Source organism: Ostrea edulis, chromosome 6 (assembly GCF_947568905.1).
Source record: "Ostrea edulis chromosome 6, xbOstEdul1.1, whole genome shotgun sequence".
NCBI classification, from domain to species: domain Eukaryota; kingdom Metazoa; phylum Mollusca; class Bivalvia; order Ostreida; family Ostreidae; genus Ostrea; species Ostrea edulis.
The window spans coordinates 50,902,136-50,974,224 of NC_079169.1; the positions used below are offsets into that span (position 1 = coordinate 50,902,136).

The 72,089-nt window shown below is 35.5% G+C and overlaps 2 protein-coding genes, 2 long non-coding RNA genes and 1 pseudogene across 8 annotated transcripts in view; 1 reads left to right on the plus strand and 4 right to left on the minus strand.

Moving 5' to 3' along the window:
* The first annotated feature begins 3,345 nt into the window (after window positions 1–3,345).
* LOC125647235 (uncharacterized) lies at window positions 3,346–6,547 on the plus strand. The gene is made up of 3 exons (XM_048873927.2): window positions 3,346–3,573; window positions 4,138–4,282; window positions 6,102–6,547. The coding sequence occupies exons 1-3, from the start codon at window positions 3,377–3,379 to the stop codon at window positions 6,327–6,329; spliced, it is 570 nt and encodes a 189-aa protein (XP_048729884.2). The 5' UTR covers window positions 3,346–3,376; the 3' UTR covers window positions 6,330–6,547.
* A 7,604-nt stretch (window positions 6,548–14,151) lies between these two features.
* Window positions 14,152–17,067, minus strand: LOC125647236 (putative nuclease HARBI1; annotated as a pseudogene).
* A 1,469-nt stretch (window positions 17,068–18,536) lies between these two features.
* LOC125647589 (uncharacterized) lies at window positions 18,537–19,929 on the minus strand. Its single transcript, XR_007360005.2, has 2 exons — window positions 19,850–19,929; window positions 18,537–18,967 (listed from the first exon to the last, which is right to left on the minus strand). It is a non-coding gene; the product is annotated as an uncharacterized LOC125647589 (long non-coding RNA).
* A 14,108-nt stretch (window positions 19,930–34,037) lies between these two features.
* LOC125646354 (uncharacterized) lies at window positions 34,038–35,418 on the minus strand. The gene is made up of 2 exons (XR_007359689.2): window positions 35,334–35,418; window positions 34,038–34,457 (listed from the first exon to the last, which is right to left on the minus strand). It is a non-coding gene; the product is annotated as an uncharacterized LOC125646354 (long non-coding RNA).
* A 30,821-nt stretch (window positions 35,419–66,239) lies between these two features.
* LOC125645714 (ligand of Numb protein X 2-like) overlaps window positions 66,240–72,089 on the minus strand; it is a 37,687-nt gene continuing 31,837 nt past the window's right edge. For all 5 annotated transcript variants that reach the window (XM_048871499.2, XM_048871502.2, XM_048871501.2 and 2 more), the window contains 4 exons: window positions 71,983–72,089; window positions 69,318–69,505; window positions 68,996–69,157; window positions 66,240–68,901 (listed from right to left, as the gene is read on the minus strand). The exon at window positions 71,983–72,089 is cut by the window's right edge and continues 16 nt beyond it. In XM_048871499.2, coding sequence (XP_048727456.1) covers window positions 68,766–68,901; window positions 68,996–69,157; window positions 69,318–69,505; window positions 71,983–72,089 — 593 coding nt within the window. In that variant the 3' untranslated portion in view covers window positions 66,240–68,765. The remainder of the gene's footprint in view (window positions 68,902–68,995; window positions 69,158–69,317; window positions 69,506–71,982) is intronic.

Below are 72,089 nucleotides of genomic sequence, written 5' to 3' on the forward strand. Positions count from 1 at the left end.
TCCAATGATGTTGATTCAATATGCCAAGAACTCTTGATCGGTGTTCAGTCATGCTCCACATTTTGCTCTTGCTCGTGGGCAATGTCGAATTTGTCTAACACCAGACATTGAATGTACTTGTTTGATGTGTTATGATAATCCAGATTTTGATCTCCATAATGTTTATATCATGTAAACTGAAGTTTCCATTCAAACAGTAGATACTGCTGACACTTGAGACCAGTCCAAGACCCTGAACAATCTTCCACGCCAGCAAATCAAACCACGGACATCAGACTTGTGAACGCACACTCAATAAATCATCCACCACCAAAATTTTTATTGTACAGAATAAAATTAAACCGAAATATATAGTATTTGGTTGCAATGTCTTGTTTCTATTTTTCCAATTCCCAATGCTATATTGTGCTTTTATTAAACGTTTGAGTATCACAAATAATTGGAATACGTTGACCTATATAACAAGATGAGAAACAAATTCATGTCAACAATCAGAAGGTTCTCATTTGGAAAAAGATTTTCGAAGAAAATGGTGTAAAAGAAATTTCCCGATACTTCGTGCGCAACACCTTGTTAACAGTAAACAGAAGCTAACAGAATTCTCCCAGCACTTTGTACAAAGTTGATAAACTGTACAGGAATTTCCCCAGTACATTGTTCACAGTGGACAAACGGTACGGAAATTTTCCCAGCACCTTGTACACAGTAACAAATGATACAGGAATTTTCCCAGAACACATGTTTTGTGAGGTATTTCACAAATCAATAATTGTTCTAAAACTAGATTACAATTTCACAAATTTTACCAATTTTTATAGTGGAGTTCAGTCTAATTCCACAGGCATTTGCTTGAAAGATAGATTCAAGGATTGGGACAAAGAAAATTCGTCCTATACTGGTAATGTTTCACTTGATCATGCAAATGATGCAGTTTTGAAGATTGTTTTGCGGAAAACTGAAAATAGCAACCGCTCACGTCTAATTAGGTACTGTATTTCCCTGTTTGTCAAATCTTTGGTATGTCCTGTGATACAAAACATGATGACATACCTCTCCTTCCTCTTCCAGTAATACATATGGCTTCAGAGTAAGGTCGTACATTCTGTTGAAGATTATGTCAGACGAAGGGCTAAATATGAAAAAGAAGAACTTGTATACACTCTATCTTTTGATTTGTGTGTGAGATCCTAATTCATTCTATTGAATAAACTGTCGGATACATTCCCAACATTTCTCAAACTTATTTTAGTATCTGTAATCCATTGAAACTTTAATTACAACCATTAATGTCTCGCATTAGACATATCAAAACAAAAGTACGTACCATCTATCCTTCTGTGTTTAGTAAACCAGAAGTGATAAAAGAATTAGACAGGTTACATGAGGAATATGTTTTGGTTCCAGCTGACAAAGCTAGTAACAACATTGTCTTTGTTTGCAAGGCTCATTATTATAACTGTATTCTAAACGAACTTGGCATTAATTCTGCTTTTGGTAATCGTACTTATACTCCAACTGCCCTTTCAAAAGATGAAATTCTTCAAAATTATGCTTCAATTTTAGACACACTTCATATCCCAGTCAATGGGTCGAATGAATATGAGTTACCGTACCTATACTGGATCCATAAACTACATAAAACCCCTTACAAACAAAGATACATTGCTGGATCCAGTAAGTGCTCTACCAAGCCCCTATATTTGCTCCTCACGAAAATATTAAAAGCTGTGAAGGAGAAACTTCAAACTTACTGTACGACTACATATGCCAAAAGTGGTGTAAAATTGCACAACTTTTCCCAAATCAATAACATTAAACGTATGACTTTTCAACACTATACACGATCATTCCTCATGATAAATTAAAGACTAGATTTTTTGACATCATAGACAGTTGCTTCTTCGACAAAAACGGAAAAAGGAAATATTCATATGCAGTGATCAGTCACCTAAAAACTTACTTTGTTAAACACTACTCTCATTCCACGCACAAGTACTCTAAAGTTGGAATAAAAAATATGCTAGAGTTCCTCATTGGCAATATCTTCGTGGTCTTTGGTGATCAGGTAATCCAACGGTCCGTTGAAATTCCCAAGGGCACGAATTGTGCTCCTTTGTTCGCTGACCTGTTTCTATATTCATATGAAGCAGAATTTATTCAAAAACGTCTACGTGAGAAGAAAGAATATCTTGCTGTGACCTTCAATTCGACATTTAGATTTATCGACGACGTTTTGTCTATTAACAATAATAGTTTTCATTCATATGTTGATTCGATATACCCTTGGGAGCTCGAAATAAAAGACACCACAGAGTCGTCCACTTCTGCTTTATACTTAGATATTTTATTGAAAGTAGACATTAACGGGAAACTAACAACTCAACTTTATGACAAACGGGATGATTTCAGCTTCTCCATCCTCAGTTCAGTTAAGGCTCCCCGAGAACAATTGGCGGATCGCCGATTTTCGTGTAAGCCCCGCCCACCATGACGACGGTAACTAGCCCGACATTATACGCATAAACAACATGGCGCGGATCATGTCGTTAAAGGACATACCAGACGATTTTCCTGCATCGTACATGTTACATACGCCGTCCCTTCGGCAAAAACAACGGGCTGTCGCGTTTATGAAGGATTCTTATGTTAAATCAGTCAAATCATATGCACAAGAACGCGAAAATATGCTAATAAAAGCCGAAGTATATCGGAGTCAGAGGAAAACAGAGGACCCACACAAGATCAACATTGATGTCAACTTTGAAGGGAAGAAATTAGACGATGCACATTGCAGTTGCAAAGCTGGGTGTGTATACGGTGATTTTGAGTTATTGAAATAGTTTTTACTTGTTTATAATTTCAATTTTACGTTTTTGTTTATTTAAATTATTGTTCTTGAAGCGTATAGATCTACGTACACGCGTGCATCAGCCTCAGATATAAATAGAGAGCGTTTCTAAACAACCTCACTCGGAAAAGTTTTTATCATATTTCATTAACGTTCCTCAGTGTTGTTCTTATTCTTTTTTTTCAAATTTCATTTGTTGTATTTTTGTTCCTTTTAGTAACTCGGTGCATTTTACCAAAGTTTCTGTTTCCAGTTACTTGCTAACTAAAGGGTGCACACTCCAGGTCAGTGTAACTATGATTCAGTATCTTTACCAAATACAGGTACACACCTTTCCGAAAAACCTGTTTAGATAATTATATTAAACATATATGTGTAAACTAATTTTGTATTGTGGTACATGTATTATTATAATGCTATTGTTAATTTATATTATGCAAATTTGGTGTGGGGATTGATTTCTATTTTTTCATGTTGTGTACATATTACAGGGAGGCAGGTCAATGTACACATGTCTTAGCTGTTATCATGATTCTGGAAGAATGGAAGATTTCTGGTTTTGTTGAAATTCCCTCAATGCTGTCATCAACTTTCCTACCCCAACAGTGGGATAAGCCAAGAGGTGACAAGATTCAACCAGAAGCAGTGTCCCAGATGATCATTTCCAACCCATCAAACCTAAACAGAAAAAGAAAGCCAATTGTGGCTTCTTTTGTTGACACACGGTAAAAAAAAAAGTGTACATCTTTCAATCAATTCTTTCTCTTTATTTTTTTCTAATTGTTTTGCATGACTGATTGTCATTCTACATTTCACTCACATGGAGACAGTCTTTAAATTAGATATACATATGCCCAATGTTTTGGCCAAATTAAGGCTTTTCAGCAGAAAAGACTCACTTAGTTGTAAAGGACCTACAAGGACACTAGGGGTATGTTTTACAAAAGAACTTCAGACTTACGACAAAATTTTCAACTTTATTGTAAATCATTCACTCCGAATGCAAAATATTTTTTAAAGAAAATATTGAAAATTCAGCGTTAGAAAAGTTTTAATTCATTCATTTAAAGTAATAACTGTATAATACAATTTAAGATTTGCCGCAAGTTGTTTTGTAAAACGGGCCCCTGGCCTCTAACAAATTTTTACAGGTGTAGTAATTAGGTCTCAGCCAAAAGACTCCAAACCACACAGCTGCCAAGTCACGCCCAAGTGTTTGGCACTGAACACTTGTTACAACATAAAGTTCTTTTAAATGGTCATTCAAAATTATTTTCAACAATTTTCAGGAAAACTGAAATCGGTGAAATGGATATGGAAATCCTGAAAAAGTTTAAACAAGCCCCGATTTCCTATCTGGTATCCACAGCAGCCGGACCAACTGTTGACACTCCATTCGGTGCTCATTATATAGGATCTCCTCTCAGCTATCATGTAAGTTACAAACTTTATTCAGACAAAATATATGAATTAAACTTTTTAAGGAGGTACTCTACAGTATCATAATGACTGACTTCCTTTTAAAACATGGAATGAAATATAAATATCAGCAATATTTGTCTTTTGATTTCAAAAATCATCGTCTACCTAAGTAGCTTAGCATATCGACTGCTGAACTGTAGATCAAGGGTTCGAGTCCAGCAGAGGTTTTAAATTTTTGTTGTTGGTCAGATTGCTTTCTACTAAAACTGCATATTGTGACTAAATTAAGTAAATTTTAAAGTTTTCAATTTCAAAATATTATTGCAAATATCCTCCACTTTTCATCCATATCAAATTTCGTTGGTGTAGCATTATACAGTAAATATCAATGATTATTACATTTTCCACATGCAATCGATTCATTTAAAAAAATTCATTTGTAGGAAAACCTCGCTGATATCATGAAAATTTACAACAAAACACATTTAGTGAATGAAGTTTAGCAGTTTTCTTTATCTTGAATTAAATATGGCATAAAATTTGTCAATACACAATAAGTTAACCATATCTGATCAATAATACTAAAGAGAGAAAGACTAATTTTGCCTGACAGTATTTTAAAATGTTTTATACGAGCAATAGTCCGTTCAACATGCATACGATGTTTGGCTATTTTGACAGTTTCTGTTACCTCTAAAGCTTTCATCTGTGTTGCACATGACACAAAAGGTGGAATGTTTAGTCGAAGACCAATAGCTTCGATTTCCTTTTCAATATTAAACCCTTTGTCCACCATAACTCCATCACCATTTTGTAATTTCCCACATTGTTTAAGGTCTGACAATACTTTAAGGAAGCCACTCTCCTTTGTAATAACTTTATCAGATACTGATCCAGAGAATAACATGGAAGAAAATATTACAGAGCCCCTTGGATCTATGCCCACAAGTCCTTTCAAAGTTGTGCATGACTTATAGTCAGAAAAAAACATTGACTCTGTCGACTGAGAGAACTGGGCTTTTGTACTTTTTACTCCGTACAGTCAATAATGACGAAAGTGTCTGGAAAATCTTTCTTATAATTTTCAGGCATCTTTTCGATTATTACTTCACGATGAGGCCATATATCTACACTACCTAGTCTGAAAAACATGAAATTAATCCAGTGGGTGAATATTGCACTGCAGTCGTGCACAGATATATCAAACAAATATGAAATATGTTTAAAGTCAAAGTTTTGTCTCAGTTTTATCAAAACAAGCAAGAGCTGATCCTTTGTTGACAACGATTTTGCACCTTTAAGAGTTTTACTCCATATAATAGGATCTTCTTCTGTTGGTACTAAAAATGAGTATAACACATTGAACCGGTCTTTAGAAAACCCTGTATAATACTGATAATCAGTGTCCTTCAGTTTTTTTAATATCCAAATCGTCCTGAATTTTGTTGTTGCAGCTCAAAATTAATTCGGAGCAGTTTTTCCTTCTCTTCAGTTAATGCAGTATTGTCAGCAATAATGGCCAGTATTTCAAGTGGATTACAACCTGAAATATATTTAGAAAATTTAATATTATTTCTTTTTTTTTTTAGCATTCATGGGTAGTACAATAATGTAAAACATATATGATCAAAAGAATCTTGAATGGTTTTTCATTAGACATGATTTATATACAAGTCAACATGGATCCCGATAGAAAATACACTTTTTCCATGAAAGTCAAATCCGATCACAACTCATTGGAGATCCTAAACATAACCCTCAACATTATATGTCATGTCTATCATTACAATGTATTTATTATCGCAATGTATTTATTATCGCATAATTTCAGGCACCATTGATTTTACCTATTACAAAACCCCGTGCAGCAGAAAACTGTGGAAGTACTGTGTTCCCAAAAGCCCTTCATACCTGCGTTGACCTTGAATGCATTCAAAACCTTACACATGAATGGACTGAGCTGAATTTGACACAGAGTGATGCAATTAATTTGGAAAAATCAACAAGATATACCTACGTATTCATTTGCATTTCATATTACCTAGCACTTTACATGTAACTGTGCATGACAAAAAACTTGTATTTACACGAGTCATCAGTCGACCTGCACGGGCACCAGATCTGCAGCTATGTCCCCTTTGTACTTTCTATTTACGAGTTTAATAATATTTTAATGAGCGTTACAAGTATCGGTGAGCATATTACCTTTGAACACACGTATAAATGTTTCGCTTTCCCTCTTTCTTTGAGTATATCTTCATTTAACTGATAATGGCGACGACCACACAAGCGTATCCACCTCTTAGCTTTTTCCAAGTTTCTTCCAGGTTTTGGAAAAGGAATGAACACTATCCCTCCTTTAAGCCGATCTGGGTATCTGCTATCAGTGTTACAAGTGCCCCAACAGCAACGTTTCACCATCATTGCGTTGTCATAAACCAATGTAAACAATCCGATAAAATGTCGAATTTTCGCTTGTTGTCGGGCAAAATGGCGGCGCGTCCTTAGCTTCAGAAAGCACATGCAAATGGGGCTCTCTGATTGGCTAATGCTCCCGTCACTCAAAAATTCGGCGATCCGCCAATTACAGTGGTGTGTAGAAATGTACCTCAGTGCACTTCGCACCATATGACGTCACAATAAAAACGACCTCACGACGTACAAGTTCCTACAGTTATATTGCGGGGAAAATGTCATATTAGTATGTCGTCATTTACTACCGTTATCAAGTGATAAGCAGTATACATGAAATTTTTTTTGTCAAATACTTATCATATAATCATATATTATTTCTTTTTCATATCAAATCACTCAGCATTTATCATATATAGTTTGCGTGAAGGTAATGTTCATTTTATATTGTTACATTGAAATCGCCCTATATATATTCTCCTGATTCCGATTACCATTGCGTTTAGTTTACATAATTATTGCGACCAGTTGCAGTAAATGTAAAAGTGCAATGATGTACAGTGTATGGTGGTGCTTAATGTTTATACATTTATATTCTTAATACATTGCTATATCAGAAAATGTTGAGACCAACTTCTGACACAAAAAGAAACCCCTTTCCGCATCTGATAATCTCTTGCATACTCTCAATTCAGAAATATTCTGTATTAGATGCATTTTAAACTTCTTTTCTTCTATCGGACAACTTGCTCCTAAGACTTTTCATTTAATGTAAAGTAGGCTCTCTTTTTCAATATTAAAAGGGTCGGTCTGCATGTAACCGATATTGTTGCACTTTTGCAATTATCACAATCATTTTTGTTGAATCTAAACATATAATGTCACGTGATAGTTTCCTGATGATAAATATATGAAAATATATGGAAGCTTACTGGGTATCGGTTTAAACGTTGTTTCGTTCGCAGATATTTTTCATTAAATATTATCCATATAAAACACTAAAGACCATTTTATGCATCTATTTTACTTTATTTTTTAATGGGACGTCTTAATTCAATTGAGTCGCCAACTTCCCATATTTATGTAGCAATATTCCATTATCACCTGCATATGGTGTTTATATCTCTCAAATGATTCGATACGCAAGAGTTTGTTCTTCGTATAGTCAGTTTTTAAATCGAGACAACCTACTGACAAACAAGTTGATGGTACAGTCTCGATTGAAGTCTTCTATGGTCGTTATAACGATCTAGTTCGTCAATACAACCTATCATTGGGTGAAATGATGTCTGACGTGTCTCATACCGATTGTTAGGCCGTTCTTAGCACACTGAATTTGATTATGGATAACTTCGTTTACCTGATCAGGATATAGGGCTCATGGTGGGTGTGTGACCGGTCGACAGGGGATGCTTACTCCTCCTAGACACTTGATCCCACCTTTGGTGTGTCTAGGAGTCCGTGTTTGTCCAACTGTCTATTTTGTATTGCTTATAGGAGTTATGAGATTGATTGCTGTTCGTCATCATCACCTTTCAGGAATGAAAGATTAAAATCTTGTAGTGAATGGTTCTTGTAATTAAATAATGGTTGCAAACTATGTATTTTATACAGTGTCAGATGTTTGCTAATTGGGAGTTTTGAAAGTCTTACCTTCTTTCTGGCGTTCTCGGTGTGCAGTAACAAGGGAATATTCCATTACCATTACACCTCTTGCTTTTTGTGTAATAGTAGAAATGTTTGTCGCATCCATCCTCAGATATCATGTTCCTAAGATGTTTGTGATCTAGAGGTAGAGCGTTTGCCTCTCTTGCGGAAGGTCGGTAATCGAATCCCGGTCGCGACAGACCTGAGTCGTTAAAACAGGTAGTAACAGTTCCATCGCCAAACGCTCGGCATCATGTGTGAATGTCACAGGTCCTCCGAGATGACCTTAAAAAGGGATGCCCCGTGTCAAAGGAGGTGTGGCATGCTAAAAACCCCTCAGTGCTCAATGGCCGTAAGCGCTTAACATATGTCTGAATTTGAAGCCCTTCACCGGTCTTGGTGACGTCTCTATATGAGTGAAACATTCTAGAGAGGGACGTTAAACAAAATACAATTAATCAATCTATATATCCCCCTGTCATCCGGTTTTTGAGAGCATCTGACCTACCCTATGTACCCGTTTTCTCTTACTGCTCTGGCGTCGGATGTTTGCATTACACCAAGACGGATTGAAGCTTGTAGATGTGTATTTAGATGGTGCATGGGTATGAATGGTACAAATATACTTATGTACTTTGATTTACATTACAAGCAGGGTGTGTTGACAGGTGTATGTACTTCTGTATCTGTCTATTCTTGTTGGAGCTCTACAGAGATACCTACAAATCCCTTTTCCATACCTTGCAGATTTACTTTAGGGCATTTATGAATGAAATGAGAAGATAACGAACAGTGATAAATCTCATAACAGTTACTCTTACAAGGAATACAGAATAAGGAGTGGGGAAAACACGAACCCCCTGAATACACCAGATGTGGAATCAGGTCCCTCACTGGTTGACGTTTCTGGGCTGCAACGTTGGTATCACAATGACTATGTCATGATCGCTGGTATGGTAGAGCACGCATTGACTAGAGACCGTCGGTGATTTGCAAATATATCCAAGACGATGCTTTTAAACTTAAGAAAATCTATCATCTGATGGTAGTGTGTCACAATATTGTGTCAATGTTAAATATTTTTGCATTATAAATTTGTCGACTACTTCGACTTTAGATGAGTTATTGTTATCTGCTAGTTTGGGGATAAATTGATCGACTATTTTTGTATTGCTACACATGTATGTTTCACTGGCCACAATCTGATTTAAAATACAGGGCCCGTTTTACAAAAAGTCGTAAATCGTAAGTCCTAAGTCATAAATTTGAAGAACTTACGACAGATCGTAGGACCGTTTTACAAAACGTATCGTAATCGTATATCGTAAATTCTTTTGTCGCAAGTCGTATATGGAACTCTTCAGCGAATGAAGTTGTAGAAATGAACATAGATACCGCGCGAAACCCGACGCTTTGATTAGTTTTTTCCACAAAACAAGCATTAACATATTATAAAGTTGACCACGGGTATGATGCATGTGACCCATGTGATGCATTAATTAATAAAACATGAGATCGTGCATCCTTGTGTTAAAATTTGGCTTTTGCATTTAGGGGTATATGTGTTCTGTAGCACATAGTATAAAAATAGACCCGCAGAGGCATGTCTAATATGGATTTTTTATTTATTTTATGAGTTGTTAAAGTTATTTAAATGGGGAAAAAAATGGATTGACAGAAATTTCTAATAGTATTTACCTACTTTAAATCGCGACGTAAATAATTCGAAGTAAACTAATGCACAGGTGCTTGTGGACAGGACTTCCGGTACCCCCCTTCTTGTATTTTTAAATGTTCAATTCCTTCATAATATTATGATCGGTGATATGACATTTTTAAAAACGGTTTCTATGCGAGATTTGTGTATTCCATTGAAATACATAAACTCTGAAGTTACATATTCTATCAAAAATACGTCAGAAGTACCCAAAGAATTGAACATTTAAAAATACAAGAAGGGGGGTACCGGAAGTCCTGTCCACAAACACTTGTGCACCCCCCCCCCCCATCTGATTTGTTTTTTGGCGGTGATGGATTTTTTTTTTACCGGAAGAGGGCTAATCCCTAACGTGAAACGATTAATTAAGTTGGGATGGGATAGACAGGGAATCCACACATTTCGAAGAAAATATAGCCGCAAATAAAAAATCAAGGGGGGGGGGGGGGGTTAATATCCATACTTCAAGTGCCCTGTCCGTAATTGTAATTGCAGCCTTCTTATTGATTGAAATGTAAATAAACTATACATTGGTATTCTGAGACATAAGTTTTAATAATTACTTGCATTAAATGAACTTAAGGTTTGATTGCATTAAAGGCCTGTACATTGTGCTGAAGTGACTGGCCTAATAAGAAAAGCTTATTTCAAGATTTAAAAAATAGTAGGACTTAATGTTTCTTGTAATTTACTTGAAAAGTTATACGATTCACTAGTTTTACTAATTTCTCTCTATTGTTGTGAGGTATGGGGGAACAATTTATTGATTAGAGATGATGATTTAGACCCCTTTGAATTACTGCATTCTAAATCTAGGTGTCCATTGCAAAACTTCAAATGTTGCTTGCAGAGCAGAGCTTAATAAAATGCCACTATCAAAAAATATAATTATACAATCGATGAAATTTCTAAATCATCTAATTGAGTCAAAAATATGATTTCACAACGTAATATAACATAATATACTTTTGTATGGTGTCATATTCATGTATTGAAATCACTAATTGTATTTTGAATATTATTGTTTCTATGGTAGAATCTATAATAATTTAAATCGATAATTTATAATTATATAATTTTTATCTTGTAGTGTAAATGCATGTAGCCTAACTACAAGAGATGCAAAAAGTGTAAAAAAAGAAATGGATTGACGTCCAAAGCCAGACTAGCAAGCGGGAGGCAGGGAGGAGGAGAGAACAAAAGAAGACTGGTGGGGGTCCACCTCCATTAAGTTTGAAACCCTGGGAGGATAAGGTATCAACTGGAATATTATGCATCCCATTTGTATTAAAAGTTTCAATGGTCTGTAATATTGATTAAATTCCGTTGCATACACATTTAATGTAATCTTCAAATTCATTGTAGATAATTTCCCTGATTGATGTAAGCATGATTACAGGGATAGAGGGAGGGTTTGATGCAAGTGAACATGCTGCTGTCCCAGGGCCTTCATGTTCCGCAAAAACAACACCCTTTGGTACACTTACATGATTTTTCAAATTTAATAGAATAGAAACAAAAAGTTTATATGTGCTCATTGTACTATTGCATCATGACCTAACAACTACATTCACTTCCCAATCTTTTTATTTTTACTTTTTATTTAAATCATGTTATGGCATGAGATGAAACTGTGGAACACTTGATCAAGGGATTTCACTCCCATTTTGGAATCTTTGATCCTGTTATCTAATATATTTGGAATGCCATCATTATATGCTGATGGGTTGCAATGCCCAAAGTTGTATTTACTTAATAAACTATTTACTTGTATTGTTTTCAATTTAGATAATCATCATTTTTTTTCAGAACCCCCACAACCTATATAATCAAATGTACCACAGACTTTTGTCCTCCCTTCCTCTGCTGGAGGTAAGTATTTACCTGAATGTTTAATTAGTATTTCAGTGTGTGCTTCAAAACTCATATTAAAAATAATAGAGAACTTATACGAGAAATAACCAGGAACCTATGCATCTATATCTATCCTTAGGCTAATGTAGTACATGTATATGAGTCCCTGGCTTTGGAGGTTTTATGATGCTTGGTAATTTGCATTAATCCCATTGATGTTTATTAATTAGGTACATGATAACACATGCATCTTAAGATTTTTTAATGAATAACTTTTTAGATTCACCTCATGAGTGCCCCTCAAAACCAACGAAGAAACGCCCAGCAGTAGAATCAGCTAGAACACCAGGTATACATATGAAATTATTTAATTTTGAATGAAAAAAAAACTTTCAAGAATTGGATTTTAGCTTTCTGCATGCAATGTACAATCAAGTTGACAAAATGGGGAATGGTTTCATTTTGTAATGCTTGGATCATTCAAATAGCGAACTTATTTGATTAAATTATGTATTTTAAAGAAATGTGTTCTTTTTCCCACATATCTCTCAATGTCCCTTCTTGAAATTCAGAGGGAAAAGCTGAGTTTGAAAAGGGAGTTACTCAATATTGAGAAAAAGAAGTTGAAGGTAATGGACAACATACTGCTGGAAATCAAACAGAAGAGTTGTTGCTGCTCTTTTTCAATGGATCCACTGAGTCAGTTCCAGCCAACTTCAAAACCAGCATCTTGTTCTGTATCACCCACCATAAAAGGAATTGTAAATTCAGAAATGTTATTTGAGAATCAACACCATTATTCAATTCATTCTTTTTTATGCCCCAGAAATCAAAGATTCGATAGGATATAGTTTTTGGTCTGTCCATTTGTCCGTCTGCAGTATAAAAAACTCTTAACTTTGGTCATGTCTATTACACCATAAGAGGTAGACTTTTCATATTTGCTATATGTACATGTATCCTTCCATTGACACCAAATATGTTGACCTTTTGATCTTAAAATTGACCTCTGATCTACTTTAGAAAATTATTCACCAAAACGAATTCCAGTTTGTTGTAATCTGGGTGCATCAGTGTTTCATAAACACATTTTTTTTTCACACATTAGACAAACACATGTTCAAACTGAACAAGCATATGCTTGATGATAATTATTACTATTAGCTTATATATTGTATGTACATACATAACATGTTCAATAAAAATACAATCATTTCCGTGAATAAGAAGGTACAAAGGCATCCTATATTACTTATGATAAAATGTATGATTTCTTAAACTTACAGACTTTCTTTCAATTTGTACATGTATGTACTTTTTCAACATCTTTGGCTTGATGAAATCCCCATGTGACGTCACACTTTTTAAAACATATTATCAAAAGGTACCCATTTTCTTTCAACATTCAAGCAAATTCATGTTTATGTCCTTAAAACAGTGTTAAAATAGACATAAAAATAACATACACCAGATGTAAATCATATTAAGATTTCTTGTCTTGCAAACATATCACAGGGTAAAGGTGTTCTACTTATTGGTCCCCTCAGGCATTGTTCACTTGTAAAATTGTTATTGTTATCAAGTTTTTAACTGCAATGTATATTCTTCCAAGGGGAAGTAAATCAATTTGTTTTGCAAAGATTTCGAATAGTTCATCATTATAATCCTCCTAAATTGTACATTAGTTACATGTGTATAATATAGTATTGTAGTTATTGTTATGCAGTGTATTGCAGTACAGCTCAAAAGTCAATGTTGTATCATAAATTATGTTTAGAAGCATAAATATAAATTACCATAATCTATTTAGTTAAAACTTTCCCCAATGAGACAGAAGTAAGAGTTATTGCCCTTTATGCAGAATAAGTAATGTGGTATGTCATTGTACAGGTATATGTAAAATATCTTTTTATACCTCATGATCATCTCATGGTTTTGAGACACAGTGGATTTACAGACAACAAATGAAGTAAATTACCTAATGTCTTGCATTGGTGGATTAAGGGGGTGATGTGTGTTCTTGGGTGTTGGAACCACACTTTTTATCTGAACAATCAATGCACTTTTCTGTGTATAATACTGCTATTTCATAAGTGTTTATTTAATTACTTCCAAGTGCTGGGTCTGCTTTAGCAACGTTAAGAATTACATGTATTTAATAAATGGTCAATTGTTAAAACCTTATAACAGTGTCCTTATAATTTGACCTATAACATTCAAACCATACTAAAAGAAAACATTGTTATTGCACTTAAAACAGTCCTAACAGTCTCTGTCTTATTTGCTGCCCAGCTGGATTTGTGGATTGATTGACTACCCCATCACCTGTCTCATGAACACCGTCTAGGTCCACTCCATCTGGCATGGGTAGTCTGTCTCCAATGCATTTTTTATGCAACTTGGAGCACACAACAATTGTATGAACGCACTTCTGCGTTTTAAATGGTAATACTCCACCAGTTGGGTGTAAACATCTGGAAAAATCAATGAACGCAAATATTATACCTATAATTTTTCTAGAGGAACAAAAATTAAAGAATTTTCTAATTTCTTTCCTAATACATGTATCAGCATACTACTGTAAATGTATTGTTTTAAGAATGTATGATATTTGGCGAATATTCAAATAGGTTTTTCAACAATTTACCTAAATCGAGACTTGAGTACACCAAATACTCGTTCTACCACAACACGGGTTCTGCAATGTGCACTGTTGTAGTTGATCTCCTGCTGATTCCGTGGTATATTGATTGGTGTCATTAGATATGACTTCAGGGGATACCCTAAACACAAAAAACTAATTCATATTAGATACTAATTGGCTAAACAAATGGGTAAATCTTTATACATGTATTAATATGTATATATGATTTTGAATACCAGATATATAATTTATGTGTCACACCAGAATCTCCCAGAAGCCATCCACTGCAACTATGACTCAATATCTGGCTTAAGTTGGAATTTTCAAAAACAAAACTGTCATGAACAGCTCCAGGCCACTTGCAAACCAGATCGGTGAATCTATTCGAAAATAATTAAAACAGGTCACAATTATGATAACCTGTCAACTCAAAATTAAATGTGTCCTAAACATAATTTTTTACAGTATCATCCTATAAAGATACAACAAACTTTTGAATTCATATCAATTTAATTCATACCTAAGTGTGGCATCGGCTACAGCTTGGACATTAAGGGCATGAAAACCTTTCCGGCACACATAGCTGGTTCATTATCAGATGGGCCTGTATCTTTAATAGGGTACCATCTACAGCTCCCAGCACATTCGGAAATTGTGCCTTCCTAAAAAAAATATTGGCGAATTTCCTCCTCACTAGAAGGAAATTTAATGTTCTGTAGTCGATGACAGAGTGATGCCAAAACTCTGTCCATGGCAACACAAACACTTAACTTGGAAATTCCATGTAAGTCTGCACATTCAGAATAAAATATTCTCTTAGTTAGGCATCTGACTGTAGCCAAAACCTGTTGATTGAGTGTAAACTATTTGAAGCTGATCAATTTGATACATGTACATGTACATATAAACAATTCATAATTACTGCACAGTATGTTATGAGCAAGCATTTTGTCTGTACATACATTATATATACATATGCACATGCAATATTTTCCGAGTTACATCGATAAGGTGAGGGGGGGGGGGGTCGGATTGCTTATAAGTTATCTGTACTAATACATGCATATTATATAAATAATTAGACTTATTATTTGATCTCAATATATATATATTGGTTTCATTCTTAAATCTTATTCGTCTATGAAATTAATCATTACAATATACTTTTGTAGTTATGAGAGTCTCATAAATTTGAGGTATGGAGTTAGGAACCAATTAGTTGATACTACAAATTTGACTATACTGATATATTTATAAGTATTTTACAATAACTGTACAAGGATAATCATAATTATCTTAATATTAATTAAAGATTTCCAATATCAAGGGAATTAACTTGATTATTTGTAAAGTTAGATTTTAAAAAGAGTTATTCTTGTGTATTGTAATATACATAATATACTAGATTAGCCTATATAGAATTATGATTCTACAGGTACGTGCCTGTATCAAGTGGTCTAAGTGGGGGGGGGGGGGGGGGGGGGGGGGGGGGGGGGGGGGGGTCATTCAATCACACTTTACCAAAAAAGAAAAAGAAAAAAAAAAGCAATACCGTTTATTTTTCATAAATACTAATAACTGGTATAATGGGGGATGTCGTTATTAATTAATTCACTCACAATTTCTTTTTTCCATTTGAAATACATACTTGTACAAACATACTAATATGCCTAACTGATAATTTAATGGACGTGGAAAAGGGTTAAGGATTAAATTCACTCACAATTTTTTTCCCGATACCGTGTCTTTTTCATGCATACTAATAATTGGTATAAATCTACCATGGTATTGGATAACACCGTGCATATATATGATGTACTAGTATCTGCATACATGTACACATGTATAATATAGGCCTACATAACTACGTATGGATGGGTGTGTCGAAATAGATCTGATATGACATGCATACTTTCTTTTAAAAATAATTGAAGTAGTCAACATTATTGGAAAATGTATGGACTATGCGGGGATATGCAAACATTGCAATGGATCCTATGGCACATACCTGCTACATTTGTTTGATCCGCGCACTGACGGAAATATACGAATACGTAAACACATTTTGTGTGACGAAGTCATCAGAGGAAGTGACGCATTGTAGTAAACAAAGGAGGCAAGACAGGCCTTTAAGTGTGCAGACAATAATAAATCATGGTACGTACTTGAATAATAGCTGGTACAGCCTTGCTTCGGTTTGTAGGATGCTCTACGTCTCCACGCACTAAATCTGTTAACTCGTAGAGATACCGCCTGGGCAAACGATACCTCTCGATTACCTCAACATCATTGAGGTAGTCCAACGGATTATTTCTATCGCGAAACACCCGCAGCGCACGTTTTTTATGAGTCTCATTCATAACATTTAACATTAGAAATGCAGCCATGTTGAATTATTTTAATAACCATAGTAACAAAGATTTTATGGAGCACTTACGACAAAACTTGGGACATAGGGTCGCCCCCGGGCGGTCGTAGACTTAAGGCCGAATTTCATCGTAACTCGTAAATCTTAAATCTTTGTAAAACGGTCGCACATCGTATGTTATGTCTTACGACTAATTTTAAGACTTACGAACTTTTGTAAAACGGGCCCCAGATCTCTCAAATACCGCACGTATTTCAATCAGATTGCACTGACCAATGAGTTGTGTAAATTCTATCTGCAAGGGATGCAAGACTCCGATGGTCTATTATGTCAGATACGGGACTGGCACGAGCCGCGTAGCGGCGAGTGATCAGTCCCGTATCTGACATAATAGACCATCGGAGTCTTGTATCTTACTTAAAGCATTGTTCTATCTAAAACAGTATTTCTCATAATATTGGCCTGTTCTTAATAATACTGGACTATGTTCAGTACATTATGAAACATAAAGTACTGTCATGACAAAGAACTGACGTCACAACAATGTTTTGATTAGGAGTAGAACAGGTAAAAGGTGTTTGGTAAGTTTAGCCTGGTATATATTCAGAAATCATATCTCTGAATTGCTTTCACCGTCTTCAAATCTATGAAATTAGACTCTCAACCATTTTAATAGAACATTTCGGTCCGTAAGATTACAAACCAATAAAATCCTGATTATTTCGTGTTGCTATAAATGTTGCGTTTTCCCGTGGTGGTGGACGCTGTACCCCTGCACAACTGTGGGTTTCCCAAGTCCCATTGGACAAAAGGATAAGTCAGGAATGATTATAAAAAGTTTATTACTAAAGGTTTAATTTGATGGATCATCAAAACTTCTCCCAATAACTATGGGAAAAACTACTAATCTAATAAATATATGACCAAGTTACTTTTCCGGCTCCCAACAACTATGGGATAAAGTTTAACCCTTCAAAATAGATAACTCTATAGTACCACGAATATAAATTAAATTCATGTTACAAACAAACATCAACTCCCATCAGCGATTCCCAATAATATTTACCCATCTATTCATCTGTTTCCCAGACATGCTGGCGATAGATGAACCTGTCCAGTTCTGTTCTAGCAGACAGCTGATCAACGTATTTATTGACGTCGGGCTCGATTGTTGACGTCACGTACAACATGTAAACACCAGCCATTTTCAGTTAAAGCATAAACTAGTCATACTGAAAGTGGACACGTGCTATATGGCGCAATTATGGTCGTTTGTCATTGCTTGGAGAATGGAGATCGCCGATTGCTTATATTACGGGTTTCATGATGGGGTTGCTAAATACGGATATGCCGATACCAGCAATTATATATAATACAAACAAATTATTGGCGAGGAATTTCGGGATGACAAGTTCCACAACCTCAACGTAGTACAACACTCGGTAAATATAAACCAATTCGTATTAAAATACAATTCGTATATAAAACTGCAATAAATTTCATTACATTTATAATCTATATCCAATTGGGATCGCCTCATATGTTGTGTATGTATTCGTTTAGGGAATGATGGCCATTATCTTGGCACTGGGGTACCGTTTTCGTAACATAAATAAGAAAAGTAGCAAGTGCAAGGAAGCTTTATTTCCTTTATTCAAACAGCAATATATTTAAAACCAGCTTTTGTCAGTAGAATGGTCAACAAATACGTATGGTTTTCTCTTTAGTGCAATACCATGATCCGTCACAATTACAGTTGCAATCATGTCTACTACACCCGCTGTCAATATTGAAAGGCCCACGCGGATATTCTTTCCCATAAACCTGACAGTTACTGCATGGCCGCTGACTGCCTCTGCAGATGTTTTGGGTTAAATAATTTGGACAGTAGTAGGAACCGTCACACTTACATTGGCAATTGTAACGAAGGCATCCTATGTTGAAGCTGAATTGGCTGTTGCCTCTGTACAGCTTCCTCTCTACTTGGCAGTTCCGGCAAATGCTCTCACTACCGACTGCGACCATGAAGCCCAGGATAATAACCTCTTTCAACATCTGGAGAGAAATACAGAATCATATATGATTTCTGTGAGGTTAAAATCGTATTGAAATTGTTTTATAGATAACGAACAGTGATTAATTTCTTAACTCCTATAAGGAATATAAAATACAGAGTTGGGCAAAAACGGACCCCTGGATATACCAGAAGTGGGATAACGTGCCTAGGAGGAGTAAGCATCTTCTTCCGACCGGTCACATCCGCCGTGAGCCCGACAAGATAAGTCGTACGTTGAAATAAATTTACCATTAAATTAGAATTGAACGAATCATTGTTTAAGAATACAACAATTACCTGCAAGAATTTGGAACAATACAATTATGATATGATTTTAAAACGCAAGGCCAAAAAGAAGCTTGGTGAGTTCTGTTTGCATTGTTGTTTTAAATGACAGAAATACGTAAAACGATTCAATAATGGTAGGATTAAAATCGTAATCCTACTTGTACATAAAAGAGAGCATCTGTAAATATAATTGATTAGAAATTGGTATTCTTAATTGACTATTTAATCGAAACAAAATCAATTCTTTACTCTATGCACAACAATGTGTTTTATGAAAAACTCGCAAAATTTTACATTCAAGTCCACTACTCCGAATAATTCCCGTGGAGATCTGGGTTAGAATAGGTCCTCCTTGCTTGTCGTAAGAGGAAACTCAATGGACATTCCTTTGTATGATATCGCCAACACCGAGGTCCCGTGTCACAGCAGATGTGACACGATAAAGATCTCTTCCTGCTTAAAGGCCATAAGCGCCAAGCACAGGCCTTAATTTCACAACCTTTCATTGGCAATGGGGACGTCTCCGTATGAGTGAAAGGTTCTTGAGAGACTTTAAATAATATACAATCAACCAGAATAACATGCATACGTACCTTTATCTTATTGTGTTCAATACCGATGTGACGGAGGAACAAGACGGTATCTTATATAGTACATGCTGTAATGAGAACTCTAAATGTGTCCTTTTTGTGATTATAAATAATTATAGATGATATTTATCATCCGCCTATTGTATGGTTGTTATAGATATATAAAAACCCTATTAAATGTTGTAATATTTCACTTGATATTTGGGGGGAATTTCCTCTCTATTTGTGTTTGAAATGAATCCACAATAAGCAATGTCGTTAACCAATATACAAAGTAGAAACAAAAAATGATTACCAACATAGCGATACCAATCCTTAGGGTTTGAACGAGGTCAAACGGGCTGAAGGGTTACTGATGAAAAAGATGAAGATAATGTACAGTGAACAATCTAACCAATCCAATAATATACAAAATCAAGAATAGGACAAACAACGGACCTCTGAACGTACTAAAGCTGCGATTAGGTGTACAGCGGGGGTGGGGGTGGGGGGGTGGGAGTGGGGTGTGTGTGTTAAATGGTCCTTGTGGACCTGATATCCCTCTGAGATTTTTGTACTGAGTACGTTATATCCGATTTACAACCCTGAAACTAGAATTTGGTATGAGAGGGTTATTGATTTTGTATTAGTAAATATTGGTGCAATTTATATTGCGGGATACACGAGCATGCAAGTAAATTATTAGACCCAACGAGTTCCAATACCAATCAATTTGAGATGAATAACTCTTTTTTTTAAATAGCTAACATGTAATACATATAGTTGTTTATAATTTATTCATTTTCCCCCTCACATTTAGAAACTGTGCGTTATCACATGCATATGATGTTTATATTTATCAACTGATTTGATACGCAAGAGCTTGTTCTGCGTATGATCAGTTTTTAAATCGAGACAGGCTACTGCAAAATGACTTGATATTACAGGGGTTTCAAAACTCGTTTAAAGTCAGCATTTCACAAAATTCTATGGTCACTATTATGCTCTAGTCAATCTCAATATAATCTATCATTTGGTCAAATGCTGTCTGACGTGTTTCATACGGATTCTTCGCACACTCATTTTGACATGAACGGTCGACAGAAAATGATTACTCCTCCAAAGCACCTGATCCCACCTCTGGTATGTCTAGGTATCCATGTTTGATCAACTCTTTATTTTGTATTTTTTATAGGAGTTATGAGATTGATCACAATTTGTTATTTTCACCTTTCATCAGTTATTATTTTATGTGAGTCGTCGTTGCATGCCACCCCTACCTCAACCTTGGCTGTATGATCAGCGAAACAATACTTATGAAATGACACAACCATTGACCAATCACAGTTACGATGACACCTTTCGATATTTTATTGGTTGAACCCCAATTTAAACGTGTAGTGTTTGTTTCAATTTAAGAGACAAAAAATCTTACAGCTCACTATTTTATAGGTTATTTATTAAATGAATACCACCTTAACAACAGAGGTTCTTACTTTGATTGACTATAGTGTGAGTTTGTCCCAGTCGGTAATACATAGGTTATTCTGCTACGATCCATGCGATGACCTCCTTTTTTCATAAAACAAATTATGGAAACTCCCTGTTTGGTTGATATATGAACAGAAATATTCATAAATACAAGGGTTTTCTTAAAAATACAACCACGGTTATGACGTCGTGTGAACGTAGTCAACAAACATGGTTTGCGACGATGACCATAAGTAAATATGATTACTATAATTTCTAAGTGATAAAGCTGTTGGAAATGTTTTTTGAACTATGGTATACAATTTAACCATATTTCTGTACATGATTCGTAGATATTACGAGCAAACCTTTACATGTATACAACAATATACAATTTCCACCGGAGTACATTCAAAGCCTTTCACTTGGCGTTATATTCAGAAATAATATCTGAATTGCTTTCATCGTCTTCAAGTCTATGAAATTAATCTCTAAACCATTTCAAAATACACCATTTCTGTCCATTAGACCAATAAAATCCTAATTTTTTCGTGTTATAAAAACAACTACAACACAGCAACTAGGAGGAAGTGCTACTTTGTTCAAACAGCAATAGTTTAAATAAAGCATTTTTATTAAAATAGTCAACAAATGTATCTAGATCTTGTTGCGGGGCAAACCCATGACCCATCACAATTACAGTCGCAATCAAATCTGTAACGCATGTCGTCAAACCGGAAGTGTCCACGCTGATACTCTCTCCCATTAACCTTACAGTTTCTACATGGCCGCTGACCTCCTCCGCAGATGTGTTGGGTTAAATAGGCTGGGCAATAGTAGGAACCGTCACAGTTACATTGGCAACTGAAACGATAGCAATTTCTGTCAAAGCTGAAATTCCTGTTGACTCTGTACAGCTTCCGGTCTACTTGGCAGTCCCGGAAAGTGCTTGCACTGCCGACTGCGACCATGAAGCACAGAAGAATAGCTTCCTTGAACATTTGTAGAGAAAAACAAAATCAGATGTGGTTTGTGTAAAGTAAATTTCATCTTGTAAATTGTATGATAAATCAAGGTCGTTAATAGAACTTGCATATAACAGAGATTATGGGCAAAAATGATTGCAAAATGTTATTTACAATCGACTATTTAATCAAAATAAAACAAATCAATTACTCTCTGTACAACAATTGTTTTATGAAAAGCTCGCAACATTCTACATTTTCCCTCCACTACTCAGAATAACATTTCCGTGCGCATCCGGGTTAGAATAGATCCTCAATATTATTTGATTGTCGTAATAGGCGACTAAGTGGGGTGGTCCTTCGGATGAGACCGCAAAAACCGAAGTCCCTTGTCACAGCAAGTGTGGCACGATAAAGGTATCTCTCTGCTGAAAGGCCGTTAGTAGTAAGCTTAGGCCTAAAGTTTACAGCTTTTCGTTGGCAATAGTGGTGTCTCCGTATGGGTTAAAGGTTCTCGAGAGACATTAAACAATATACAATCAATCTGAATAACATACATACGTACCTTTATCTTATTGTGTCCAATACTGATGTGACGGAGGAGCGGAACGGTACCTTATATACATGTAGTACATGCTGTAATGAGAACCTTACTTTGCCCTTTAGATTATCATAAATAATTATAAATGCTATTTACTATCATGTACCTTATAGACTACAAACTGTAATGAGAGCTCTAAATTCGCCCTTTTGATCATTAGGCATAATTATAGATGATATTTACTATCCCCTTTCAACATATTAAAACTTGTAATATCTCATTTGATAATTTTAGGGAATTTTCTCTAAATTTGTCTTTAAGGACGACAGACCTAATTCGAAATTTTGCACTTCTGCGCAGAAAGCCGCACACGTCGCTATTTACAGTCTCCGTGCATTGTGACGTCGCTACAATTGTTTCATCACATTATGGACATGCGAAATTTACGAACTGAACTTGAGACTGTATGTTTCTTTCATTATACAAGTAATACATCTTATTTTAATCCATATTTCATATGAATTCTTCAATAAAGTCGATTTATAGAATTTCCGTAACTTTTGTATCTGTTAATCCGTGACTTTAAAAAATCTGTCCGTGATTCTTCCGTGTTTTATGTATAATTTCTGGGATTCCGTAATTGTCCGTGTTTTTACAACCTTCCGCGCATATGGGATGAATCAAACTGTCTTACGTATGTACAACGAAGTAAAAAAAACTGTAGACTCTTTTGTTATTAAAATTTACTTCTGAATATAGTTTATATCATGAATATTTTTATCAATAGTAATTACTGTATTACTCTATAAACAATTAACGATTTACGGCATGCACCAGAAGCGTATTACTCAAAAACCGACGACAATATCTATTTACAACCAACTGCGGAAAAGAGGGTAGAATCATATTTTGAAATCTTTCGACCATTCATTAAAACGACAAAGAGATAATGACTAAAACCGTATCAATCAACAACAAACGAAGAACAGAGACAGGACCGGGGGGTAGTTTCTCGGCTGACAATAAACACGCTATCGCCCCTACCCATTGGATAGATATTTTATTATTATTCCTCTTCCGACAAAAAAAACAAACAAAATCGTTCCGCCATAATGTTGGGAACAGCTGTTATAGTTGTGACGTTGAATACGCCGCTGGGCTTTGTATTTGACGTCACAATGCCGAATTGCGCGGAAAATCGATCCTGCCGTTGAATAGTTTGAAGACTATCATCCTAGCGCAGATCTTAGCACAGAACCGATCACACGGCAGAGATACACATATCTTGGCGAAAATAGTCGGCTTATCGTCATCTTTTGATATAGAGAAAAATACATTCAGGTAGAATAATATGCGTCTGAGGTTGCAATTACCAATCAACATGTACCACCGTATTACAAAAACATGTATATATGCATTTACATTCAATACAAGTAGCCTACAAGAAATATCAGAATTCCTTTATTAAAATAGATTTATGCTACTCTTAAGCTTAACTTATAAAAATGTTTCAGGGAATAAAAGTCCATTTTGTTTCTGAGAGTGTTCATAAGAAAAATCTTATAGATGCAGATGACACTTGAAGTACATGTTAGATCCTATCTTGAAACTGTCCGATAAGTCATGTACTTGATCTCTTATCATGTATGCTTTTATTCAAACATTTGAAATTTTTTAGAAAGGTTGAAGATTATGAAAATGAAAACAAAATATGCACATTACATATAGGCCTACACTATATATACAAATCCGTTGTCTTAAGCTGCATACTGAGCTCTATATCGGATTTATTGAATTTGTGACAGTTCATACATTACATATTTTGACACCACCCCTGGAATATTATGCAATGACTCAGTGTTTAGATATGATTGGTGAACTTTTTCCTAATCCCTGTGATTATTTAGTATAAAGGAAAAGTATGAAACTACATATAGAAAACCTATCCATTTCTTATTCAATGACATTTTCCTTGAAAACTGGCCAAAAATCGTCCTTTGACATGCTCCCCTGAAAAAGAATTGCCGATGACCCATACTTTTTTTCTCATAATTAGTAAGCTTATTGTCTTTTTAAAATCATCCTTTAATTTGGTATAAAACTCTATTGTAGAATTTTTTTAATTTTAACTTTTGTATTGCACATTGGAAATTTCCCTATATTTCCTTTGCAATTACGACTACTTCATAGTCAACTTTTGAAACGCCCCCCGGTGAAAATCAAATACGATTTTCATTTGGTTTTTTCATTGATTTTAACTCATTAATGCATGCAAGGTGAAGATAACGAACAGTGATCAATCTCATAACTCCTACAAGCAATACAAAATAGATAGTTGGGCAAACACGGACCCCTGGACACACCAGAGGTGGGATCACCCGCCGTGAGCCCCATATCCTGATCAGGTAAACGCAGTTATCCGCAATCAAAATCAGTGTGCCAAGAACGGCTTAACAATCGGTATGAAACACGTCAGACAGCATTTGACCCAATGCGAGGTTGTATTGACGAACTAGATCGTTATAACGACCATAGAATTTGCAAAATGCTGACTTCAATCGAGACTGTTGAAATCCCTGTACCATCAACTTGTTTGTCAGTAGCTTACCTCGATTTAAAAACTGACTATACCCAGAACAAGCTCTTGCATATCGAATCAGTTGAGATATATAAACACCATATGCAGGTGATAATGGAATATTGCTACATAAATATGGGAAGTTGACGATGGAGAAGCTGAAATCATCCCGTTTGTCATAGAGTTGAGTTGTCAGTTTGCCGTAAATTTCTACTTTCAATAAAATATCTAAGTATGAAGCAGAAGTGGACGACTCTGTGGTGTCCTTTATTTCGAGCTCACAGGGATATATCAAATCGACATATGAATAAAAGCTATCATTGTTAATAGACAAAACGTCATCGATATATCTAAAAGTCGAATTTAAGGTCACAGCGAGAGATTTTTTCTTCTCACGTAGAAGTTTTTGAATAAATTCTGCTTCATATGAATATAAAAACAGGTCAGCTAACAAAGGAGCACAATTCGTGCCCATGGGAATTCCAACAGACTGTTGGAAGACCTGATCACCAAAGACCACGAAGATATTGTCAATGAGGAACTCTAGCATATTTTTTATTTCAACTTCAGAGTACTTGTGCGTGGAATCAGAGTGGTGTTTAACAAAGTAAGTTTTTGGATGACTGATCACTAGATATGAATATTTCCTTTTTCCGTTTTTGTTGAAAAAGCAACTGTCTATGATGTCAAAAAGTCTAGTCTTTAATTTATCGTGAGGAATGGTCGTGTATAGCGTTGAAAAGTCATAGGTTTTAATGGTATTGATTTGGGAAAAATTCTGTGATTTCAAGTTTACTAAAAGTTCTTTAGAATTTTTTAGAATCCACATTTGATTACCTTATATCAAAATTTGAATAAAATCTCTATTGTAGAAACGAATTAGGTCCGTCACCCTTAAAATAAAACCATAATAAACGATGTCGTTAACTGATATACATGTAATAGAAAAATGATTATCATGGCTACTTCTTATGAAAAATGTGAAGATAATGTACTGTAATCAATCTAATCAGTCTAATGATATATAAGATGAAGAACAGGGCATACGCGGACCCCTTGACATACTGAAGGTACAATTAGGTGCACAGGAGGCGTAATCAGCTCTTGAGGACCAGACATCCCTCTGAAAAGTCAGTATTAATCACATTATATCCGGTTTATAATCCCAAGAATGCAAGTTGGTATGATAGAGGTATTGAAATTTTATTTATGAATATTGGCGCATTTTGGATTGTAGGATACACGAGCTTTCGAGTTAATTGTTGCACCCAATGAATTCAAAAAGCAATCGATGCATGTTAGAGAACTCTTTTTTAAAATCGCTAACGTATAGTAGATGTTTTGGGTAATGATTATGAATTGTTTATTTTCCCCTAACGTTTAGAAACTAAAGCATTGCTGGTAGGAAATCTGTACCAAACATTCGTGTTAATCAGACTTAGGCAGAGCCCTAAAGCTACGTGACCGACAATTTTCAACTAAGTAGCTTGATTTATTGTGAACTCTACCAAATCAGCACGTTGTACAGTCACGTATTGCAACATAATCACCACCGTAATTTGGTTTGTATTTTCGTATAGCATACGCATGCTCAACTCTCTATTTTGTATTCCTTATAGGAGTTATGAGATTGACGACTATTCCTTATCTTGACCTTTTCTTGGAAATGTTATTTACAGGAATTCTATAATTACCGGGTATATATTTTAAAAAGTAAAAAACTAAACACAATATCATACATTTATTGCATGATTGTGAGGGAGATATGAAGATTTATTCACCCAAGAAAAATCATATTCCCCGAGGGCAACGTATCAGAGACCCGCATATTTTGTGCCTTACGAATTATGGAAGTAGAATGACTCGGACTTATTGTGACGTGACAATACATTTCGTCGTCTTTGACGTTAAATTTATGGAAAATGCACGAGGCTGCCCAAGCAGTAAATATGATAGGGAGATATGATGTTTGAGAGGGAGATATGAAGTTTTGTTATCCCTGGCATGTGACCGTCTAGACCAATCAGATTACGCGTTGCATAGAATTCTCATACTGAGGTATAATAATATGGAAACTGCTAAAGTAATACATTAGCTTTAAATATGAAAAATTATTGTGTTGCAAAAATATGGCACTGATCAATGAAAAGTGAAGATAACGAGCGGTGATCAATCTCATAACTCCTATAGACAATACAAAATGGAGAGTATATATGTAGATAAAATATGTGGACGATCATGTCCCTGTAAAGTTTTAATTATAATCAATGTTACTTTTAAGAATCTAAAAAGGACACGAACAGCTTGAAATAACGTTAATTGTTTATTAAAAACACAGATATCAGAGAATATGTAGCTACGTGGCGTTTTTGTTTTTCTTTTTCGAAGGGGAACAACTTACAATGTACTAAACTGTAATCCACAACAGACATCTGTCCTTTCAATCGACATAGAGTTCATGCAGGGGATAAAACAGCCATTAGTTTCCATTTCAGATCATGATCTGGTCGTTATTATAAGGTCTGTATCATCTTAGTGTGTTTCTATCGTCTGTCTCCTATCCGTCGCGTAATTCCCTAAACTGTATTTACTACAATATCCCCACTTGTAACACTGTTATTTTTCAGACAAAAGTATCCTATACTAAACAATGTCTCTACATGTATGTGTAAGAGAGAGTGTGTATACATATGGCACGTACCTAGCTGCTGAATGAGCGCAGTAGTTTAATCTGAGAATGTATACACTCTATCTTTTGATTTGTGTGTGCGATTCTAATTCATTCTATTTGAATAAACTGTCGAATACATTCACAACATTTCTGAAACTTGTTTTAGTATCTGTAATCCATTAAAACTTTAATTACAACCAATGAAAAGCAGAATTTTTCTTCATCATGATTTTTCATTTACGCCTCTCTTTCATGGACAGATATATTAATCACACTTAAATTTCTAAACACCTGAATTGATAGAACTTGGAATTGGTAACATTTTGCTACTTGTTCTTCAAATATTGTGTTTATTATTATTCACATATATACACCTCTATATTGCATTAGTACATGTGTGGATTATATTCCATGTATATAAAATTATTCATAAGCAAAAAAAAGTACTCCTTCACAAATGTTGGTGTTGATGCTGTTTTTTAATAAAGTTACTTTAAAATTGTTTCTTCTGTTCCAATTTCAAATTAAGATGTCATATTACATTGCTTGTGGGCATCTTTCATGATAAAATTCAAAATGTTTAAAATCTTAACGGCCGATTTGATGCTTTGAATCAGAATTCGTTTGTGTTATATGGTTGTTTGATGATACAAGAATTTATATGCGATATATCGCCTAACATTTTGTGATGAAAGGGCATAACCAAAGAGTGTCAAAAGTTTATGCGATAAATTTCATGTTTAGTTGAGTTGTCGATCATGTACCTGATTTGTCTAATGACGTTGATTCAATTTGCCAAGAACTCGCGATCGGTGTTCTGTCATGCGCTATATTTTGCTCTTACTCGTGGGCAATGTCGAATTCGTCTAACACCAGACATTAAAAGTGCTTGTTTGATGTGTTATGATAATCCAGATTTTGATCTTCATAATGTTTATATCATGTAAACTGAAGTTTCTATTCAAACAGTAGATGCTGCTGACACTAGAGATCAGTCCAAGGCCCTGAACAATCTTCCACGCCAGCAAATCAAACCACGGGCATCAGACGTGTGAACGCACACTCCTTGAATCATACACCACCAAAATTTTTATTGTGTAGAATAAAATTAAACCAAAATATATAGTATTTGGTTGCAATGTCTTGTTTCTATTTTTCCAATTCCCAATGTTATATTGTGCTTTTATAAAACGTTTGAGTATCACAAAGAATTGGAATACGTTGACCTATATAACAAGATGAAAAACAAATTCATGTCAACAATCAGAAGGTTCTCATTTGGAAAAAGATTTTCGAAGAAAATGGCGTAAAGGAAATTTCCCGGTACTTCGTGCGCAACACCTTGTTAACAGTAAACAGAAGCGAACGGAATTCTCCCAGAACTTTGTACAAAGTGGATAAACTGTACAGGAATTTCCCCAGTACATTGTACACAGTGGACAAACGGTACGGAAATTTTCCCAGCACCTTGTACACAGTAGCAAATGATACAGGAATTTTCCCAGAACACATGTTTTGTGAGGTATTTCACAAATCAATAATTGTTCTAAAACTAGACTATAATTTCACAAATTGTACCAGGTTTTGTAGAGGAGTTCAGTCTAATTCCACGGGCATTTGCTTGAAAGATTGTTGAAGCCTTTTGCATTCAAAGATTGGGACAGAGGAAATTCAACCTACACTGGTAATGTTGCACTTTATCATACAAATTATACAGTGTTGGAGATTGTTTTGCGGAAAACTGAAAATAGCAACTGCTCACGTCTAATTAGACACTGTATTTCCCTGTTTCTCAATTCTTTGGTATGTCCTGAGATACAAAACACGGTGACATCCCTCTCCTTCCTCTTCCAGTAATATTCATGGCTTCGTTCAGAGCAAGGTCGTACATTCTGTTGAAGATTATGCCAGACGATGGGATAAATATGAAAAAGAAAAACTTGATACATTGTCAGAATGGCTTACAAGCATAAGAGGAATATTAAAATCCCGCATTAGACATATCAAAATAAAAGTACGTACCATCTAACCTTCTGTGTTTAGTAAACTAGAAGTGATAAAAGAATTAGATAGGTTACATGAGGAATATGTTTTGGTTCCAGCTGACAAAGCTAGTAACAGCATTGTCTTTGTTTGTAAGGCTCATTATTACAACTGTATTTTAAACGAACGTGGTATTAATTCTACTTTTGGTAATCGTACTTATATTCCAACTACCCTTTCAAAACAGGAAATTATTCAAAACTATGCTTCTATTTTAGACACATTTCATATCCCAGTCAATGGGACAAATGAATATGAGTTACGGTACCTATACTGGATCCCTAAATTACATAAAAACCCTTACAAACAAAGATACATTGCTGGATCCAGTAAGTGCTCTACCAAACCGCTATCTTTGCTCCTCACGAAAATATTAACAGCTGTGAAGAAGAAACTTCAAACATCCTGTGCGACAACATATGCCAGAAGTGGTGTTAATCAAATGTGGATTCTAGAAAATTCTAGTAAACTTGAAATCGCAAAACTTTTCCCAAATCAATAACATCAAAACCTGTGACTTTTCAAAACTATACAAGACCATTCCTCGCGATAAATTAAACACTAGACTTTTTGACATCATAGACAGTTACTTCTTCGACAAAAATGGAAAAAGGAAATATTCATATCTAGTGATCAGTCATCCAAAAACTTACTTTATTAAACACCACTGTGATTCCACGAACAAATACTCTGAAGTTGGAATAAAAAATATGCTAGAGTTCCTCATTGACAATATCTTCTTGGGTTTTGGTGATCAGGTCTTCCTCGAAATAAAAGACACCAAAGAGTCGCCCACTTCTGCTTCATACTTAGATATTTTATTGAAAGTAGACATTAACGGCAAACTGACAACTCAACTTTATGACAAATGGGATGATTTCAGCTTCTCCATCCTCAGTTCAATTAAGTTTTCCCGAGAACAATAACAGTGGTGTGTATAAATGTACCTCAGTGCACTTCGCACCATATGACGTCACAATAAAAACGACTTCACGGCGTACAAGTTCTCACAGTTATATTGCGGGGAAAATGTCATAATAGTATGTCGTTATTTATTACTGTTATCAAGTGATAAGCAGTATACATGAAAAAAATTCTTGTCAAATGTTTATCATATAATCATGTATTATTTCTTTTTCATATCAAATCACTCAGCATTTGTCATATCTAGTTTCCGCGAAGGGGATGTTCATTTTATATTGTTACATTGAGACGATATAGGGGCGATCCCTACATATTCTCCTGATTCCGATTAGCACTGCATTTAATTTACATAATTATTGCGACCAGTTGCAGTAAATGTAAAAGTGCAACAATGTACAGTGTATGGTGGCGCTTCATGTTTATATATTTATATTCTTAATACATTGCTACATCAGAAAAGTGTTGAGATCAACTTCTGACACAAAAAGAAACCCCTTTTCGCATCCGACAATCTCTGGCATACTTTCGATTAAGAAATATGCTGCATTAGAAGCATTTTAAACTTCCTTCCTTCTATCAGAAAACTTGTTCCTAAGACTGTTCACGTAATGCAAAGTAGGCTCTCTTTTTCAATATCAAAAGAGTCGGTCTGCATGTAACCGATATCGTTGCACTTTTGCAATTATCACAATCATTTTTGTTAAATCTAAATATATAATGTCATGTGATAGTCTCGTGATGATAAATACATGAAAATATATGGAAGCTTACTGGGTATCGGTTTAAACGTCGTTTAGTTCGCGAATATTTTTCATTAAATATTATCCATATAAAACACTAAAGACCATTTTATGCATGTATTTTACTTTATTTTTTAATGGGACGCCTTAATTCAATTGAGTCGTCAACTTCCAATATTTATGTAGCAATATTCCATTATCACCTGCATATGGTGTTTATGTCTCTCAAATGATTCGATACGCAAGAGCTTGTTCTGCGTTTTGTCAGTTTTTAAATCGAGACAAGCTACTGACAAACAAGTTGAGGGTACTGGGGTTTCAACAGTCTCGATTGAAGTCAACATTTCGCAAATTCTGTGGGCGTTATAACGATCAAGTTCGTCAATACAACCTATCATTGGGTCAAATGCTGTCTCACGTGGTTCATACCAATTGTTAGGCTGTTCTTGGCACATTGATTTTGACTACGAATAACTCCGTTTACCTGATCAGGATATAGGGCTCACGGCGGGTATGACCGGCCGACAGGGGACGCTTACTCCTCCTAGGCACATGGTCCCACCTTTGGTGTATCCAGGGGTCCGTGTTTGTCCAACTATCTATTTTGTATTGCTTATAGGAGTTATGATATTGATTGCTGTTCCTAATCTTCACCTTTCAGGAATAAAAGATTAAAGTCTTGTAGTGAATGGCTCGCGTAATTAAAAAGTGGTTGCAAACAATGTATTCATCTACAGTACCAGATGTTTGCTAATTGGGACTTTGAAAGTCTTACCTTCTTTCTGGCGTTCTCGGTGTGCTGTAGTAAGGGGATATTCCATTACAATTACACCTCTATTGTTTTTCGCGTAATAGTAGAACTGATAGTTGTATCCATCCTTAGATATCATGTTGCTAAGATATTATGATCTAGAGGTAGAGCGTTCGCTTCGTTTGTGGACGGTCGGGAATCGAATCCCGGTCGTGACAGACCTGAGTCGTCAAAACAGGTAGTAACAGTTCCATCGCCAAACGCTCGGCATCAGGTGTGAATGGCACCGGTCCTCAGAGATGACTTCAAAAGGGGATGTCCCGTATCAAAGGAGGTGTGGCATGCTAAAAACCACTCAGTACTCAATTACTGTAAGCGCCTACCCTAGGCCTAAATTTGAAGCCCTTCACCGGTGTTGGTGACGTCTCTATATGAGTTCTCTATATGAGTGAAACATTTTCGAGAGGGAAGTTCAACAGGATACAATCAATCAACCTTTTTATTATCTTTTTCAATATTTCTATATCTCCCCCGAGTCATCCGGTTTTTGAGAGCATCTGACCTACCTGTGTACTAATTTCCTTTGACCGCTCTGTCGTCGGATGTTTGCATTACACCAATACTGACTGAAGCTTGTAGATGTGTATTTAAATGGTACATGGTTATGGATGGTACAATTATACTTATGTCCTTTGATTTTAACTACAAGCAGAGTGTGTTGACAGGTGTATGTGCTTCTGCATCTGTCTATTCTTGTTGGAGCTCTACAGAGAATTCACCTTGAAGTCTTTGCAGATTTACTTTATAGCATATATGAATGAAATGAGAAGATAAACAGTTATCAGCAATCTCAAAACTCCTATAAGGAAAACAAAATAAGGAGTGAGGGAAACACGAACCCCCTGAATACACCAGATGTGGAATCAGGTCCCTAAATGGTCGACGTTTCTGGGCTGCAACATTGGTCTCCGCAAGGACTATGTCATGATCGCTGGTATGATAGAACACGCATTGACTAGAGACCGTCGGTGATTTGCAAATATGTCCAAGATGATGCTTTTAAAGTTAAGAAAATCTATCATCTGATGGTAGAGTGTCACAATATTGTGTCAATGTTAAATATTTTTGCATTATAAATTTCTCGACTACTTCGACTTTAGGTGTTATTGTTATCTGCTAGTTTGGAGATAAAGTTATCGATTATTTTGTATTGCTACACATGTATGTTTCACTGGTTACAATCTGATTTAAATACAGATCTCTGAAATATCGCACGTATTTCAATCAGATTGCACTGGCCACTGAGTTGTGTAAATTCTATATTTAGGAGTAAAACAGGTAAAAGGTGTTTGGTCAGTTTAGCCTGGTATATATTCAGAAATCATATCTCTGAATTGCTTTCTTCGTCTTCAAATTTATGAAATTAGACTCTCAATCATTTTAATAGACCATTTAGGTGCATTAGATTGCAAACCCGTAAAATCCTGATTATTTCGTGTTGCTATAAATAAGTAAAGTAACAAGTGCGAGGAAGTGTTATTTCGTTTATTCAAACAGCAATAGTTTTAAAAGTAGCTTTTTCAGTAAAATGGTCAACAAATACGATTGCTTTTCTCTGCAGGGCAATTCCATGATCCGTCACAATTACAGTTGCAATCATATCTTGTACACATTTTGTCAAACTGGAAACTCCCACGCTGAAATTCTCTCCCATAAACTTTACAGTTTCTGCATGGCCGCTGACCGCCTCCGCAGATGTTTTGGGTTAAATAGGATGGACAGCGGTAGGAACCGTCACAGCTACATTGGCATCTGTAACGATAGCATGCTCTGTCGAAGCTAAATCGGTAGTTGCCTCTGTACAGCTTCCTGCCTACTTGACAGTTCCGGCAAGTGCTCGCACTAGCGATTGCGACCATGAAGCACAGGATAATAACCTCTTTCAACATCTGTAGAGAAAAACAGAATCAGATATAATTTCTGTGTGGTTAACTTCATATTGCAAATTGTTTTACAATGTATGAAATGGGAAGATAACGAACAGTGATCAATTTCTTAACTCCTATAAGGAATTAATAAAAACAGAGTTGGACAAAAACGGACCTCTGGATATACCAGAGGTGGGAAAACGCGCCTAGGAGGAGTAAGCATCCTCTTCCGACCGTTCACATTCGCCGTGAACCCAACAAGATAAATCGTACGTTGAATTAAATTTACCACTAAATTAGAATTGAACGAATCATTGTTTAGGAATACAAAAATTACGTGCAAGAATTCGGAACAATACAATTATCATATGATTTTAAAACGCAAGGCTAAAACCAAGCTAGGTAGCTATGTTTGCATTGTTGTTTTACATGAGAGAAATACGTAAAAAGATTCAATAATACTACGATTAAAATCGTTAATCTTACTTTTACATAAAAGAGAGCATATGCAAATATGATTGATTAAAAAATGGTATTCTTAATTGATTATTTATCGAAACAATATCAACCATTTACTCAAAAACTCGCAACATTTTGCATTCTAGCTACACTACTCCGAATAATTCCTGTGGAGATCTGGGTTAGAATAGGTCCTCCTTACTTGTCGTAAGAGGAAACAAATGGGCGTTCCTTTTTATGAGATCGCCAACACTTAGGTCCCGTGTCACAGCAGATGTGACACGATAAAGATCTCTTCCTACTTAAAGGCTGTAAGCGCCAAGCAAAGGCCTTAATTTCACAACCTTTCATTGGCAATGGTGACGTCTCCATATGAGTGAAGGGTTCTTGAGAGACATTAAACAATATACAATCAATCTGAATAACATACATACGTACCTTTATCTTATTGTGTCCAATACTGATGTGACGGAGGAGCGGAACGGTATCTTATATAGTACATGCTGTAATGAGAACTCTAAATGTGTCCTTTTTGTGATTATAAATAATTATAGATGATATTTATTATCCGCCTATTGTATGGTTGTTATAGATATATAAAAACCCTATTAAATGTTGTAATACTTCACTTGATATTTGGGGGGAATTTCCTCTCTATTTGTGTTTGAAATGAATCCATAATAAGCAATGTCGTTAACCAATATACAAAGTAAAAAGAAAAAATGATTAACATCATAGCGATACCAATCCTTAGGGTTTGAACGAGGTCAAACGGGCTGAAGGGTTACTGATGAAAAAGATGAAGATAATGTACAGTGATCAATCTAACCAATCCAATAATATACAAAATCAAGAATAGGACAAACAACGGACCTCTGGACGTACTATAGTTGCGATTAGGTGTACAGCGGGGGGGGGGGGTTAAATGGTCCTTGTGGACCTGATATCCCTCTGAGATTTTTGTACTGAGTACGTTATATCCGATTTACAACCCTGTAACTAGAATTTGGTATGAGAGGGTTATTGAGTTTGCATTAGTAAATATTGGTGCAATTTATATTGTAGGATACACGAGCTTGAGAGTAAATCATTACACCCAACGAGTTCCAATACCAATTAATTTGAGTTAACTAACTCTTTTTCTAAATAGCTAACATATAGTACATGTAGTTGTTTATGATAATGTTTATGATTTATTCATTTTCCTCTTCACATTTAGAAACTATATAAAACATCACTGCTGGAAAATTCGTGTAAATGCTCCGTATGAATCTGACTGGCAGATCCCTTAAGTTAAATGATCGACAATTTTCAACTAAGCAGCTCGATTAATCATGCAACCCTGCCGCATCAGCACAATGTACAGTCACGTATTGCAACGCAATCACCACCCTAATTTGGTTTCTATTTTCGTGCAAAATATGCATCTCCAACTCTCTATTTTGTATTATGAGTTATGAGATTGATCAATGTTCTTTATATTCACCTTTCATAGAGATATTGTATAATTACCTTGTATTAGTATACATATATATTTCAAAAAGGAAGAAATTAAGCACAATATTAAAGAAACCGTTACAACAATATAATAGCTTTACATCTGAACAATAATTTTGTTGTAAAAATATGGTATCAATATAAATATCTCAATAGAATATTCGGACGATCACGCCGCTGTAAACCTTTAATTATAATCAAGGATACTTTTAAGAATCGAAACAGGACACGGTAAGCTTCAAATAACACCATGTGTTTTGAGAACAACACAGCCAGACATCAGAAAATGTGTTGCTGCGTCGCGTTTTTCTTTGCTCTCTGAATAGGGAACACCTTACGATGGCTATTCGATATGTAATTTCTAATGTGCCACAGCGCGATAACACTTTGTACGATTTTGTGGATGATGATACTCTTTAATATCTCTATTCAATACCTTTCCAACGTTATAAACAAGTTTTCAGCTTCACATAGTTTTAAACTCATTTCAATAGAAGCAGTCGTTGACCTGTTGTAAAAATGGTTGTGAAACAGGTTGAGAATATTGAATAAATTAGAGCTTATATAGAAGTTCGCACAAACCTCGATCATTCGCGATCGGTAATGCAGATTTTTACTGAATTAGGGGAAGTTTATGGGTCTGATAAGTATCTTATGAGACAGTTCGTAGGTGGAAAAAGAAAATTTTGACTGGCACAGAGTTTGTCAAAAATGCAGCAAAATCTGGCTGACCTGTGACTCTAACAGGCAAGGCAAATGTCGCAAAAGTCAGGGAAATAATTGAAAGTGATGACAGACACACGATTCGTTATATTACCAAAGCTGTTGGTAGATCGTTATCGTGGGTGCATTTCATCTTGAAGTGTTTTTCTGCCAGATGGATACCGCATATATTGACAGATGACCAAGAACGGGTACGAGTACAAACCGCTAAGCAATTGCTCAAAATGTTTCCCAAATTCAATCAAAGACAATTTGCAAACATTGTTACAAGTGACGAAACATGGGTTCACTATTTCAAACCAGTAAGAAAAATTGGAAACCATATAAAGCCAACTAAACCCGGTAGAAGGCCTGTAGTTGCCAAAAGAACCATTAGCACAAAGAAGGTTCTTTATTGCATATTCTTCTCATGTGATGGTATGGTCGTACAAATTGCGGTACCGAAGGGCAAAAGCCATCAGTCAGTGCCTCATACATCAGCGTACCGTGACGCATTTCAGAAATGAATTCAGAGATTGAAATTATGTATTTCAAACCGCGGAGAATACTTTGAAGGAATGTAGTGTTCATTTCACTATTTTTGGGTCGAATGCTGTACAACGCACATTACATATCGAGCAGCCCTCGTACATTGTACTACACTGTGATCATCAACAGACAGCTGTCCTTTCAATCGAGATAAAGTTCACGCAGGGGATAAAAACAGTCATATTTAGTTCCCAATTAATATCATACTCGTGTTGTTATTGTAAGCCCTGTATCATTTTGTTTTCATCGACTGTCTTCAATCCGCCGCGTAATTCTCTAAACTTTATCTGCTAAAATACCTTCACTTGTAACACTTATCTTTCAGGCAAAATTCCCCATACTGGACAATATATTTACATGTAAAAGTGTGTATACGAGAGATTGCTTATATGTCACGCACCTGCTAAATTATACAATGTAAATGTGTATTTATGGATTTGTGTGTGAGATTCCGATTCATTCTGTTTATCAACTGTAGGATACATTAACCACATTTCTGAGGGTTGTTTGGTTTCTGTAATCCATTGAAACTTTAATGACAACCTACGAAAAGCAGATATACAAAATTTCTTCATGATGATTTTTATGTGTTTCAAATACACATTCTTACACTTTCATTCAATGGACAGCTATAACAATCGCACTTGAATTTCTAAACACCTGTATTTATTGTACTTGGTATCATTTTGTTATTAGTTCTTCAAATAGTTTGTTTATTATTATGCTTATACATACATATATTTACATGTAAATTCTAAACTTCCATATTGCATTAGAAAGTGTTTGGAATATATATTTCCTATATGAATAATTTTGAAAATCAAACCAATGATCATCATAAATGCTTTTTTATAAAGTTCAGAATGCTTAAACTTTTAGGGGCCGATTTGATGTTTTACATCAAAATTAACTTGTGTTAGATAGTTGTTGGATGACACAAGATCATGTGTGAGATGTATCGACTGACATTTTGTGACGAGAGGGCGTAACTAAAGAGAATCAAAAGATTACGTGATGAATTTCATGTATGGTCGAGTTGTCACTCATGTACCTGATTTGTCCAATGATGTTGTTTCAATTTTCTATGCTCGTGGGCAATATCGAATATCGAACATCAGACATTAGATATACTAGTTTGAAACAAGTGTTATGAAAATCCAGATTTTGACCTTGAATTTTCCTATCATGTAATCTGAAAGGTTTTTTTTTTTCAAACAGTAGATACTAAAACCAGGAATCATTCGAAGACCCTGAACAAATCTTTCACGCCAGCAAATTAAACCACAGGTGTAAGACGTGTGGACGCACGTAAATCATTTACAACCCGATTTTGCATTGTGCAAAATGACAAGTAAGGATAACGAACAGCGATCAATATCATGAAATGAAATTAAAACGAAATATATAGTACTCTCAAGTTGAGCTTAAAACAAATACTAAAGTTCCTCATTTACAATATCTTCGTACTCTTTGGTGATCAGGTCTTCCAGCAGTCTGTTGAAATTCCCATGGGCGAGAAGTATGCTCCTTTGTTTGCTGACCTGTTTTTATATTCTTATGAAGCAGAATATATTCAGAAACTTCTACGCGAGAAGAAATGTTTTTTCTTGCTGTGGCCTTCAACTCGATATTTAGATGTATCGACGACGTTTTATCTATTAACAACAATAATTTGCATTAATATGTCGATTCGAGATATCCCGTGAACTCGATTTAAAAGACACCACAGAGTCGTCCACTTCTGCTTCATACTTAGATATCTTATTGAAAATAGATATCAACAGCAATCTAACACCTTATGACAAACGGGATGATTTCACCTTCTCCATCGTCAACTTCCCATATTTATATAACACTATTTCATTATCACCTGTATTTGGTGTTTATATAACTGTATATATCAACTGATTCGATATGTTTTTTAATAATTCAGTCTACTGGTATACAAGTTGATGATGAAAGGGTTTCAACACTCTCGTTTAAAGTTAGTATTTCGCAAATTCTATGGTCGTTATAACGATACATCTTATCATTGGGTCAAATGCTGTCTGACATGTTTCATACCGATTATTAGGCAGTTCTTGGCACGCTGATTTTGACTACGAATAACTACGAATTACCTTACCAAGACATCGGGCTCGTGTGACCTTTCGACAGGGGGTGCTTATTCCCCCTAGCTATAGGCACCTGATCGTGCCTCTGGTATATCTAGAGTATTTTCAGAAAACATGTGGTTGCATAATCTTGTTTCTATTTTTAAATTCCCAAAATCATGCTGTGCTTTTATTAAATGTTTAGTATCGCAAATAATTGGATTATTTTGGCCAATATAACGAGATGAGAAGCAACAATCAGGGGATTCTCATTTAGAAATACGAGAAAATGAGGAAAACGAAATTTCCTGGTACCTCGTCCGCAGTGGTCAAAAGGAGCAGGAATTTTCCCAGCACTATATGTAAACAGTGGAAAAACGGCATGGAGACTGCCATGATGTGTAACTCTTTTGTATTCAAGACCACGAAACTCAATAAATTTGACGTCACACCGTCTGTTCCGGTTTTGATGAGATTCTAAGATCATCAAAGATGTACATGTGGTAGATCTTACAAATAATATGTTGATGCCTTCCTGTCAAACATTTAATTACACTAATGCGAAGGGGAGATGTTAAAAAAAACTTTTTCTTTCGAACTTCCCGACCCAACCAATTTACTTGAAAAGAAAAGACTACGTAAACTGTGGATCCATCATTTGCATATGACAAGTTGAGGTTCGAGACATTTATATGAAGAAACGTTTACCGTCTGTCTGGTCTGCAACTCGACTTAACGTACTCTTTTCTCAATTTCTTCTTACGAAAGAACGGGCACAAATCTATAGGCTTAAAACTTAACTGTTCGTGACTTGTCATGTTTACAATGCTACTGATGAAATAAACCGGAACAGACGGTGTGACGTCATAAATAAAACATCAATGACCGCTCTCTTAGCGACGGGTAATTTAAAATACAGATTGATATTGATTTAATTGTTAAGCAAGGATTTTTGTTGTTAAAGACTGACATTTACGATAACAGTAAGTGATACTTTATTCAAAAAAGCAACAATGTGGTTAGAGTTGCCTTTCCCTTTAAGGTGAGTTATTGTTACATGCATTTGCTATTTTGGGGGAAATTTTATCGACTAGTTTTGTATTGCTGTTTCATTGGTCACCGAGTTGTTTAAGGAGTAATGCGTCAACAGAGATATTTGATGTGAATGAAAAGTAGAGGATGTGTACAACATTATGTTGAAATTGAAAACTTTCAATTTTACTTTATTTAGTTAAAGAATACAGTTTTAGTAGAAATCAACCTGACAAAAGTAAAAGCCTTGCAGGACTGGAACCTGCGACCTGCAGTCTCAGAAGTAGTCAACGTGCTAACCTACTAAGCTACTCAGTTACGCAGTTAAGTTTAAACGGAATACATAAACATGGCTGATATTTATATTTTCATTCATGTTTTAAACGGAAGTCTACCATTATGACGATGCAGAGTACCTCCTTAAATTGTATATTTAGTTGTAGAACAGGTAAAAGGTATTTGGCCGGAGCGAGAAAATTCAGATGTTAGACCCCACTGCTGAGTGATCTCGAGCGTTTCGTAAATACGTATGTAAATTGTTGTAATGTTATTAGATATTCTTATTATCCTTGATTGGCAAAAATCCCTCCAAAGTGGAAATAAGGTTTACAAAGAACCCAACACAATTATGGGTTAATTGTGACATTTTGATGGCAGCGATGGGATGAATTTTTGATTAATCAAGTTACGATGTAAAAGTACCATCCTATGTAAAAAAAAAAAAAAAAAACAAAAACAAAAAAAAAAAACAAACAAACAAATTGTACAACAGACAAACGTTTTTGTTAATTAAGCTGGATACTGTATGGGGGTAATTTTTGTTCAATTTGATGGCACGTTTCCTTTCGGTGTACATCGAGCGTTTTGTTGCTCATTTTGATTGAGATGGAGTTTGTTGAGTTGGGAGAACGATCAGGTCTGAAAAATGAAGACTTTAGAGACTTCGTAGCTAATAATGAGAGAGAAAATTGAAAGAGATGGGCGAGCGATAGAAAGAAAATCCAAGAAAATAGAGACAGAAATTGAGTTAGACAAGATTAAGAGAGATACAGAGATGCACAGATATAGGAACTCAAAGTTAGCTGCTGAAAATGCTAGTTCGTCAAGTCATGTTTCATGGTCTCCTGCAAAACTTCCAAACTTGCTTCTATTTGAAGAGAATAAAGATTGCATTGATTCACACTTATAGAGAATCTAGATATTTCCAACCAATGCAGGATGGTTGAATTCTCTCGGGGCAATTCATCTCAGCTATTTGTTAAAAGGTAAAGCACTTGAAGTTTATTCATGTATCTAGGAGAAGTAAGCATCCCCTGTTGACCAGTCACACCCACCGTGAGCCATATGTCTTGATCAGGTAAACAGAGTCATCCGTAGTCAAAATCAGTGTGCAAAGAACGGCCTAACAATCGGTATAAAACACGTCAGACAGCATTTGGCCCAATGATGAGTTGTTTTGTCAAACTAGATCATTATAACGACCATATAATTTGCAAAATGCTGACTTTAAACGAGACTGTTGAAACCCCTGTAACATCATCTTGTTTGACAGTAAAAATGACCATACGCAGAACAAACTCTTGAACTATGGTCAAAAGGGGATGTCGAACTTGGAGTAAAGAGTACATTACCAGTATGACCGACCCTCAAATACATGAACATGTGAGCTTGTATAAAAAGAACTGAAGAAGTCCAACGAAAGATTCAAGAACAATTATGAGAGAAAGGCCAGGAGCAGATCATTCAATTTAGGTCGGTGATTATGTATTCATTCTACTTCCAACAGAAAACAATAAACTTTTTATACATTGGAAAGAACCATTCGAAGTCGTAGAAAAACAATATTTCAGATTACCGGTTTAATGTCAATGAAAAGCCTAGGTTATTCCAAATAACTTTCCTGAAGAGATACAACCTAGGAGACGCGTAAAAGTCTGATGGGCCCACAACATGTGCGTCCTGTGTTGTAATTGAGTCTGATGGGAGTGGTGCAAATGGAAATGTGTAGTTACTCAAGTTCTGGTTAAATCGACGGAGTCTTACGGAAATGTCAAGGTGAATGAATCACCCATAACCGATTGCGTATCTGTAGTTCACATAAGTACAGCTCAGCGGTTTATCTCCAAATCACGTAAGCCGGGTTCAAATGCCGGATGAGTTGGAATTACCTGAGAAGTCATTTCGTTGCGCGCTACAAAACTAAACCAGGTTTACCTTATCCAAACTTTTGACTGTACAAATAGAAAAATGTCGAAAAATCGCAAGCCTCCAACTTTTACAACATAAGAAAAGTTCGTTTGATTGGAAATAATTGATTCCGGGTGATTGGATGGGAATGTATGCATTATTTATTGCACTTATGATCCCTGGAATTCCACTATAGTTCATCAACCCGCTTTGAAACAAATGGTATCTTTGTACATAGATTATAATACGATGCATGCCCTTTTCACAATGCGAAATGTACTTTCGTGAACTCCACAAAGATTTCCATAAACTCATAGAAAACAACTGGTTGCATAAAATAGCAAATCAATTAATAATTGATTGAAAGGAGAAATTGAAACACATTTTGCTTCAAAATATGCATCGAAGTTTTTCAGTGGTTCCATTACACATACTTTTCTTAAAGACCCAAATAAAATACCGTACGGTTTCTTCACGAATCACTGGATGTGGGTGGAGCTCATCTATGGTCATTGTTATTTACCTCGAATTTACCTGGCCAAGAGATCAGGGTGCTCTGTATACTTTTGATGTACACAGGAAGGGTGTCAGGGCTGTCTGCAGTAATTCTGTGGTCATAGTGTTTGTATAATGGTTGTATCCTTATGGTTAGATGACACCCTGTCTACACCACCCCCTCTTTCTCTCTTTTACTCTCAGTCATTGGCTCAATGAATAATTTCTTTTATAAATATAGAACTATCATAAATTGATTAAATAAATTATTTCAATAAGTTACAAGTTTTGGAAATTAATGGGCAAATTATTGTTCGATTTCTGATTGTGTAGTTTAGTTTATAATACAATGTACATGCATATATATATATATATATATATATATATATATATATATATGATATATATGATATATATATATATATATATATAGGGGGGTTACAGTTATATTAAAATTGTGTTGAGCAGGGGTCTTTTTAAAAACGATTGAATTACGAGAAAATAGCAGTTGTGGATAGGCCATTGCTATCAAAACCCTAGAATACAGGGCTTCCTCAAGATCTAGAGAATGCCTGTAGGTACTGGCTGTCATTGTTATCAAAACACCTTTCTGAAGTAGCTCTAGACCACAGTTTCTGCAAATGTCCATCCACCTGAGATCTATTGTTAAATGTTTGATTGACAGATAGCTAACAATATGGGGGTGTTAACTTAAAGTTGGGTCTTTAAAGAAAATCTGTCAATAAATTCATCATAGGAACGTTAAAAGGTTTTGCCCTGCCCCTTGACAATGAACAGTGATCAATCTCATCAATCCTATAAGCAATACAAAATAGGTATTGCTTATATCCATAGGGGAAGTTAATTTCCACTCTCGATAAGCCGTTCCACAAGATACAGCCTTATAGAAAAAAGTCACCCATCTCTTTTGAATCTCCATTTGAACCTATCCTATATCTGACTCAGAATTAAGCGCAAAACGGAACCCTACATAGTTAATTCAGAAAGGTGTGCTAGTGAATTGAAATATTTCAGCTCGACTTAAGACTAGATTACCTTGATTCAGGCTCAAGTCATGAGTATATAAGCGGCCATAACATCAGCGTAGAGCAAAGTGAATCTGTGTTTGCTTTCTGATATAAATTTGACAGATCTTCCGGGCAGAACTGATGTCATCCAACATAAATTCCAGGTGACGACTGACGAAACGACCATATCAGATTCCATGGATGCAGTACATGCAAAGATTCAGAGCATGATCGATATGTACATCATAAATCGATTGATTGTATATTGTTTAATGTCCCTATCAAGAATTTTACACGCATATGGAGACGTCACCATTGCCAGTGAAAGGCTGTACAAGTTAGGCTTATTATTGGCACTTACGGCCTTTGAGCAAAGGGGAACTTTATCGTACCACACCTGCTGTGACACGGGACCTCGGTTTTAGCGGTCTCATTCGAAGGACCGCCCTTTTCTGAGTCACCATCTTCCGTGATACTCCGTTTGTGTTTTTTATTACACAGAATTGCATTTAATTCAACCCCGATTGTTATATCAGCTTCTTTAATATATTTGAAGTTCATTTACTGACTGCAAGCCATTTATTTTTTAGTACTGTATTTTCATGTTTAGATATAGTAAATACAATCCACATGTTTTTATATTAAACAGTAAATGTCATCAAAAGAGAATTTTGTTATTACATATAAGAGTCTTTAATGCAATATGTAATCATATCATATACATCTCGTAAAACAATAGTAAAAAGTAACATACAAGGGTTCAATCGATAGTAAGAGATCGACGGAAATGAAAATGTGCCAGATTGCAATCACAGTTGGCAGTATGAACATGTTTCCCCAAATAACGGAATGTTGAACCTCGATGAAAAAAACCTAAATTACAACCTTTGTAAAGTAAAACTTTAAAAATTAATGCACAGTTGTATAAAATAAAATTAAATGTAATGGCTTTATATAAAAAATAAATGAGTACAAAAATAATGTAAACCAACTTTTATTCATGTGCATATTTTGCAAGAAGCTCGTTGGTGCAAATATTTGAAATATATCACTCCAAGGCCCCCAAATCTCACAGGTAAATGAGAATGATCTCGCCCTTTGCTGTATTAAATCTATAACATGTCTGAATGATTTCTTACGGACCAGTCCTTTAACGTCACTTGTATTCGTGTAAGATTGTCTCGATGGTGAACTTAGTCGCCACAAACTGCTTCATCACTTATATTTCAAAACTAAAGTCATCGCCAGTAAAAGTTGGTTGATAGTAATTCTATGATGATTGTATACGTTGATGAAAGGGGAATGTCTTTCAGGAACAAAGTCTCAACATTTTATGTCCACTAAACTGAAGCCAATCAAATCTGTTATTATCTCAGTTATATTATATATCACAATAAAATTAGGCAGCTGGCAAGCCTAAATAAGCCTTCTTCCAAATTATTTATTTCCTGATCACTGTTTTAAAAAAATGTCTAAATTACACTACATGTATATGTTTTGAAAAAGAAAATGTTACTCTGTACTTGTGAAAGCTACTGTTAAACTCACTGACTGGAAAATTGTTTCAAATTTATGAAAAGACCCTGGTTGTACTTCTGCATGTAGTAAATATCATTTAATATCTTACTGAGATATTATTTATAAAAATCAGACCATCGATAGTTTCAAAACGTGTTTTGAATCTCAATGAAATATTTTGAGAAAAACTAAACTGCCAAGTCTTGTAGTTTAGGAACTTTTACCATCATTACTAGTTCTGGACTTGTTTTCCTAATCATCATTTGGGTGAAAAAAGACTGATATCTAACAGTCACCACACCCTAATTACTGGGTTAAGATAAGATACCTTATTACATTCAATTACTGGGTGAAAATGGGATACCTTGACAACAAATTGAATTGGATTATGGTTAAAATGATGACTAAAATAATGAATGGTAATCATTGCATAAATTGTGCAGAGACATGTAACTAATGACTACTTCTCTCTCTTCTCTCTCTATTTACCTCTCTAATACCCTAGGTATATAAAAAGAAACCAGGGAAAAGTGTGACACTTAAAGACAATACCAGATTTACTGGTTCAGTTAAAATTCAAAATCTTCTTGAACTACAGGTAACTTGAAAATTAAATGAAAGAAAATACTCATTCATTTCCTTTTTTCATAAAAGTTTGCCTAAACAGATATATTTCAGAAAAGCAACAGAACTTTTTACTGCAGTAACCAATTTAGTTTTCTCAAGCACAATGAAAAGATCGCACACACAACTATGCACATTCTGTATCTCACAGAATGAAAAAAAAACATTGTTTAGAGACATACAAAACTGTCAAACGATTCCTATCCTTTTAAGGCATTGCTGCACAGTATTTGTGATACAAGGTAATTATGAACTGTAATTCATTTTACATGCCTGTATTTTGGATGTAAATTTTGGCACTACACTGCGAGTACTTATCCTGAGATACTAGTATATATCCTGTACAAACTTTCTTGATGTTGGTGAAATGAAATATCTTATGGTACAAGTACCAAGCAGTTTGTGTTTAGACAAATTTCTAAGAAAATGTTTAAGTATACAAAGTACACAGCACAACTTACAAAATGAGATGAAAATCACTATCAAAATTAATACCAAAATTCATCACTTTTGTTCGGAGTCACACACAAATCTAGTGCTAACATTAAACTGTTATGGGTTCTAATGTAACAATAGTTTATTTAATCACATTAATACATTGCTATATCAGAAAAGTGTTGAGAACTGACACAAAAAGAAAACCCTTTCTACATCTGATAATCTCTTGCATACTCTCGATTAAGAAATTTGCTGCATTAGATGCATTTTAAAGTTCGTTCCTTCTATCGGAGAACTTGCTCCTACAACTTTTCAGTTAATGTAAAGTAGGCTCTGATTTTCAATATTAAAAGGGTCGGTCAGCATGTAACCGATATCGTTGCACTTTTGCAATTATCACAATCATTTTTGTTGAATCTAAATATATAATGTCACGAGATAATCTCGTGATAATAAACACATGCCTCGATGAAAATATATGGAAGCTTACTGCCTAACGGTTTAAACGTCGTTTTGTTCGCAGATATTTTTCATTAAATACTATCCATATAAAACACTAAAGACCATTTTATGCATCTATTTTACTTTATTTTTTAATGGGACGCCTTACTTCAATTGAGTCATCAACTTCCCATATTTATGTAGCAATATTCCATTATCACCTACTTATGGTGTTTATATCTCTCAAATGATTCGATAGGCAAGAGCATGTTCTGCGTATAGTCAGTTTTTAAATTGCGACACGCTACTGACAAACACGTTGATGTTACAGGGGTTTCAACAGTCTCGATTGATGTCAATATTTCACAAATTCTATAGTCGTTATAACGATCGAGATCATCAATACAACCTATCATTATGTCAAATGCTGTCTGACGTTTTTCATACCGATTGTTAGGCCGTTCTTGGCACACTGATTTTGACTACGGATAACTCCGCTTTCCTGAGTAGAATATAGAGCTCGCAGCGGGTGTGACCGGTCGACAGGGGATGCTTACTCATCTTAGGCACCTGATCTTACCTTTGGTTTGTTCAGGGGTCCGTGTTGGTCGAACTGTCTATTTTGTATTGCTTACAGGAGTTATAATATTGATTGCTGTTCGTAATATTCACCTTTCAGGAATAAAAGATTAAAATATTGTTGTGAATGGATCTTGTAATTAAAAAGTGATTGCAAACAATGTATTTATTTACAGTGCAAGATGTTTGCTAATTGGGACTTTGAAAGTCTGACCTTCTTTCTGGCGTTCTCGGTGTGCTGTAGCAAGGTGAAATCCCATTACCATTACAATTAATAGTCGAACTGATAGTTGTCCATCCCCAGATATCATGTTGCTAAGATACTTGTGATCTAGAGATAGAGCGTCCGCCTCCCTTGCGGAAGGTTGGGAATCGGGAATCGAATCTCGGCCGCGATAGACCTGAGTCGTTAAAAACAGGTAATGACAATTCCATCGACAAACGCTCGGCATCAGATGTGAATGTCACAGGTTCTCAGAGATGACCTTAAAAAGGGATGTCCCGTATCAAAGGAGGTGTGCCATGCTAAAAACCCCTCACTGCTCAATGACCGTAAGCGCCTACCATAGGCCTAAATTTGAAGCCCTTCACTGGTCTTGGTGACTTCTCTATATGAGTTATCTGTATGAGTGAAACATTCTCGAGAGGGACATTAAACAGGATACAATCAATCAACCTTTCTGTTATCGTTTTGAATATTTCTATGTCTCCCCCGAGTCATCCGGTTTTGGAGAGCATCTGACCTACCTGTGTTCTCATTTCCTTTGACCGTTCTGTCGTCGGATGTTTGCATTACACCAAGACTGACTAAAGCTTGTAGATGTGTATTTAAATGATACATGGGCATGGGTGGTACAATTATACTTATGCCCTTTGATTTTAACTACAAGCAGAGTGTGTTGACAGGTGTATGTACTTCTGCATCTGTCTATTCTTGTTGGAGCTCTACAGAGAATTCACCTTCAAGTCCCTCTTCCATACTTTGCAGATTTGCTTTTGAGCATTTATGAATGAAGTGAGAAGATAACCAACAGTTATCAATCTCATAACTCCTATAAGGAATACACAATAAGGAGTGGGGAAAACACGAACCCCCTGAATACACCAGATGTGGAATCAGGTCCCTCACAGGTCCCTCAATGGTTGACGTTTCTGGGCTGCAACGTTGGTATCACAATGACTATGTCATGATCGCTGGTATGGTAGAACACGCATTGACTGGAGACCGTCGGTGTTTGGCAAATATGTCCAAGATAATGCTTTTAAAGTTAAGAAAATCTATCATCTGATGGTAGTGTGTCACAATATTGTGTCAATGTTAAATATTTTTGCATTATAAATTTGTCGACTACTTCGACTTTAGATGAGTTATTGTTATCTGCTAGTTTGGGAATAAATTGGTCGACTATTTTTGTATTGCTACACATGTATGTTTCACTGGCCACAATCTGATTTAAAATACAGATCTCTCAAATAGCGCACGTATTTCAATCACATTGCACTGACCAATGAGTTGTGTAAATTCTATATGCAAGGGATAGAAGACTCCGATCGTCTATTATGTCTGATACGGGAGTGGCACGAGCTGCGTAGCGGCGAGTGATCAGTCCCGTATCTGACATAATAGACCATCGGAGTCTTGTATCTTGCTTAAAGCATTGTTCTATCTAAAACAGTATTTCTCATAATATTGGCCTCTTCTTAATAATACTGGACTATGTTCAGTACAGTATGAAACATAAAGTACTGTCAAGATAAAGAACTGACGTCACAACAATGGTTTAACAAGGAGTAGAACAGGTAAAAGGTGTTTGGTAAGTTTAGCCTGGTATATATTCAGAAATCATGTCTCTGAATTGCTTTTACCGTCTTCAAATCTATGAAATTAGACTCTCAACCATTTTATAGACCATTTCGGTCCGTTAGATTACAAACCAATACAATCCTGATTATTTCGTGTTGCTATAAAGAAAAAAGTAGCAAGTGCGAGGAAGCGTTATTTCGTTTATTCAAACAGCAATAGATTTAAAACCAGCTTTTGTCAGTACACTGGTCAACAAATACGGCTGGTTCCAGAGCAATACCATGATCCGTCACAATTACAGTAGCAATCATATCTTCTACACCCGCTGTCAAACATGAAACGCCCACGCTGATATTCTTTCCCATAAGCCTTACAGTTACTGCATGGCCGCTGACCACCTCTGCATATGTTTTGGGTTAAATGGGATGGACAGTAGTAGGAACCGTCACACCTACATTGGCATTTGTAACGAGAGCATGCTATGTCGAAGCTGAATTGGCTGTTGCCTCTGTACAGCTTCCTGTCTACTTGACACTCCCGGCAAATGCTCTCACTACCAACTGCAACTATGAAACACAAGATAATAACCTCTTTCAACATCTGGAGAGAGAAACAGAATCATATATGATTTCTGTGAGGTTAAATTCGTAATGTAAAAGGACCCCTGGATATACCAGAAATGGGGTAACGTGCCTAGGAGAAGTAAGCATCCTCTTCCGACCGGTCACATCCGCCGTGAGCCCGAGAAGATAAGTTGTACGTTGAAATAAATTTACCACTAAATTAGAATTGAACGAATCATTGTTTAAGAATACAAAAATTACGTGCAAGAATTCGGAACAATACAATTATGATATGATTTTAAAACGCAAGGCCAATACGCAAGGCCAAAACGAATCTAGGTGAGTTCCATTTGCCTTGTTGATTTAAATGACATAAATACGTAAAACGATTAGATATAATTGATTAGAAATTGGTAGTCTTGATTGACTACTTAATCGAAACAAAATTAACCATTTACTCAAAAACTCGCAACATTTTACATTCTAGCTACACTACTCCGAATAATTCCCGTGGAGATCTGGGTTAGAATAGGTCCTCATTGGTTGTCGTAAGAGGAAGAGGAAACTAAATGGGCGTTCCTTTGTATGAGATCGCCAACACTGAGGTCCCGTGTCACAGCAGATGTGACACGATAAAGATCTCTTCCTGCTTAAAGGTCGTAAGCGCCAAGCATAGACCTTAATTTCACAACCTTTTATTGACAATGGTGACGTATCCATATGAGTGAAGGGTTCTTGAGAGACTTTAAATAATGTACAATCAATCAGAATTACATACATACGTACCTTTATCTTATTGTGTCCAATACTGATGTGACGGAGGAGCGGAACGGTACCTTGTATAGCACATGCTGTAATGAGAAATCTAAATGTGTCCTCTTTGGGATTATAAATAATTATAGATGATATTTATTATCCGCCTATTGTATGGTTGTTATAGATATATAAAAACCCTATTACATGTTGTAATATTTCACTTGATTTTGGGGGGAATTTCCTTTCTATTTCTTTCCTCTCTATTTGTGTTTGAAATGAATCCACAATAAGCAATGTCGTTAATATACAAAGTAGAAACAAAAAATGATTATCATCATGACCTGTTTCTATATTCATATGAAGCAGAATTTATTTAAAATCTTCAACGCGAGAAGAAAGAATCTCTCGCTGTGGCCTTCAATTCGACGTGTAGATATATTGACGACGTTTTGTCTATTAACAATAATAGCTTTCATTCATACGTCGATTTGATATATCCCTGTGAGCTCGAAATAAAGGACACCACAGAGTCGTCCACTTCTGCTTCATACTTAGATATTTTATTGAAAGTAGACATTTACGGCAAACTGACAACTCAACTGTATGACAAACGGGATGATTTCAGCTTCTCCATCGTCAACTTCCCATATTTATGTAGCAATATTCCATTATCACCTGCATATGGTGTTTATATATATCAACTGATTCGATATGCAAGAGCTTGTTCTGCGTATAGTCAGTTTTTAAATCGAGGTAAGCTACTGACAAACAAGTTGATGGTACAGGGGTTTCAACAGTCTCGATTGAAGTCAGCATTTCGCAAGTTCTATGGTCGTTATAACGATCTAGTTCGTCAATACAACCTATCATTGGGTTAATTGCTGTCTGGCGTGTTTCATACCGATTGTTAAGCCGTTCTTGGCACACTGATTTTGACTGCGGATAACTCCGTTTACCTGATCAAGATATAGGGCTCACGGCGGGTGTGACCGGTCAACAGGGGATGCTTACTCCTCCTAGGCACCTGATCCCACCTCTGGTGTGTCCAGGGGTCCGTGTTTGCCCAACTATCTATTTTGTATTGCTTATAGGAGTTGTGAGATTGATCACTGTTCGTTATCTTCACCTTGCATCATAGCAATACCAATCCGTAGGGTTTGAAGGAGATCAAACGGGCTGAAGGGTTATTTATGAAAAAGGTGAAGATAATGTACAGTGATCAATCTAATTAATCCAATAATATACAAAATCAAGAGCTGGGCAAACAATGTACCCCTGAATATACTACAGCTGCGATTAGGTGCACAGGAGGGGGGGGGGGGTAAATGGTCCTTGTGGACCCGATATCCCTCTGAAATCTTTATACTGATTACGTTATATCCGATTAAGGTAGTGATTGCATGGGTCATTCAAAAAATTAATGAATCTATGATTTTTTTTTTTATTTTTACATATTTTGTAGTTGACAGTATCTGTAACTCATTATGAAAGTATCATATATGGTTTTCACGGAAATTGTGACGCTATTGTTTTCATAGTAACCCCTCTTGTTGACTTTCCGTAATAAATGGTACAGGTATTACAGGTGATGTTTAAAACAGATACAAAAGGGGTAAGGGATACAGATTTTATATCAAATTGTTAAAGCCTTAAATAATATATGATTTGTATTAATATGTCCATTTATTTTCATATGAAGTAGAAGCAGGGCTGCTTATGAGCTATTTCGCAATTTTTAGAAAGCAATTATTCACCAAATCAGACTTATTTTCACTCCCTGAGGAATAAATGACCAATTATTTTTTTTTATTTTTAAATATGTTTTAACATATGTTAGGAGGAATTTTTCCTGAAAGTATCAATATTGGTTTTCAGGTTTACTATGGCGCTATGATCACTATAGTTACCCTCTCCCACTCCTTACATAAATGCTGCAGGTGATAATTACGATAGATATGCATCTTACATGCATTTATTTCAACTCATATTAAAACTATGAAAATGTTTTGATGTTTATTATTGAATTTATTCTACATAGAATGATAGTACTGTTGCTTTGGAGATGTTTTTATTACTTTCTGTTTGAAATTACTTGTATATTACTGCTCTGTAGGTGTATGTTAAAAACGCGGGAAATGTAACCCATCCGATGTAAACTGTGTATTGTGACGTCGATACCAGCAACGTCTTTATTTTTTTTTCTCCTTTCAAACCAAGCGATTATCAAACAACAAAACTTTCTTACTTTTTATATTATAAGAAATAACTGGACTAATTGAGAAAAAGATATTAACAGCAAGCGCTGCTTTTCAGAATACACACTTTTTGATTTCTCTTAACATCCACGTTACATAGTAGAATTTTAGATTTATGTGCACTAACACAATATACATGTTATGAAATTCATAGCATTATATATTATGATTGTAATAGGCTTAGTGGTTTGTGAATTAAATTTACGTGCTGTAAGACTGAAAATTAACAGGGGAGGGGGGATACATGTATTATGGAGACTTAGGGCCTAATGACTATTTTAAAAAAAAAGATAATTAAAACATAAGGGATTTTTCATTTGTATTGTATTTCATTTGTATATTTCTAAACATTTTTTTCACTTTACCCTGTGTCTGGTTATAGGCTATAGCTGTCAAGTCTGTTTCCATCGTCTACCATTATTACTGATGCTTAAGCGCTTGACGTATTCAGGAATAGGAAACGAAAATAGTCTATTTTTAGATAATACCTGAATAAACCACGTGATGCCTTGCAATCACTATCTTAACAACCCTGAAATTAAAATTTGGTATGATAGGGTTATTGAATTTGTATTAGTAAATATTGGAATTTATATTGCAGGATACACGAGCTTGCAAGTAAATTATTACACCCAACGAATTCCAATACCAATAAATTTGAGTTAGATAACTCTTTTTTAAATAGCTAACATGTAGTGCGTGTAGTTGTTTATGATAATGTTTATGATTTATTCATTTTCCCCCTCACATTTGGAAACTGTACAAAACAGCACTGCTGTAAAATCTGTGTAAATGAATGTATGAATCTGACTGGCAGATCGCTAAAGCTAAATGGTCGACAATTTTCATCTAAGTAGCTCGATTTATTGTGAAACCCTGCCGCATCAACACAATGTACAGTCACGTATTGCAACGCAATCACCACCCTAATTGGATTTGTGTTTTCATGCAAAATATGCATCTCCAACTCTCTATTTTGTATTGTGAGTTATGAGATTGATCAATGTTCGTTGTCTTCACCTTTCATAGAGATATTGTATAATTACCTGGTATTAGTATACATATATATTTCATAGAGATATTCTATAATTACCTGGTATTAATATACATATATATTTCATAGAGATATTCTATAATTACCTGGTATTAATATACATATATATTTCATAGAGATATTCTATAATTACCTGGTATTAGTATACATATATATTTCATAGAGATATTGTATAATTACCTGGTATTAGTATACATATATATTTCATAAAGATATTGTATAATTACCTGGTATTAGTATACATATATATTTCATAGAGATATTGTATAATTACCTGGTATTAGTATACATATATATTTCATAGAGATATTGTATAATTACCTGGTATTAGTATACATATATATTTCATAGAGAGATATTGTATTACCTGGTATTAGTATACATATATATTTCATAGAGATATTGTATAATTACCTGGTATTAGTATACATATATATTTCATAGAGATATTGTATTACCTGGTATTAGTATACATATATATTTCATAGAGATATTTTATAATTACCTGGTATCAGTATACATATATATTTCATAGAGATATTCTATAATTACCTGGTATTAGTATACATATATATTTCATAGAGATATTGTATAATTATCTGGTATTAGTATACATATATATTTCATAGAGATATTCTATAATTACCTGGTATTAGTATGCATATATATTTCAAAAAGGAAGAAAGTAAGCACAATGTTAAAGAAACCGTTACAACAATATATTAGTTTTACATCTGAACAATCATTTGCTGTAAACATATGGTATCAATATAAATATCTAAATAGAATATTCGGACAATCACGCCGCTGTAAACCTTTAATTATAATCAATGATACTTCTAAGAATCGAAACAGGACACGGAAAGCTTCAAATAACGCCATGTGTTTTGAAAACAACACAGCCAGACATCAGTGAATATGTTGCTGTGTCGTTCTTTCTTTTGCTCTCTGAATAGGGAACAACTTACGATGGCTATTCGATATGTAATGTGTATTGTGTCACAGTGCGATAACACTTTGTACGATTTAGTGGATGATGATACTCTTGAATAGCTCTATTCAATACCTTTCCAACATTATAAACACAAGCCAGCCTTCAGCTCCACATAGTTTTAAACTCATTTCAATAGAGCCAGTCGTTGACCTTTGTTGTAAAACTGGTTGTGAAACGGGTTGAGAATATTGAAGAAATTAAAGTTTATATAACAGTTCGCACAAACCTCGGTCATTCGGCAATGCAGATTTTTACTGAATTGGGGGAAGTTTATGGGTCTGATAAGGTATCTTTTGAGACAGTTCATAGGTGGAGAAAGAAATTTCTGACTGACACAGAGTTTGTCAAAGATGAAGCAAAATCTGATTGACCTGTGACTGTAACAGGCAAGGTAAATGTCCCAAAAGTCAGGGAAATAATTGAAAGTGATGGCAGATAAACGATTCGTGATATTACCAAAGCTGTTGGTAGATCGCTATCGTGGTAGCATTTCATCTTGAAGCGTATTTCTGCCAGATGGATTCCGCATATATTGACAGATGACCAAGAACGGGTACGAGTACAAACCGCTAAGCAATTGCTCAAAATGTTTCCCAAATTCAATCAAAGACAATTTGCAGATATTGTTACAAGTGACGAAACATGGCTTCACTATTTCGAACCAGTGAGTAAAATTTGAAACAAAATATGGCTAACTAAACACGGTAGAAGGCCTGTAGTTGCCAAAGGAACCATAAGCACAAAGAAGGTTCTTTATTGCATATTCTTGTCATGTGATGGTATAGCCGTACAAATGGCGGTGCCGAGGGGCAAAAGCCATCAGTCAGTGCCTCAGAGGTCTACCTAAATCAGAGTACCGTGACGCATTTCAGAAATGAAATCAGAGATTTTAGAGATTGAAATTATGTATTTCAAACCGCGGAGAATACTTTAAAGGGATCTAATGTTCATTTCACTATTTGAGTCGAATGCTGTACAAAGCACATTACATATCGAGCAGTCCTCGTACATTGTACTACACTGTGATCATCAACAGACAGCTGTCCTTTCAATCGAGATAAAGTTCACGCAGGGGATAAAAACAGTCATATTTAGTTCCCAATTAATATCATACTCGTGTTGTTATTGTAAGGCCTGTATCATTTTGTTTTCATCGACTGTCTTCAATCCGCCGCGTAATTCTCTAAACTGTATCTGCTAAAATACCTTCACTTGTTGTAACACTTATCTTTCAGGCAAAATTCCCCATACTGGACAATATATTTAAATGTACAAGTGTGTATACGAGAGGTTGCTTATATGTCACGCACCTGCTAAATTATACAATGTAAATGTGTATTTATGGATTTGTGTGTGAGATTCCGATTCATTCTGTTTATCAACTGTAGGATACATTAACCACATTTCTGAGGGTTGTTTGGTTTCTGTAATCCATTGAAACTTTAATGACAACCTACGAAAAGCTCGTATACGAATTTCTTCATGATGATTTTTATGTGTTTCACTTTCATTCAATGGACAGCTATAACAATCGCACTTGAATTTCTAAACACCTGTATTTATTGTACTTGGTGTCATTTTGTTATAGTTCTTCAAATAGTTTGTTTATTATTATGCCTATACATACATAATATATTTACATGTAAATTTTAAACTTCTATATTGCATTAGAATGTGTTTGGGATATATATTTCATATATGAATAATTGTTGAAAATCAAACAAATGATCATCATAAATGCTTCGTTATAAAGTTCAGAATGCTTAAACTTTTAGGGGCCGATTTGATGTTTTACATCAAAATTAACTTGTGTTAGATAGTTGTTGGATGACACAAGATCATGTGTGAGATATATCGACTGACATTTTGTGACGAGAGGGCGTAACTAAAGAGAATCAAAAGATTACGTGATGAATTTCATGTATGGTCGAGTTGTCACTCATGTATTTGATTTGTCCAATGATGTTGCTTCAATTTTCTATGCTCGTGGGCAGTATCGAATTCGTTTAACACTAGACATTAAATGTACTAGATAAGTTGGAAAGAAGTGTTATGAAAATCCAGACTTTGACCTTGAATTTTTCTATCATGTAATCTGAAAGGTTTTTTTTTTCAAACAGTAGATACTGAAACCAGGAATCATTCCAAGGCTCTGAACGAATCTCTCACGCCAGCAAATTAAACCACAGGTGTCAGACGTGTGGACGCACGTAAATTATTCACAACCCGATTTTGCATTGTGCAAAATGACAATTGAAGATAACGAACAGCAATCAATCTCATGAAATGAAATTAAAACGAAATGTATAGTACTCTCAAGTTGAGCTTAAAACAAATACTAAAGTTCCTCATTTACAATATCTTCGTACTCTTTGGTGATCAGGTCTTCCAGCAGTCTGTTAAAATTCCCGTAGGCACGAAGTATGCTCTTTTGTTTGTTGACCTGTTTTTATATTCTTATGAAGCAGAATATATTCAAAAATTTCTACGCGAGAAGAAAAAAATCTCTTGTTGTGGCCTTCAACTCGATATTTAGATATATCGACGACGTTTTATCTATTAACAACAATAATTTGCATTACTATGCCGATTCGATCTATCCCGTAAACTCGAAATAAACGACACCACAGAGTCGTCCACTTCTGCTTCATACTTAGATATCTTATTGAAAATAGATATCAACAGCAAACTAACACCTTATGACAAACGGGATGATTTCACCTTCTCCACCGTCAACTTCCCATATTTATATAACACTATTTCATTATCACCTGCATTTGGTGTTTATTCACATGTAACTGTACATGTATATATCAACTGATTCAATATGTTTTTAAATCAGGCAGTCTACTGGCATACAAGTTGATGATGAAAGGGTTTCATTCTATGGTCGTTATAACGATACATCTTATCATTGGGTCAAATGCTGTCTGACATGTTTCATACCGATTATTAGGCAGTTCTTGGCACGATGATTTTGACTACGGATAACTCCGTTTACCTGATCAAGACATAGGGTTTACGGCACGTGTTACCTTTCGACATGGGGTACTTACTCCTCCTAGTTATAGGCACCTGATCGCACCTCTGTTATATCTAGAGGTCCGTATTTACCCGACTCTTTATTTTGTATATGCTTATAGGATTTATAAAATTGATCACTCTTCGTTATCTTCACCTATCATAGTATTTTCAGAAAACATGTGGTTGCATAATCTTGTTTCTATTTTTAGTATACCCAAAATCATGTTGTGCTTTTATTAAATGTTTAGAATCACAAATAATTGGATTATCTTGGCGAATATAACGAGATGAGAAGTAAATTCATGTCAACAATCAGGGGGTTCTGATTTAGAAATACGAGAAAATGAGGAAAAGGAAATTCCCTGGTACCTCGTCCGCAGTGGTCAAACGGAGCAGGAATTTTCCCAGCACTACATACAGTGGAAAAACGGCACGGAATTTTCCCAGTGAACGCCCATAGTGGACAAACAGTACAAGAATTTTCTGGCATAATCATGTTATTCAATCATCGGACTTTACGATAGCACTTATTCCGTAAATGTGACTTTTAAAAACGGAATGAATAGCATTAGTTAACATGAGTAAACTATATATAAGTATTAGTAATTATTTAGTCTGTGTGCCAATCTTCTATAATTATATACCTTTATACATATAACCATGATAACGATATTGTTAAGTCCGCGGATCGAATAACATGATTATGCCCTATCCTGTTGATATATTTAGCCTCAATAAGCTTCAGTACTAATTTACAAACGTTAAAAATTGAAATTCCCGCTATCTATAGAGGCTGCCATGATGTGTAACTCTTTTGTATTCAAGACCACAAAAATCAATAATTTTGACGTCACACCGTCTGTTCGATCCGGTTTTGATGAGATTCTAAGATCATCAAAGATGTACATGTGGTAGATCTTACGAATAATATGTTGATGCCTGCCTGTCAAGCAGTTAATTACACTAATGCGAAGGGGAGATGTGAAAAAAGTTCTCTTTCGAATTTCCCGACCCAACCAATTTACTTGAAAAGAAACGACTACGTAAACTGTGGATCCATTATTTGCGTAATGACAAGTTGAGGTTCGAGACATTTGTATGAAGAAACGCTTACCGTCTGCCTGGTCTGCGACTCGACTGAACGTCTTCTTTTCTCAATTTCTTCTTACGAAAGAACGGGCTCAAATCTATACGGCTCAAAACTTAACTGTTCGTGACTTGTCATGTTTACAGTGCTACTGATGAAATAAACCGGAACAGACGGTGTGACGTCATAAATTAAACATCATTGACCGCTGTCTTAGCGACGAGTAATTTAAAATACATGAAAGATTGATATTGATTTTTAAATTGTTAAGCAAGGATTTTTGTTGTTAAAGACTGTCATTTACGATATCAGTAAGTGATACTTTATTCATAAAAGCAACAATGTGGTTAGAGTTGCCTTTCCTTTTAAGATGAATTACTGTTATTTGCTATTTTGGGGGGAAATTTATCGACTAGTTTTGTATTGCTGTTTCATTGGTCACCGAGTTGTTTAAGGAGTAATGCTTCAACAGAGAAATTTGATGTGAATGAAAAGTGGAAGATGTGTACAACATTATGTTGAAATTGAAAACTTTCAAATTTACTTTATTTAGTTAAAGAATACAGTTTTAGTAGAAAGCAACCTGACAAAATTAAAAGCCTTTGCAGGACTGGAACCTGCGACCTGCAGTCTTAGTAGTAGTCAAGGTGCTAATCTACTGAGCTACTCAGCTACGTAGTTAAGTTTAAACGGAATAGACAAATATGGCTGATATTTATATTTTCATTTATGTTTTGAAAGGAAGACTGCCATTATGACGATGCAGAGTACCTCCTTAAATTATATATTTAGTTGTAGAGCAGGTAAAAGGTGTTTGACCGGAGCGAGAAAATGCAGGCGTTAGACCCCATTACTGAGTGATCTCGTACGTTTTGTAATTACGTATGTAAATTGTTGTTATGTTAGATATTCGTATTATCCTTGATTGGAAGGTGAAGATAACGAACAGTGATCAATCTCACACCTCCTATAAGCACTACTAAATAGATAGTTGGGCAAACACGGAGCCCTGGACACACCAGAGGTAGGATCAGGTGCCTAGGAGGAGTAAACATTCCCTGTTGACCGGTCACACCCGCCGTGAGCCATATACCCTGATCAGGTAAACGGAGTTATCCGCAGTCAAAATCAGTGTGCCAAGAACGGCTTAACAATCGGTATGAAACACGTCAGACAGCATTTGACCCAATGCGAGGTTGTATTGACGAACTACATCGTTATAACGACCATAGAACTTGCGAAATGCTGACTTCAATCGAGACTGTTGAAACCCCTGTACCATCGACTTGTTTGTCAGTAGCTTACCTCGATTTAAAAACTGACTATACGCAGAACAAGCTCTTGCATATCGAATCAGTTGATATATATAAACACCATATGCAGGTGATAATGGAATATTGCTACATAAATATGGGAAGTTGACGATGGAGAAGCTGAAATCATCCCGTTTGTCATACAGTTGAGTTGTCAGTTTGCCGTGAATGTCTACTTTCAATAAAATATCTAAGTATGAAGCAGAAGTGGAGGACTCTGTGGTGTCCTTTATTTCGAGCTCACAGGGATATATCAAATCGACATATGAATAAAAGCTATTATTGTTAATAGACAAAGCGTCATTGATATATCTAAATGTCGAATTGAACGCCACAGCGAGAGATATTTCTTCTCGCGTAGAAGTTTTTGAATAAATTCTGCTTCATATGAATATAGAAACAGGTCAGCTAACAAAGGAGCACAATTCGTGCCCATGGGAATTCCGACAGACTATTGGAAGACCTGATCACCAAAGACCACGAAGATATTGTCAATGAGGAACTCTAGCATATTTTTTATTTCAACTTCAGAGTACTTGTGCATGGAATCAGAGTGGTGTTTAACAAAGTAAGTTTTTGAATGATTGATCACTAGATATGAATATTTCCGTTTTCCGTTTTTGTTGAAGAAGCAACTGTCTATGATGTCAAAAGTCTAGTATTTAATTTACCGTGAGGAATGGTCGTGTATAGTGTTGAAAAGTCATAGGTTTTATTGTTATTGATTTGGGAAAAATTCTGCGATTTCAAGTTTACTAAAAGTTCTTTAGAATTTTTTAGAATCCACATTTGATTAACACCACTTCTGGCATATGTAGTCACACAGTAAGTTTGAAGTTTCTCCTTCACAGCTGTTAATATTTTCGTGAGGAGCAAAGATAGGGGCTTGGTAGAGCACTTACTGGATCTAGCAATGTATCTTTGTTTGTAAGGGTTTTTATGTAGTTTAGGAATTGGCAAAAATCCATCCAAAGTGGAAATAAGGTTACCAAAGAACCCAACACAATTATGGGTTAATTGTGACATTTTGATGGCAGTGATGGGAAGAATTTTCGTTCAGTCAAGTGACGATGTAAAAGTACCATCCTATGTATAAAAAAAAAAAAAAAAAAATGTACAACAGACGAACGTTTTTGTTAATTAAGCTGGATAATGTACTTTATGAGGGAATTTTTTGTTCAATTTGATGGCACGTTTCCTTTGGGTGTACATCGAGCGTTTTGTTGCTCACTTTTAATTGAGAGGGAGTTTGTTGAGATGGGAGAACGATCAGGTCTGCAAAATGAAGACGTTAGAGACTTGTAGCTAATAATGAGAGATAAAATTGAAAGAGATGGGTAAGCGGTAGAAAGAAAATCCAAGAAAATAGTGAAAGAAATTGAGTTAGACAAGATTAAGAGAGATACAGAGATTCACAGATATAGAAACTCAAAGTTAGCTGCTGAAAATGCTAGTTCGTCAAATCATGTTTCAGGGTCTCTTGTAGAACTTCCAAACTTGCTTGTATTTGAAAAGAATAAAACTTGCGTTGATTCACACTTAAAAAGATTCTAGATATTTGCAACCAATGCAGGATGGTTGAATTCTCTCGGGGCAATTCATCTGAGCCATTTGTTAAAAGGTAAAGCACTTGAAGTTTATTCATGTATCTAGGAGGAGTAAGCATCCCCTGTTGACCGGTCACACCCACCGTAACCCTATGTCTTGATCAGGTAAAGGGGATTATCCGTAGTCAAAATCAGTGTGCAAAGAACGGCCTAACAATCGGTAAAAAAAAAAAACCCAAAAAACGTCATACAGCATTTGACTCAATGATGAGTTGTTTTAGCAAACTATATCATTATAACGACCATATAATTTGCAAAATGCTGACTTTAAACGAGACTGTTGAAACCCCTGTAACATCATCTTGTTTGTCAGTAAAAATGACCATACGCAGAACAAACTCTTGAGCTATGGTAAAAAGGGGATGTCGAACCTGAAGTAAAGAGTACATTACCAGTATGACCGACTTTCAAACACATGTACATGTGAGCTTGTATAAAAAGAACTGAAGAAGTCCAACCAAAGATTCAAGAACAATTATGAGAGAAAGGCCAGGAGCAGATCATTCAATTTAGGTCGGTGATTATGTATCCATTCTACTTCCAACAGAAAACAATAAACTTTTTATACATTGGAAAGAACCATTCGAAGTCGTAGAAAAACAATATTTCAGATTACCGGTTTAATGTCAATGAAAAGTCTAGGTTATTCCAAATAACTTTCCTGAAGAGATACAACCTAGGAGACGCGTCAAAACCTGATGGACCCACAACACGTGCGTCCTGTGTTGTGATTGAGTCTGATGGGAGTGATGGAAATGTGTAGTTACTCAACTTCTGGTTAAATCGACGGAGTCTTACGGAAATGTCAAGGTGAATGAATCACCCATAACCGATTGCGTATCTGTAGTTCACATAAGTACAGCTCAGCGGTTTATCTCCAAATCACGTAAGCCGGGTTCAAATGCCGGATGAGTTGGAATTACCTGAGTAGTCATTTCGTTGCGCGCTACAAAATTAAACCAGAGTTTCCTTATCGAAACTTTCGACTGTACAAATAGAAAAATGTCGAAAAATCGCAAGCCTCCAACTTTTACTGCATAAGAAAAGTTCGTTTGATTGGAAATAATTGATTCCGGGTGAATGGATGGGAATGTATGCATTATTTATTGCACTTATGATCCCTGGAATTCCACTATAGTTCATCAACCCGCTTTGAAACAAATGGTATCTTTGTACATAGATTATAGTACAATCCATGCCCTTTTCACAATGCGAAATGTACTTTTGTGAACTCCAAAAAGATCTCCATAAACTCATAGAAAACAACTGGTTGCATAAAATACCAAAGCAATCAATAATTGATTGAAAGGAGAAATTGAAACACATTTTGCTTCCAAATAAGTCTTTCAATGGTTCCATTACACATACTTTTTTAAAGGAAATCTGTCAATAAATTCATCATAGGAACGTTAAAAGGGTTTTCCCTGTGCCTTGACAATGAACAGTGATCAATCTCATAAATCCTATAAGGAATACAAAATAGATATTGTTTATATTCATGGAGGAAGTTGATTTTCCCCTCTTGATAAGCCGTTCCACAAGATACAGCTGAACTGCCTTATCAAAAAAGTCATCCATCTCTTTTGAATCTCCATTTGAACCTATCCTATATCTGACTCAGAATTTTAAAATCATATATTACAAAATAGACAAGATAAGCACACACAATCATGGATATGTAAGCGGCCAAAACAATTTCTTCTCTTCTAATCAATCTTTCTACAAGATCAAACCTGTCCACAGCATTCAAATAATCCGCCATCATTCCCCACGAGAATACGAAGCTGGTTTTAAACCACCCGTGCCCCTAGTTCATTATTTACCATAATTCTAAGCCGTTCTCACCCCAACCCTGCCTGTCTACGACGCGTTAACCTGGATATAAACCCCGATATCATTGATTAGGGGTTTAAACCCGAGAAACTCAACCGACCATCAGCATAGAGCAAAGTGAATCTGTGGATGCTTTATGATACGAATTTGACAGATCTTCCAGGCAGAACTGGTATCATCCAATATAAATTCCAGGTGATGACTGATGAAACGACCATATCAGATTACATGGATGCAGAACATGCAAAGATTCAGAGCATGGTCGATGTGGACATCATAAATTGATTGATTGTATATTGTTTAATGTCCCTCTCGAGAATTTTACACGGATATGGGGACGTCACCACTGCCGGCGAAAGGCTGTAAAAGTTAGGCCTATTATTGGCGCTTACGGCCTTTGAGCACGGGGGAGCTTTATCGCGCCACACCTGCTGTGACACGGGACCTCGGTTTTAGCCGTCTCACCCGAAGGACCGCCCCTTTTAGTCGCCTCTTTCAAGCAAGGGGTACTGAGGACCTATTCTAACCCGGAACCCCAAGGGAATGGACATCATAGAACCTTTGCAACCACCATATACTATTCCTGTAGTAGTAGCTAAGCGGTCAGACGGCAGCTTGATCGGCATTGAGTTCCGAATATTGAACAAGGTAACGATTTTTGATGCTGAACTAATGCCAGATCCTGAGAAAATAATGTCAAAGATAAGCCAAAGTAGATACTTTTCAAAAATTTATCTCTGTAAAGGCTATTGGCAAATACCCGCGAGACCTCAAGATCCTGATTCAACATCATTTCGGCTCCAGTCGGGCTTTACAGATTCAGAGTTATGCCATTGGAATGTACGACAGTCCTGAAACATTCAGCCGAATAATGTGCAATGTATTAAGAAGTTTACAGCATACTGCGTGCTTTTTGAATGATATTCTAATTCATACAAAATATTTTGAAGATCATCTGTTTGAGCTGAAATGAGTGTTGGAAAGACCGAGACAAACACACTTATCCGCCAAACAGTGCGAGATTGGTCAAACTCAGCTGGTGTACTTGGGGCATATCATCGGTGATGGCGTCATGCAACCAACGAATGAAAAGATAAAGGCAATCCCAGAAACTCCTAGAGCAACAACTAGGAAGGAGGTGAGATCTTTCCTTGGTTTACTTGGATACTATCGGAAATTTGTACCGAACAGTAGCAGCACCACTTAAGTGATTGGACTAGAAAAGGTGTTCCAAACAATTTTGATTGGAAACCAGAGTGTAAGAGTTCTTTCAAAACTTTGAAATCCATGTTGTTTAGTCCAATCCGTAGACTTCCTAAGTTTTTCTGAGGACATTTATAATTCAAATCAAGGTGTGGATGCAGTTCTGATGCAAGATCAAGGTGGAAAGAAATATTATCCAGTCGCTTATGCCAGTCGGGTACTACTCGACAGAACAAAGGTACTCGATTATAGAAAAGGAATGCTTCGCTATTGTTTGGGCGCTCCAATCCTATTTTCATGGCCGATCATTTATCATAGAAACTGACCATCGACCTTCAAGTTCATCTTCAGAAAGCAAAAGCGTCGAATTGCAGATTGATGAGATGTTCTCTTTTTCTGCAGTCCTATGATTTTTATACGGTAGTAATCAATGGATCAGAAAATATCGGAGCAGAATTCCTGAGTCACCATCTTCCGTGACACTCCGTTTGTGTTTTTTATTACACAGAATTGCATTCAATTCAAGCCCTGATTGTTAAATCAGCTTCTTTAATATATTTGAATTTCATTTACTGACTGCAAGCCATTTATTTTTGAGTACCGTATTTTCATGTTTAGATAAGATTAATACAATCCACATGTTTTTATATTAAACAGTAAATGTCATCAAAAGAGAATTTTTTTTTATTACATATAAGAGTTTTTAATGCAATATGTAATCATGTCATATACATCTCGTAAAACAATAGTAAAAAGTAACATACAAGGGTTCAATCGATAGTAAGAGATCAACAGAAAAGAAAATGTGCCAGATTGCAATCACAGTTGGCAGTATGAACATGTTTCCCCAAATAACGGAATGTTGAACCTCGGTAAAAACAAAACCTAAATTACAACCTTTGCAAAGTAAAACTTTAAAAATTAATGCACAGTTGTATCAAATAAAATTAAATGTAATGGCTTTATATTAAAAATAAATGAGTACAAAAATAATGTAAACCAACTTTTATTCATGTGCATATTTTGCAAGAACCTCGTTGGTGCAAATATTTGAAATATATCACTCCAAGGCCCCCAAATCTCACACTTACATGAGAATGATCTCGCCCATTGCTGCATTAAATCTATAACATGTCTGAATGATTTCTCGCGGACCAATACTTTAACGTCTCTTGTATTCGTATAAGATTATCTAGATGGTGAACTTAGTCGCCACGAACTACTTCATCACTTATATTTCAAAACTAAAGTCATCGCCAATAAAAGTTGGTTTATAGTAATCTTTGTGATTATTCTATGATGATTGTATACGTTGATGAAAGGGGAATGTCTTTCAGGAACAAAGTCTCATGAGATCAAGCTCTCAACATTTTATGTCCACTAAACTGAAGCTAATGAAATCTGTTGTCATCTCAGTTATAGTATATATATTATGATATATATCACAATAAAATTAGGTAGCTGACAGAGCCTAAATAAGCCTTCTTCCAAATTATTTATTTCCTGATCACTGTTTTAAAAAAAAATGTCTAAATTCCACTATATGTTTTGAAAAAGAAAATGTTTCTCTGTACTTGTGAAAGCTACTTTCAAAGTGACTGGCTGGTAAATTGTTTCAATCTTACGAAAAGACCCTGGTTGTACTTCTGCATGTAGTAAATATCATTTAATATCTTACTGAGATATTATTTATAAAAATCAGACCATCGATAGTTTCAAAACATGTTTTGAATCTCAATGAAATATTTTGAGAAAAACTAAACTGCCAAGTCTTGTAGTTTGGGAACTTTTACCATCATTACTAGTTCTGGACTTGCTTTCCTAATCATCATTAGGTGAAAAAAGACTGCTAACAGTCAACACACCTCAATTACTGGGTTACGATAAGATACCTTATTACACCCAATTACTGGGTAAAAATAGGATAACTTGACAACAAATTGAAATGCATTATGGTTAAAATGATGACTAGAATAATGAATAGTAAACATTGCATAAATTGTGCAGGTACATGTAACTAATGACTAATTCTCTCTCTCTCTCTCTCTCTCTCTCTCTCTCTCTCTCTCTAATACCCTAGGTATATAAAACGAAAACAGGAAAAATTGTAACACTTAAAGACAATACCAGATTTACTGGTTCAGTTAAAATTTAAAATCTTCTTGAACTCCAGGTAACTTGAAAATAAAATGAAAGAAAATACTCAATCATTTCCTTTTTTCAAAAAAGTTTGCCTAAACAGATATATTTCAGAAAAGCAACAGAACCTATTACTGCAGTAACCAATTTAGTTTAGTTTTCTCACCCACAATGAAAAAATCTCACACACAAATATGCATATTCTGTATCTCACAGAATGAAAAAAAAAAACCAAACATTGTTTAGAGACATACAAAACTGTCAAACGATTCATATCCTTTTTAAGGCATTGCTGCACAGTATTTGTGATACAAGATAATGATAAACTGTAATTTATTTTACATGCCTGTATTTTGGATGTAAATTTTGGCACTACACTGCGAGTACTAATCCTGAGATACTAGTATATATCCTGTGCCAACTTTCTTGATGTTGGTGAAATGAAATATCTTATGGTACCAGTACCAAGCAGCTTGTGTTTAGACAAATTTCTAAGAAAATGTTTTAAGTATACAAAGTGCACAGCACAACTTACAAAATGAGATGAAAATCACTATCAAAATTAATACCAAAATTCATCACTTTTGTACGAGTCACACACAAATCTAGTGCTAACATTAAACTGTTATGGCTTCTAATGTAACAATAGTTTATTTAATCACAGACACTGCAGGTAAGTTACAGGTCATTTCCATCAGAGGTCATCCTGCTATAGATTGTATAATGAATCCACACCAAGGGTCCTGCCCAACGATAGAGAACACTGAAAATGTTGCTTCAACCGCACAGAACAGATATAAGTATTCCATGTACTGTACCAGACAGAGCTTCAACCAATGTAATTTCCATAATGCTGTACTGACAACTAACCTTTAACATGATAAAGTTGCCAATGAGATTTAAGTCAGATAAGGATCCACGGCTTTGTTTTATCACGATTGTCTCAATCAATGAGATTTCTGACACAACTCTCTCTCAAAAAATGAGACTTTTTTTCAGACATTGTCTCAGCCAATCAGAGTTAATCAGAGATTGTCTCAGCCAATCAGAATTTGTCAGACAATGGTCCCTGGCCATGACACGACAGTGAGAGTTACAGCACCATCAGCTTCTTTAAGAAGATCTACTGCACTCGAATGAGTCACATTCACCAAGGAATGCTGGTTCACACTCAAAAGAATATCTCCGCATCTGAAATAATTCAAGATTTACAACAATGCACTTCAAAACTGAGTAAAATTTTCATACACTAGATATTTCTTGATTTTACCTTATATCTACTTACTTTAATCTGCCATCTTTTGCTGCTGGTGTTTCCATGACAACAGACTTGACATAAACGGGCACATTAGGTCCAGTGTCCTTGTCTGAACCACCGACCAATGAGAATCCCAGGCTTCCACTGGGGCTTCGAAGCAATGTCACAGATTTAATGGTCTGGCAAAGACTGCAAGAAATGACAAAGGAGTTATTCCAAGTCAGTAAACAAGTCACTAAAGAGAAATATGTTGTATATCATTGACAATATTTTTCTCCTGGTGACAATTTCCGACGTTTCCATTCTCTCCTTGTACACCACTCACTGACAGCTTTACAGTTCAACTAACCTTGGCACTTTCTGCCAGAACAACCAAGTTGGAGTGAAGTTTCCCTGACCATACGATGTCTCTGACCCATCAATGACCTTCAGACAAACAACTTTGGCCTCTGTGTTCAATTTAACCAGATTGACTGCCTGGTTGTGGCTCAGACCCAGCAAACTCTTCCCATTTATAGACAACAAAATATCTCCTTTCTGAAAATAATATACCACAACAGTGATTAGAGACAAAACATGGCTAAATAATTTTAAATGGAGTATGAATTGGTATTCATTTCATTTTTTTAATGATTTTATGTTTTCAAAATGTGTGATCCGACATGCCAGATCACCAGACTTTTTTCAAAGGCTGTAGTAATCTTCTGAAATCAATGACACTACTTGTCTCATGGGTTTTTTTTAGGTCTTGATATCAATGGCCTGGCTCTTTCCAATTGATCAAAAAATTGTGACATTTGCTTGAAATTGGGGAAAACGTTTCATATAAAGAAGTAGGGAAAAAACAAACCAGTGCATTAAAGTATAATTGGACTCTTTCTGACTTTTGATCTGGTCAAAGCTTACAGTACCTCATTTAAACTAGGAAGAATTGTTTTAGCACACTAAAACTGATGTCTCCCTTTCCATTTTCCATAGTTTTTAAAACATATTTTAGGGATCATCTTTAAGGTAGGTCCCTAGTCCTGGACCTACTTGTGATTTCTCAAAAATTTGAGTTTAAATACTTCGATTATTCATTTGAGGGTATGATAAAAACAAAAAAATGGGGGGTTGTCAGTATAATAAGTAAATTATGGTATTTTTATTACGTGTACCCCATTTGTCAAACGGTAATATCAAAATTCATTGAAGAAGTCCTAGAATATGTCCATAAAATTTTGTTTGAGGTATGATGCTGCAATTTTTTTCCTCAAATATGAAATAAATATCTCTAACTAAATAATTGAAAGTGAAATTTTAACACAGTTTCATGTTTTTTAATAATGGTGGTAGAAAATTGAACCCAATACAGGCCCTCGGCAGTCAAAAATACGGCACTGCAACACCACTAATATGAATATTTTAAAAATTTGACTTGTGATTTTTCATTCAAACTCACATATTATGTTCATATATGAATGCTTGTTTAAATACATTTAAAAAATCTGCCCTTTCTCAGCATAATATTTTCACAGCATCTCAATTCATATTTACATTTTTTGGCCAAAATAGCCATTTTGAAGATGATTTTCACATCATAGAAGATAACAAATATTATAACAAGATAACAAATATATAACAAGTGCAGAATTGTTTTTATTTAATTCCACATGTGCATTATTGCATATTATGAATTTTATTTTTAATTTACAGATAATTTTAACATGTAATACCCCTGTATATCAATTAAACAAATATGTACCTGGTTTTATGTGTGAATTAGATGACAAAAAATGGAAAGAAGATTGGAGCCATAGTCTACTCAAATATAAGTGATTGAGTGTTATTGTATTCATTTTACTAAATCAAAAAACATCCAGGTAAATGTAAATTAATACGTTTGATAATAATAGTACATGAACCAATACCGGAGTTCGATCCGGACATGACGTCATGCTACTAGACCCCTACTTTAAAGTGGAAAATTAAGACTTACGGTGCATAACAATCACCTATATGTATATGTGCTTCAACCAAGGAACAGTGTTGTAAACATGATAGTAAATTAAACTTAACAACATACTAAATATCAAAGGCCTGTGTCAAAAGGCAAAAAAGTTATGGTTGGTCCGGACAAAAAAATCCCCAAATAATTCTATTATTTGACCATTACATAAAATTTCAAGGTCAAAGGTCACTGTCTTATCATGGTATACCCACATACCAAATATCAAAGGCCTATACCCCAAAAATTCTATTATTTCACCTTTACATAAAAGGTCAAGGTCAAAGGTCATCAAAATTGTATGTGACACACTGTTTTATCATGGAATACCTGCATACCAAATACCTAAGTCAAAAGACAAAAAAGTTTTGGCCATGACAATGAGAAGCGGAAGAAGAAGCAGAAAAAGAATTCACACTAAAACAATATGTCCCCCATCTGGGAAGAGGAGACATAAGAAGCAGAGTCCAAAAAATTTGGTTTACTTAACAATTTTGAAACAAAAATAGTAATCTGTGGGCCTGTGAAGGAGATTTATGAACAATAAGGCTACCTTGCTTTGATTTGTTTCCATTGTGTGGGATTTGGGGGAAAATACCTGCTTTTTAACATTGGGAATGGGGCCTTATTTCGGCCTCCTAAAACCTAAAACCCCTATGCCATGTAATTAAGTTTGTTTTCAAAACAAGGCTGACCTGACAAACATAACATGTGCATGTGGATGCGAGAAATAGAGGGTACAGGAAAAATTAGCTCAGCAGCTTATTGTTGTGTGCCTCCGTGTGGCGAGAACAGTCATCAGGGCACCGCAACATCTTTTTGCACTTTTCCAAAAGGATCCATCAGATCGGAAAGAGTGTTTGTGATGTAGATGTATGATGCTTACCTTGACCTGTTTGGATTTGCCCAAACATCCCGTGAGGTTGATGTTTGTGATGTAGATGTGTGATGCTTACCTTGACCTGTTTGGATTTTCCCAAACATCCCGTGAAGGTTGATGTTTGTGGTGTAGATGTATGATGCTTACCTTGACCTGTTTGGATTTGCCCAAACATCCCGTGAGGTTGATGTTTGTGATGTAGATGGGAGTATCCCCTCTTGGGCTGTCTATGCCCCCCGCTACACTGATTCCCA

What these genes read in the sequence shown, in the direction of transcription:
- LOC125647235 (XM_048873927.2), top strand. Translation starts at nt 3,377, where the DNA reads ATGATTCTGGAAGAATGGAAGATTTCTGGTTTTGTTGAAATTCCCTCA. An exon ending in GCTTCTTTTGTTGACACACG is followed by an intron (nt 3,574 to 4,137) that starts GTAAAAAAAAAA and finishes AACAATTTTCAG; the next exon opens with GAAAACTGAAATCGGTGAAA. An exon ending in GATCTCCTCTCAGCTATCAT is followed by an intron (nt 4,283 to 6,101) that starts GTAAGTTACAAA and finishes GCATAATTTCAG; the next exon opens with GCACCATTGATTTTACCTAT.